Below are 72,089 nucleotides of genomic sequence, written 5' to 3' on the forward strand. Positions count from 1 at the left end.
TGATATTGTAAGTTATATATATATATATATATATATATAAGTATATATTTTTCAATAAAATTGAATTTAAATGGTGACACTTTCTTTGGGGGTTTGATTTCATCTACCCTAGTAAATAAATAGGTAAAACTCGTATTTTGAGGCCAGTTAATTTTATGCAATTCTTGAGCAACTACAGTGTTCAGAGAAAGTTTTTATATAGATACTGATGTTTAAGGTGACTAGTTGTGACCCCTTTTTTCAAAAGATAGCATAAAATCATAACTTTATTCCATATGTTTTCTTATACATGATGTAAATTCTAATAGATACTTTTAAAAAGTTGAAGTTATTATGTATATGCAAGCTTCTATAGTGCTGCTTGAAAGTATCTTTGGTGATTTCACAATTTTAAAGGATATTTGACATCACTATCCCTTGACATTTTATTTTTTTTGTTTAACCTCCGGGAACACCGTTAAGTATTGCTTCAGAGGATGAGATGAATGGTTTGTACCGTGTCTGAAAACACCATGTCTGATCGGGATTCGAACCCGGGACCTCCGGATGAAAGGCCGAGACCCTACCACTCGCACCACGGAGACCGGCACTAGAAACATCAAAAAGAGTTTGTTTATAAGAAAGAACAAAATTCTGAAAACGTGAAAACAGTCATTTCTACTGAAGCTAGTTCCATTTCTCATAAGACATTACAATATATATTCATAAACAAGAATAGAACAATAAAATTATAATCGGTGAAGAAGTACAAAGTTTCAGCCTTTAATGAAAAATTTCCGTTGAAATGTTGTTTTTGTTTTTAAATAATATTCCTAAAAAAAAGCTGACAACAGTGTGTTTTTTCTGATGCGCGGCTTACACATACATACACACACAAAACTTATTTAAAAATAATATTTTTCGTTTATTTAATTCACTGATTCTAACTAAAGCGCGCGCGAATACCGTATTTAATTCTCGCGGGTATGTTGGTACTAGCGGCAACGGTTGGCACTAACTAAACTAATGTAATGTCACAACTTACATAGAACAAATTTCACTTATCCGGTTGGGAGCTGGTGTAGCCGCGAGGCTTAACGCACCAGGTACCGAGTCAACCGGCGATCGAGTTCGACACCATCCAGACCGAGTTACTTTTTTACACTTAAATTTTTTTCATTTATTTAATTCTACCATTCACCTATGACATCACAGCATAGCAGTCGACTACAACAGCATTTTTTGGGGTGGGTGCGATTTTGCAAAAAATTTTCTTTGCAAATATTGTTGTTCTTTAATTGTTAACAAATGTGCCTAAAAAAAAAATATGACCTTAATTAGGCGAAATCTCGAGATACTGAGGGTAACCTTGCTCTACAGCTTCACTCCATTGACCTATTAAGTTGAAAATTTAATAGCATCAATGCCCATATATAGAAGTAAGCTGAATAAGTTGTTTTTAAAAATAGGTTCAGTAGTTCTGAAGATATAAGGTGATTTAGGTGCCAACACCGATCACTCGTATATCATTAACATTCGGACAATTCCATTCGGTTTTTTGGGTTCCTTAGGTGTCAAAAAATCAAGGATCCGGTGAAAATCGAATATGCTCAAATTGGACGTATTACAATATTTTCCCTTCTACAACTGTAGCTCTGCTACAACGCTATCTAGACTGTATAGTAAAAATAAATATACATTAAAAATAAAAAACGTATTTTCTCCGTTAGTCTACTTGTGAGCGGAACTTTTTAACACTCTTTATATACATGTAAATTACATTTAAATACTTTTTTCGTATTTTATCAAGTACCAATGTTTTGTATCCTTCTACTTCCTTCTCTTTGATCGAAATATCGATGAAATTCTTTATAAAACAATATCTAAATTTGTTCCGCCGGAACAAGGAATAAATAAATGTGTTAAATGCCTATAACTGACCTGAAGGAGATAAAACCCAAGAGCAATTAATTCATTTATATTCCTTTTTATTCTGACTGGCACTCTGTAACAACTACCGAATTATAATATTGAAATGAAGTTTTTGTAGTGTATGAAAAAAATGCTAGGCTTGACCAGTACTCGAGCCCAGTAATTCCGGAAGAAAGACAGAAGAGCTACCACTCCGCCACGATGTTGGTTTAAAAAATAAATAAAAACAAAGATTTTTTTTAACCATCCAAATGTGATATATATGATTTGATTGAATCTACCATTATCGATGTAATTGCTTAACACAAAAATTTTATTTTCCCTTTTTTAACATAAAATATCCCTTTTAATATATTTCTAACTATTAAAACTTTATTTTTCTTTAACATTAATTGTTTCAATTTCTTTATTTTTCATTAAAACACTTTGATTAGACGACTGTATAGGATTATTTAATAATTAAATACGATTGTATAAAACAATTATTTAATTTTAATTATTCAGATTGTTTAATTCCAACATGTATTTAACACATTCGAGAATGTATTACACGATAAAGATGTGTGTATACAATCCAATTCAAGAGTAGAATTTGCATTCTGACTGTGCTTTACATCATAATAATCAGCTATTCAATATATGAACACGAGTTGTTCAGTTGTTATATCAGAACAGAATTATAATTTCAATCATTTCTACTACTACACTTGAAATTTCTCAAGTTAAAATTTCTAATAATATTATCTATTTATTTTATAAAAAATATTATTATTATTTGAATCTTGAATTATTAAATAATTATTTTTTTCACATCTGAATAGTACATAGTTAAATTTCGCAAAATATATTAAAATATGACTATTCGTGGTGATGGGGAGGAAGCCTCTTATATATCTAATAAATAAATTTCATTCAAGATAGAGATTTTTGAGGTAAAAAACTAGTACGTTGTTTTATGATAAACTTTTAACATATTAAACTATAATAGTTATTAGACGTAAAATAATGTTGTTGGGTTTTTTTTTCTGGATATAATAAATAAAATTCAAAAAAATTAAAAATTCAACCATGTAAACACATCACTTGATTGAAGATTAGATTTAGATATAGCTGTTACTTTTAGAAAAAGTAGACTTAATTTTTATTGAATTTAACAAACTGAGCTATTCAATGAAATGAAATAATTAAATTTAAAATTAAAATAAAGTATAAAATGGAAATAATTGTCGATTGATATTGATTGTGGAAATTTTAGTCGGTGCCAAAAATAATCTTACTTTATTAGTACGTTAGCACTATTTCCAGGGACACGGACTGTTTGCGCTCATACTGTCACTCAAGTAGTGGGGGTATACACGCAAGACTAGCTGGACCAGTCAGTCGTCGCGCGATATCAGCGTGTACGCAACTCGCCCGTCTAGCGGCATCATTAACAATTTTATTACTCATTTGTTGTATTTTTTACGTAACTTTTTTTAATTTCACGCAATCTCTTTATGAACATGTATAAATTCGTATTTTAATCTTTTTACAGTCCACTCATTGTTTTAATAAATATGATTCTTTTCTGAATTATGAGCATTTATTTCTTTATTTATTTCACGCTATTTGAATTGTGAAACATCCATAATTACTCAAACACCGACTGATGAGCGAAGAGGAGGTATTTCCACTACATTTCAACGTGTTTTATTTTTAGAAAATCATCTTAATATTAAGTGTAATAAACCGAGATACGCCTAGTCTAGAGTAGTAGGAGAACAATCTCAGAGATAAAAGATAGGTTTAAAAATGGATTTAAACGTGAAAGTATGAAGTATCTTATGCGTAGCCACTGAGAAACTGACTGAAAATGATGAGTGACGTAAAAAGTGGAGGAGAGACCATGTAATCAATGTTACAACAGTAGCCTCCTCTATTTCACAGCATATATTCTTCAATTCATATTTAAAAAAAAAAAATATCGTCCGTTTAACGGAAAGGAATCTCATATAAAAAATTTATTCAAATTTAAAAACAAATTTGGTCGTAATTGCACAAAAAAAATAATAAATTACTAAATTAATAATGAATTAATTTCATTAATAAATTTATTAATGCACAAGCAGACGATGAAATGTCAAAAAAATTTAAATAACACCAAGTTAATGCTGTTATTTGTTAAACAAAAGAAGGACAAAAAAACAGTAACTACAAAGTGTTCCATTAGTTTCCATACATGAAACATTAGTTTCATTCTTCCAAATAAAATTGGATGGTGCGTGGATTTGTTTGTTTGATGTATGTGCTCACATTTTTATTTTAGCTGTGTTTAATTAGCGCAGAGCGGACCATGTAGTGCGCCTGACGGCTGCGCGCAGCGCACGAACGATTTATAAAACTCGAACGATTCATTAGTTCGAATGATTTATACTTCTTTATATTTGTGTTTTGGGCACAAAAAAGGAAAACATTGGGGTTACAGTTGTGTTAAAAAATCACAACTGAAGAACCAACTAAAAATACTCAGGAGTTTGAATCTTTTCATTGTAAACGTTTTTGTTGTTGTTAGTACGTTAAATTCATGAAAGTTATTTAATTACAGTCGGCAAAAACATTTAATAAACTCATGTATAATGAAACATAAATCATGTAACATTTTCGGAGCGGGCCGTAGGTCCGCCTTTTCTATAGTTTTTATTATTACCATTTTTTTATTTTTTTTATTTAATATGCTCTTCATAATTCACGTTGTTTTGAAAACCCATTTCGATGTGTGTCCTCCATTAGTGAACAACAAATAATCCCATGATAAGTTTCCATACATAGGAAAGAAAAACATATTTTTATGAAGGTCTTGATGTATCAGGAAAAGATGGCTTTAAAATAGCAATGGCCTTTAAACGATGGGCTTCATAGAAAAAATGTTTATCTTTCCAGTGCATGGAAACTTTGAAACAATCTGTTTGTGAAAGAAAGTGAGCAGAATTATCTATCTCTTGAGCGATAAGGATAGGACTTACCCTCGAAAAATTACCATCCTCTCTGCTAATTACCAGATATTTTGGTTTAGAAAAACTATTCTTGTATAGAGCACCTTAGCTACATGCTTGCCATCGTGGGCCATGTAGACAGCGGAAGAGCCTCCGTTATACCTGCAGTCATTTTGACTTTTACCGCCACATCACCAGCTCTAAAGATGGTGAGAATCCATTTCCGTAATGATTTTAATTTTCATATCTGCAGCTGGCCGAAAAATCCAGTCCTTGTGAAACGGCCTGTAGGCGGAATCAGTTCGAATAAAAATTGTATTTCCGAGGAAAAAACTCGGAGCCCCGTTGGCCAGCATTATGTATAGTACTTATGTACAGTTGTTACCGCCCTGGACGTGGAACGTAGATGTTATCTTTCGGAAGTGAGGATTATCTATCTCAGGGCCCTTGCCACTAAAATTAGCCTAGTTACTAAAACAATTATTATTATTTTTTTAAAAACACATTGTATTATTTCGGAATGATGATAAAAAGTTACCTTATTTTTTATTATAATTACCTATTAATTTGTTTGATTATCAAGTTAATTAGTATAATACTTAAAGAATTAATTTAATTTTTATAAAAATACTGAATCCTTTTGTTTAATAAAAATTACATCATTTAAGAGAATTTTTTGTTTGCTTTTATCATAATTAAAATTCCAATAGACTATACTTTTCTTATCTTCGCGTCGTGTTCAGTTCAGTTGAATCTGATAGGATTTAAAAAAAAGAATCTTTTTTCATTTAGTATTTGATTTTTTTTTTTAATTTGGTTAATTGTATCTAATGGTTATTTAAATTTTATTTGAGAATAGTAATCTTTTTTTGTACTTTTTCAGGGTCAATACATACATAATTCACCAGTTAAATCATAAATATAAAATCCCCCAGTCAGTTTCCCGGACTGGGGGGCTTTTATCCAATCTTTTCCTTTTTTTTACTAGACTGCCCAAAAAGGAATATTATGTGTTTAGAGTGTATGTATGTATGTTTGTTCCACTGTAGCAACTCAACGACTGAACCGATTTTGACTATGACCCGCGTTGGAATCCTTACGTCACCGAGAGTGTCATAGGATATATATATATATATGTGTGTGTTTGTTTGTACTAGTAGTAGTGGAGATTTGCCGGTTGAAAAATAAACTTTAAAATAATTAAATTAATGAACTGTAAAATGTGGGCCTCTATCACTGATTGAGTTGGGTTTGAACTGAATTATTCAAATCAATCGAATGAATAATAGTACAAAAATAATAGAATTAAATTTACGTTAAATAATATTAAATAAATTGAAAATATTTCTGATTAATATTAATGGGCTTCCCGTGGGTACTGCGTATTAGGTTAGAGTAGTGAGAAGATGCGAGCAACTCGTACGAGGCTAGACCAGTCGTCATCAACTGGTAACAAACGGGATGGCCTGGGGCGTTGTTTTGGGAATTGCAACTGAAAAACAATCGTCCTGTTTTCAAAATTCAAACGGGAGATTTGTTAGTAAGTTGAAAGCTAACTTTTGCATACACTCTCAATTTAACAAAAAATCACGGTTATTCGGAATTTTTTTTTATCTTTAAAACCAATCTTCCGACTTTCATTTATTAGTGTGACCTATATATTTCCATTTATGTTAATGGCATTATAAAACTGTATGTGTTCTTAAATATTTTTTGCCTAAAAAGAAGTGTAATGATTTAGGGTGTATGTATATATATATATATGTTTGTTCCTTCGTAGCAGCTCAACTGCTGAACCGATTTAAACTAATGACCACGTGTTAAAATCGTTACGTTACCGGGAGTGCCATGTCCATATAAATATATGTTCAAATAAATTTAAAAAAATTGAAAAAAATTACGCTACATACAAATTTTCCCTCCGCACGCTTTTTAATTATCTTATATTAAACAGCATTGTTTTTTTAGCAGTGTTTTTTTCATTTTTATCTTTATTAACTGAATTTTAACCAAATTAAAAATAATAATAATAAAATACTATTTATCAATTTTAACCAAATTAACAAAAATAATAGTAAAAATACTATTTATCAAAAGGGGCAGCGATTTTTTTGTTTCTTCTAATTTTACTTTAATATAAACTTAATTTTCATAAAGCGATTTTCTAGCAATAAGATTAAAGTACCGGATTAATTTACTTAATTTTGTCTAAAACGTAAAAATATTAAGAAAAGAAAACGTATTTTTACCAATATGTAGGTAAAATGTATGCGACTTAAAAAATTATAATAAAAAAAAATATATATATATATTTAATAATATATAATATAATATATAATATATAATAATAATATAATAATATATAATATATAATTAATAATTAATAATAATATTAATAATTAATAATTAATTAATTAATAATAATAATAATATTAATATTAATAATAATAATAATATTAATAATTAATAATAATATATAATTAATAATATATAATATATAATATATAATATATAATATATTATATATATATATATATATATATATATATATATATATATATATATATATATATATATATATATATATATATATATATATATATATATATATATATATATATATATATAAATATATATATATATATATAAATAATAAAATTTCAAAAGGAGTGGGATAGGATGATAGATATAGAGAAAACGTGATTATAATAGTGTTTAATGTACATTGTCATTTTAAAGCAGTTGTATAATATAGCAGATGGTTGTTGGTGCATAGCAGCATATCAAAGTGTGACGTTTGTCAAGTTGTAAAGGAGTATAGTGTAGTAAAATGGAATGGGGGATTGATTAATTTTGTAGGGTTGACATCCTGTATTATTCGTTCATTTCCCCCTATTCTCCTCTAGAATATCTTCCTGTTTTCTTCTCCTTCATCCTTTAGCATAGATGTCTTCGGTATTACGTTGATATAGAATCTTGTAATTCTAGTATTCGTATATACAGTATGTGTTCCGTAACTTGATTTCTTAGTTTCCATTTATTCCTTTATTCAATAATGAGTACATTACTACATTTATAATTCACATTAAATTCTATTCTTCCCGTTTCAGTCAATTTATGACACATTTACTTAACTTATAATATCTTTACTTCAGCGAATAATTCTCACATGTACATTTATTTGAATACATTTCAACTGTTTTACAGTGTTCATATGTATATTATTAACGTGAATTTTATATAGAAATTATATTATATATCTTATCTATAAAACCAAAAGATTTTTTGTTCGACTGTTTGTTTGTTTGTTTTCGTACCAGAGAACCAACCGACCGATTGCTTTGAAATTTTCAGTATACGTTCGTGATCCCAGGAAAGGTTTTAAGCCGTCGACCGAGTCTAGTCCCCTTTGGGTTGAAGTTGTGAATTAAAAGTATTCATTTACGAAACAAAAGATTAATAATCCTTTTACTCCATTATTATATTTTTGTCACCACGGCAATAGAAATAAGTTGTGAATTTTTCGACGTCAAAGATGTGTGTATGTTAGTTACCATAGTTACTACTATCTTTTGTAATTTAGTTTCTTTTTCAGATCTCTATAAAGCATAATTATTTTAATTGTTATTTATCGGTATTATTCTCGCAACTATGAGCGGAATAACACTGCGCGGATCCTGGTTAGTCGGATGTGGCGAGCAAAGCGAGCTCTGCTGTCCTGGATTGTCCTTGGATCGGCCCTGGGGCTCGACTGCGCCGACTTGTGCTACGGGATCCCTGTGACTGGTCCGGGTGAGCGAACCGATCCCCGATCAGTTAGAATGATAAACTTAATGCTTTTATCAATAAGAACAATAATTTAGCCGACCAAACATAAAAAAAAATAATCGTAAGGTGTTTGAATGGTACATTCTTTTATCGATTTTTACCCTGAAATCTCAGAACGAATCGACTTTTAAGTCGGCACCAAATTAAACTGTTAATTTTGTGCTGACTTCAAAAGTCGAAATATAAAAATGAATTGAAAAAATATTTTATAATTATTTAAATAGTATTTATTTTGCAAAAAATTACTTTATTTTACACATTTATTTAAAACTATCACCCCTTGTTACGGGTTTGTCTGCACTATATGTGCTTCAAAAAATGTAAATGGTTTTTTAATTTTGTTATAACACTCAGAATGATCGCTAATCATAACTTACCGGATAAAATAAAATTTTTAGATAAAGGATGTATTCCCAAAATCAAATTTTTAATGAAATCAGAAGGATTCTGGAGTTGTTTAAAAATTATGTTTTTTTTTTTGATCCTGTAATGGTACATATTTTAATCCGTGACCGGACAAAACAGAACTTGACAAAACAGAAAATAAAGAACAGCGAAAGAACAGAACAGTGAAGAAACAGTTCTGTGAGAAAACAGAACATATCATATTTATATTCGTCTAGTTTCAGTTGATTAAAGCAAATACAGTATTTATTTTTTGACCATTAAAGGGAATAATTAGAGAAATTATTATATATATATTATAATTATTATTATATTATTCATATAATATAATTTAATTTTCAGATGAAATTTATTTAAGATTCCTGTCCCAAAATATGTGTTTAAATAAAGTAAAGAACATATAAGTAATATTATATTATCTATTTATTATTAAAGTAATTTATTTAATAATTTTGTATTTAATAATTAATATATCCCATAATGGCAGAATAGGGAAGAACAAATATCCATTATTATTTTTATTTTGTCATTTTAATTCGTTTTTGTAAAAATACTAAATTAATGGTCTGATGTCTTAAAATACTCGTATAATCAGTAGTATCATTTCATGAATCTGAATAAGTTATTTTATAAAAAAACAATATTTCCATTAACTATGTAATAAGTTTTTACTGAAATAAAATTAAAATATTGAACGCTAACTCATTTTTACTCATTTTTTTTAATAATTCCAGATCTCTCGATGATTATTTTTCATTGTTTTTTATTACAATGCGAAGGTCTAACCTAAAATATACAAATCTGAAGATGTGGCTAAACAAAGCCGTGAAGTGTCATTAAATAACAAATAAATAAAAGTGGGTTTTAATTATACAGAATTGTTGATAGAATACAATGGTATAAAAATTTTGAAAATGCCATAAATAGATTTTCTTTGGCCGGACTTATTGCTGACAATTGTCTATGTTACGAAGACGAAATGAAAATTTAAAAATTCAAATTGAGAATCTGTGATGTGATCACAGGTGGTGTTTTCATTTCTTGGAAACGCACATTAAAATCCGTGTAATGGCTTCGTGCAATTATTAATCCGTAATCTTTCTAATAGGTTGTTAAAAAAGTTACCTCTATTTTATTGTATTATTTTTTCAAAAACCAATCAAATATTTTAAAGAGTGTTTTAGTGTCTGATAGTGTTTAAATTTTGTAATCTTACTTACAGTTAAGATAAGTTTTTTCAACCTATAAAGATTTTTTTGACGATTATAGGTAAAAATATTTAAATTTCTAACATAATGTTTTTGTATTTATACTAAAAGCAAAGTGTTTTAATCCCATTACTTAAACAGTAGGTATAATTAAACAATAAAATGAATAATAAACATTTTATTTCGTCCCCTAATCTGCGATTATGGCATAAAAATTGACTAAATACAAAATAATTTTATAAAATACTCTATTTGTTATTATTTGCGTTCGTTATTTTGTTTAAACACATGTTTTGTGTCAGGAGTCCTAAATAAATTTCAGAAAGAAAATTTAATTATAATTATATGAAATGTATTTCTCTAATTATTCCCTTCAGAAGTCAAAAAATAAATACTGTATTTTCTTTAATCAATTGAAATTAGACGAATGTAAATATATGTTTTGTTTTTTCAGTGTTCTGTTTATTTAATATCAATCGAATTCAAATAGTCATTTTCAGATTATTTTAATGAAAAGCTGATTTGAGTCCTAACATAATTCTCCGAGGTCTCGGAGGTCGATTTTAAGCCGAGCTCAGTAAAATGTTGATCTAAAGGTCTTTGAGAACGTTCTTGCGTAGATTCACGTTGTCTACGATTATGCATTCCAGTACCCACCTAGAAATTCTTCTTCTTATCTGTGACTTCACCGACCTAGGCGTTACGAACATATTAATACCGAATGAAAAATAGAATGTATGTCATCAATTATACGTACGGCTTACCCTGATGGAAGTATTTAATTCAGAATATAAAAAATCTACGAAGTGCTACTTTACTCCGCTGGAAATTGAGTTCTTGCAGGTCGCAGCTAGATTAGAAAATTACATTAAATTAAGTTAAACATAAATAACTTTCTGAAGAAAGTTGCTTAACATTCTAAAATCATTGTTTTAAATGATATGTCAAGGTATTCAACACATGTCTTTTTTAATAGTATAATTTTCATTAAGTTTGTATTCGCTTAAGAACTGCTTACCCAATTTTGATAAATTAAATAAAATTTATTTTTACAAGTTTTATTTTTCAGAACTCTGTAAGATATCTATATATTAATTTAGGCCATTTAAACAAATCTTATAACTGTATATGTAATATAAACTGCTTACCAATGTGTTATTTGTTTCCCTCAAGCGCTTTTGACTATTTCGCCATCTTCAGGAGGGGTTATAATTTGTGACTGAAATATATAAAAGTATGAAATTCACATATTTAAATTATATACATAACAATTGATTGTCATTTTGTAAAAGTTAAATTCTTAAGTCAAAGTAACTACGTCCGTATTGTAATAGTATCACAACTGTTACTTACAAGTCTGATAGTATTTACAATACGGACGTAGTTACTTTGACTTAAGACTTTATCTTTTACAAAATGACGATCAATTGTTATTTATTGTTATTACATATATGCCTAATTTAATATCGGTGGACGAACACGATAGCAACTCAGATTTGAGATGGCGCACAGTATACGTATGCGCTGATATAAGCATCACTCCCGCCGCGCAGATGACCACGCAGTTCTCCCACCATAGTGGCGCTGCGGTCCCACCACCCTCATGCTCCAATAAAAGAGTGTGCACGAGCGTGAATTTTCAATTCATCGTCGACCACCACCTGGAGAAGAAGAAGATAGAACAAGTTCCCTGACTGCCCCGACGTGGGACCTCCCGCCGGAGCAGCAGGCCTGCCCGGCCCGCCGAGGGAGTTGCTGAACGCGGACGCTACCTTCCCGCTCCAGCTCGCCGGGCTTCAATCGCTCTGGCCGGCGGACTCAAAAGCAGGAGGCGTCTCAGCGTGGAATCGCTCGGGGAGAACCGCCTCGGCCGCGCTGGCGAAGGACAACCGACGTCGACCCGACACTGCGGGGCTTTGGGGGCTACCACTGCCACTGAGGGGAAGCCCGGTCTGACTTCAGTAGACGAGCCGCAATTCCCCGACTTTGCCGGAGACCAGCTTCCGGACCCAACAGCTCTTCTCAGAGCTAACGCAAAAAACGGCCCTTTTCAGGGCCACGACAAGGTTATGAATTACGAGCCGTCGAAGGTATTTGACGACAATAGCCCTTCTCAGGGTTACCATAAGGTTATTAATTGCCACGTGCCGTCGAATCCATTTGGCGACAGTATATAATTTAAATATGTGAGTTTTATACTTTTTTATATTTCAATTATAAATTATAATCCCTCTTAAGGATAGCAGAATAGCCGAAAGCGCTTGAGGGAAACAAATAATATACGCTTTTTGTTATGTACGTTTGATATATACGTTTGTTGATATATACTCGTACATAATTGTATTTTACCGACAGTGCCATGTTAGAAAAACTTAATCTTATAATATTTCCATTGTTGAGATGCAGTTCGTATTTTAAAAAAATTCTGCACTTTTACAGACACCAACAGTCAAATGGTGTATTTGCCCAGTCATTTGACTTTTCTGAAGAAGTCGATATTCATATCGAAATTTGATATTCCTGAGACCATCAAAGCTATGTTAAATATTTCAATTCTTCATTCCCTTTAATTTTATTATTAAACTGATTTGTTTTTACTTAAATTATATTACGGTTCTTATAAATTGCTTCTTCTTAACTGTTTCGTTTACAGAAAAAACATGTCTAGTTAGTTTAAAATTACATCCTTTAAATCAACATTAAAACTTAATGACCGTTCAATCTAATTGTTTTATAATGTGTTTAAATTTTATTGTTAACGGTAAAACAATGATCTAAATAAAATATTATCTAATTATGTATATAGTTGTCTATTATTTATTGATGATCCGTCACCTCCTATGGTACGATGAGTTAGCCTCTAAGTACATCGAGAGGCAACATTCGTACATGAAATTTGGTCCTTCAGGCCGGAATATAACGATAGAGGAAATGTTCGACGTAATTGGATTGGAAGCTTCACATCTTTATTACTTGTACACGTAACTGTAAAATTAATCTTATCTTCTCGCGCTCTTTTATTACGTTTATCTAAAGGTAAACATTAAACTATTATCATTTATTATTATTATAAACATAAATACCGAATGAGAATATATACATGTACGCTTATTGACATTTAAAGGGGATCGTACCATAATAAAATTGTCTATAACTAGAACACAAGATTTGTCATTAATCTTGCAATATCAGGCATTTGCAATTCGTTTTGTCAATCTGCATACAGTGTTAATCTTATGTTAGAATCTCGTTTTGAAAATAACAATTTTAATGTTTAATGTGCAGTATTGCAAAACGTACGTAATAAATTACTATCTGACTTCTTTGACATAAGCCATTTTAATCTACCCAAGAATTTATATCTAGCTATTCCAAATTTCAACATCCCATTGGGAATATAATATTTAATTGGTACTCATTCTACCTTGATCTCATAAAACCGAATAAATTCATACCGAGTTACCAGTATCCAGTAATACAAGAAACTTGATTAGCTTCGACCGGCTGGAAATCTGCCCGTTAACAACCAGCGTAATATCTACTTCAAGTTTTTTCGCTTGAAGGCACAATTTTGATTACTCATCTCTCACTGAAAGGTTTTGAGAAGTCAAAGAGTGTATTATGTATTAATACTTCATATAAGTTATTATATGAAAATCACATTTCCAAATTTCATTTTTTAAAAATGCTTGTCGAAATCAACGTGTAAGGTTCAAGTTACACTCCTACGTAAGCCTGAGAGGAGTCTTGGTAATTATTTAAATATTATAAAGCAAAGATTTTTAAGTACAGAAATTAAGTTAAATCGTAACCCTTACCTCAAAAAAAGTAAGTATGTATGGTAAATCAAACAATTTCTTTGACGAGATCGTCAAAAAAATTCTCAACGCGAATAAATAATCGCCGACCGAAAGTACATGAGTTTGCTGATATTGCAAACATTTTAATAAGACCTTTTTTTTTTTTTTTGACTCTCCTTCCCTGGGCCGGTCCGACTGGTTGGTATTGCGCCACCCAGGGGAGTGCCTGTTGTACTCAAATGGGCCTTCCCACCTACCGGCTGTATGTCCGGCATGGCAGGTCGGCCCACCGGTCAGTTCTTTTGAGTCTATTGATATGCCCATCTATATATATCGCCACGCTATACCATGATTGTCTTGACGTGACGATTGGGTCTTTTCTTTGATCTTTCCTATCAAGAAAACCCTTGGAGTCCCCAGTGGCTCATCGAAACTGGCACACCTCAGCATGCGAGTCCTCAACACTGGGGCTATCCACCCTTCCCTATACTAAGATCAGAACCCCAATCTCCTCTCGTCCTCATTTTTCTGCGTTAATATTTTCTTAAAAGCTGAATCAACCCTCTTCCAGGCACCTTCACTCTGCAACATGTGATTAATTAATCTGCCGTTACCATCAGATGATAGATCGATGTCTATTAATTCTTCTCTCCATTTATGGCAGTCAGTAAATGTGTGCTCAACCTCATCTTCGCGATCGCAATACATACATTCCGTCGATGCCCAGCTTTTAATATCGGGGATGAGTCTCTTTGTTCTACCTCCAGGGCCATTCTCATTCCACCTGTCCTGCCACCTTGCCATTAGCCGCTGCCTTGATTGTGAATTCCAACTCCCTGGTCTCTTTCGACTCTTAAAAGTGCCAATAAATCAATCGGTGGGACTCCAGCGAGCACACACAAAGCCTCATAGGAGACCGTCCTATATGCAGAAATCACTCCAAGCAACAGTCTCCTATGGGTCCTGATCATACGTGCCATGTTTTTCTTTACTTGCACTGAAATCCACCAAACCGGCACCGCATAAAGCATGGACGATATTACCGAAGACGCTATGACCCTTCTCTTTGACGCCTTAGGCGCTCTTTGGTTCGTCATAATGATATTTAAAGATTTTATCATTCTGTCAGCCCTGTTACAAGCTTCGTTTATATGTTCGGTAAAGGAACCGTTCCTCTGAAAGGTAACGCCTAGGTACTTCAGCTTATCAGTTTCTGCTATTGGTTCACCATTGATCCTGATATCCAGCCGATCAATGATCCTTCTTCCAGTGAAAGTGATAAATTTGCATTTATCAATGTTCAGCACTAAACTTTTATTACATAGCCAATTTACTATCATCTGTAATGCCAAATTGGCCTTATTTTGTACTTCCAGTGCATGTCTATCACTCGCAAGGATCACCAGGTCAACTGCATAGGCAATGACCTCGACTCCTGCAGGATAATCCAAATTCAGGATTGCGTCAAAAGTTAAAACCCGTAATAACGGGCCCAAAACGGAGCCCTGGGGAACTCCACCGTGTATGTTGACTTCCAAATCTCCACTTTGCGTTGCAATTCTGCACGATCTGTCAGAGAGGTACCTCCTCGCCTGTCTCCTAAGATATGGGCTTTCGTTCTTAGCCAATAATGCACTGTGAATATGGCTCCATTTGATGGCTCCATCCATCAAATGGATGGAGCCAAAAGCATTCTTAACGTCTAGGGAGACAAGTAACGGAATCTCTCTTGTTCTCCAAGTACCTCTTCTGACATCTGCTATCCAAGTAGTTACTTTCTTCGCTGCCAACACGGTGGAGCGTCCCTTCCAGAACCCGAATTGATTGACGCTTATACCCACGCCTTCTTCAATTTTGCATACAATTCTGTTGGCGAGCATCTTTTCTACCGCTTTGCCCAAGTTATTTAAGAGACTCAGCGGTCTAAATCAAGACAGACCTTGATCATCACCGCCTTTAGGGAGGAAGACCACCCTGGCCTCCCTCCAACATCGCGGGAATGAATCATTCTCCAAGCCATAATTAGCTATATCAGTCATCTCCCAGGGAAGCTGTTTTACAAGGCCTTTGAGTATTGCAGCAGGGATTCTATCAGTGCCGGGGCTCTTTTTATTACCGAGTTGTCCGATAGCGTTACTTAGCTCAGCAGGGGTAAACCTCCTCAGCTCATATTCAGGCAAGATGTTATTTAATTTTAATAAGACCTGTTTATTATATTTTACACGATGTTTTGAATGGGAAAAAGCTTTCCGCTCGAGTGGTGTCGCGTTTATTAACATTCAAGTGAACACTTTTCGTGAATGTTTATTTAAACCCAATTCCGCTGCGATTTTTCAAAGTTTTATAACAGAAGATAAAAATGGATTCACAGTTGCACGCTAAAGAAAAAACAGTTTTCTAAATAGTGTTGGGAGAAGGTGGTCATAAACAAGTGAAAGTGCGTCAAAAAAGTGAAAACGGTTCAATGAATAGAAAAAGTCATTCCTTAGGGTTTTTCTGGGGATTCTCATAGTGTGTTGCTCTTAGATTAACCGGAAAAAGACAGGAAAATAATCGGGGAATATTATGCTTCACTACTGCACCAATTGTGAAAATCAGGCTAAACATCTACAGATGACAAAGAAGAAAGTCCTCTTTTGTCACAATAATCTACCTGCTCACACATCTCAGGTGTTTGCTGTAAAACTCCATAGAGTTTTACAGCAAAACCCTGAGATGGAAATTTAGATAGGACACATCCTATGCTAATTAATATCCGGCAGATTTTTCTCCCAATGATTACTTCATCTTAAAGCTGAAGAAAGGCTCATTAGATGAAAATTCACTTCAAATTATGAGGTTAAAGGTGAGACAATCGCTTGTTTTGCAAAGTTGGGCAAATTAAATTATTCTGAATTTAAATTGCTATTGAATTGCAAATTGACTACGGTAAAAGGATTTTAAAAATCTTGTATTTTCTTTAACAGCACAAAAAATTTCCGAATGGCCCTCATATGTAAAAAATTTCTTATGTAAAAATAATTTCAAGATGTCTTTTACTAGTGGAAATATAGGAAAGTAATCTATTTAGATATAAATTTGAAAACAACATTTTTTCCAGTTAAATCTAATGAAATATTTGAACATGATTTCTGCTCCAACGTTACTTCAATAAGTCTATACTGAAATGAAATTCGTGAGATGTAAATTATGGAAAATAAATGGTGGCTTTATGTTTTTCATATCAAACATTTTTAAGATTGATTTAAAATCGAAACATCAATTCTTCCATGTTTTGTTCTCTTATCTTCCATATATTATAAAATGTTAAGAAAAATATTGAAAACACGAAAATTACAATACTGGAGATCAAATTGATCTATTAGAACGGGCACTGGCTTAAAACACTCGAAGAATCAAATTAGACTTAATTTACCCAAAATATTTCTTCAACTCTGAGTCGAGATATGAGCGAAAATTGGTTCTCGCTATATTGTAACATCGTAAGAAAAACACGAAAACTGCAATAACTTCAAACCTAATTGATCTAGCGGGAAGATCTAATTGAATCTAATAACCGCGAAGCGGCCACGGGGCGCACCCTTCTAGTTTTAAATAAAATAAGAATTTTCTTCAATAAACGAAAATACTTTGTAACGAAGTATATAGAGAATTTTATTCGGAAAAAATTGATATGAGTAATTTCAACTGGAAAAAATATTTCGTTACAAAGTATTTTCGTTTATTGAAAATTTAATAAAGTAAATTTAAGTTAAATCTTAAAAGTTAATTTTTTCAGCTGAGTTGAAAAGATTAACTTCTGGGAAAACTCAAAAAAACTTGTTCTTGTGAAAATTTTTAGGTCAAAAAACACATAAAATTACTAATTTTACCCTATCATTTAATTGGCTTACGTTTCAGTTGATCTAATCTAAAATTATAAGGTTAATATAGGGAGAAAGAAATACTTCTTAATGTGACAATACAATGCGTTTCCTCACCTACATTTATGTGGATTATTTTCTTAACTTTAACCAATAAAATTTATCCCGAAATTTTACAAATCCCTCGTGAAAACCCCTATAATTCTGTATTTTGGAATAAAATAATGTAAAACATTAATTCAGAATAATTTAATATTTATTTTGAAATATTACACTGTTGCCAAATTGTCAATATATAAAATTATATATATATATATATAACTTTAATTTTACATTAATATTATTTTTCCTTCTTTCCTTGTTTCACAACAATTTTTATTTATTTTATTATTACAACTGTTATCACAGATTTTCAATTTTGTTTCTTTTTAATTACAATTCTATTTATTCTTTACTGTATATGAATTTGTTGATCCATTACATGGTTTTATTCTTCTCTGAAATAAAAATAAAATAAAGATAGATTAATATAAAATATGAATTTATTATATACACTAATTCACGAAGAATGTAACAAAATTGAAAGACATGTTCTTTTACTAGTTCTGTTCGTTGGTGAGTGTCGGCTGGTGAAAGTTTTGTCCTGATTTCTGCACCTTCGATAAAATTAAGCCAGACTGTAATTCTTGGAATCCAAATTAAGGTTTAAATTTTGTGGTTTTATATGAAATCTGACCTGAAAAATTGAAATTCTGAAAAAAATAGATCCTAAACTTTTTTTTTTTGAAAATCTAGGCTAAAAAAACAAACGATTAGAGTCAAAAAACGCTACTTTTTTGGAGTAAAATAATTTTATTAAATGAGTAATAAACACGTAAAGTTATAATAAAAATTATAGAGAATTTGATTTTTAATTATATGGTATGAAGAACCTAATAATTTCGAAGATTTTAAAAACAAAACATTACATAATTTGGTACATATGTTTCGTTTAATATCTAGTTAAATTTACATATAAAATCTGTATCTGTTACATTTTAATACTAGTATATTTTGTTTTTAGAAAAATTAAAAAATTTTTACGTTTACTTTTAGTTTCTGTGAACTTTATTCGTCCACCATTTTAATAAGAATCAAATTTTCTATAAGTTATATTTAAAACTTTTTTAAGTTTTTTACCCATTTAATAATTTTATTTTACTCCAAACATAAAATAAATAGTATATTTATCGACCCCAATCTTTTGTTTTTACCCCAAATTTCTCAAAAACTTTTAAAAATACATTCTGGGACCTATTTTTTTCAATTTTTCAGGTTACATTTCATATAAAACCATTAAATTTACCTCTTAATTTGGGTCTCAAAAATTAAAATCTGCCCTAATTTTACCGAAGGCACAAAAATCCCACTTGAAATATGGGAAAAAGTTCATACAAACATATATCCGAAAAAAGCTTTGTTACTGAATTACGGCTAGTAAAAAATTTCGCCTGGATTTCAGTTCCTCCGGATAAATAAGGCAATACCAAAATGTTTTAGGCGTTAAATAAGAGATTGATGGTTTCTTATGTTTTTGACATAAAAAATTCAAATAAAACATGTCGCTGACACTCACAAATGAAGGCTTTCCGACTTTCGTTTATATAAACGTTTTCTTTATTTTCACCAGTAAAATATGTTCTTCGTCAATCATTTTATGTATATTATTCGAGAAAATAATGTAGTCAGTCGAATATTTTTAAAAATTATATGGTAAAGCCGTTTAAATATTTCTGAAAATATTATTTTGTACAAAGGCATAGTTTTATTTTAGCATTTTTTTTTTTTTTTTTTTAATTTGTTCTAATAATATAATTTCAAGGTCTTGGTAAAAAAAAGTCTAAAAGAACACTTTAACCAGTAATTCTTTCGAAATAGACTTACCATAAATGGAAAAACGTATCACTAATAATCCTACATTAAAAATTAACAAAATACATTAAAAAATGATACTATTATTTGCGTTTATTAAAATCAGGGAAGTGGTAGAAGGGATGCTTTTTTATCAAAATTTTGTCACGTTTTAAAAGATCGACTTCATTATTATAATAATAAAAATAATAATAATAATGCATAAAAACATAAAATAAATCAATAGATTTACAATAGAGTAATAATTATATTTAAATTAAATAGATTTCCCTAAAGTTTTTTTCTTTTTTTGTTTAATGTAAAATTATACCCAGGTTTATATTTTATAATCTCTACTCCATTAATAGACTTAGTCAAAGCCGCCAACCGAATTTATGCAGCAGTTTACTTCACGGAAAGACATTTGACTGATTAAACAGTAATACTATCCTTACAATTAAACAGCAACTAAAACAAACCGACAATAATATGTTATCCAATTTAATTTCAAAGAATAACTCGAACAATGTTATCATTACATTTCAGTTTATTGGCTAACTAAATAGAATCATGTATACACAGACAGTGAAACAATAAAAGCTAAAATAAACAAATGTTATTCCGATTATTTAATACTTTCATAAAATTTTATGTTTTCAATCAAAAGAATAGAAAATTATAATGTAGCTACCAATCAAATATCAAAACAAAATAATATGTTTATACAGAGTGATTCAGAAGGAAAAGTAAGTAATTTAGAATTGATTCTAATGCTTGAAATAAGAAAAACCATTCGTACAAACATATGCTCAAAAGACGCTTTTGTTAGCGAGTCACGGTTAGCGAAAAGTTTTACCCGGATTTGTGTTCCCCTGGTTAAATGAGGTCATACTGAAATTTCAAAGGCATTATATAAACGATAAACTTGATGGTTTTTTGTTGTTTTTTTTTTACCTGAAACTGTATCCGATGACTTTTGCAGAGTTATTTCTTCCGTAATTTTCGTGATATTCCAAGTAAAACAGAAAACTTCGGTGATGAAAAACAGTTATTTTTTTAGAATTTGAAGCAAAATAACTTTGTTAAATGAATAATAAATGCATAAATTTTATTATACAAATTTTTAGAGAATTTTTTTGGGGGAAAACTGATGTAATAAAGTTTATGAATAAAAAAAAATTCTTGCCAAGTTCTGCGCAAGAAGACCGACTTTTCATTATTTTAGAATAAAATTTTTAAAGTTTTGTTATAGTAAATTAACAATCTTGGGCTAAAATTTATTTGTAAATACTTAAAATATTAATAAAAAGAAAGGTCAATGGTTATACTTGCAACACCATAACGAACCACGCTTCTAACTTGCCTTCCTCTTATTTTTTCGATCTTAAATTTTGCTCAAGACCTTAAATTTAACTCAAGCACGACATAACCAATCTTCATAAAATTTTCACTGCAATTTCAGATACAGTACTACAGATAATATAAATTACAATGATAAGAAAGTGGATCGATATCAATGGTGGAATTTTCTAACATTTATTGTAAATTAATACATTATAAACCAAGCAAGTACTTTTTTTAAAGTAAATTAAAATAATTTTAATTTTTAAAATGTTTAAACTTATCGCACGTAAAACATCTACTTTTAAAAAAATTTAATAACACCTTTCTGTTAAGTTTTCTTTTGTTTTGTTTTTAATAATAAGTTTTTTTTTTGTTTTTCACAAACTTTATTACATCAATTTTCTAAGAATTAAATTCTCTACAAGTTTTGACAATAGAATTTATTAGTCATTTAACAAAGTTATTGTATTTCAAAAGTAAAAATTATTTTTTGTCACCGAAGTTTTCTGTTTTACATTGGTTATCATGTAAATATAGTCCTGGAAGTTGTGTTATTCGATTTTTCAGGTCAAAAAAGATAAGAAGCTATAAAATTTACCCCTCATGTAACATCTTAAAGACTTCAGTACGTACTCATTTCATCGGGGAACTGAAATTCGCGCAAAATTCTTCTCTAGCCGTAACTCAGTAATAAAGCGTTCTCGGACATAACGTTTATATGAATTTTCTTCCGTATTTCAAGCTCTAGAATCAGTTCCCAAATTATTTATTTACCTTTCTTCCTGAATCACTCTCTCTCTCTCTCTCTCTCTATATATATATATATAGAGAGAGAGAGTGGTAGAGGGAGAGAGAGAAAGAGTATATAGAGAGAAAGAACGTGGATCGTTACCTTTTTAACTACATTTGAGAAACTTATTTGTAGCTGTATTGGATCAGTTCATTTTCCAAATCATTCACTCAATCATCCAATACATGGGTATAATCTAGTTGCAACTGCTAGTAACATTCATTCACAATAGATAGACCTATATGAGATTGTTAAAAAGACGCTTTTTTTAACTTTACAACCCTGATTAGTTGACCTATTTACTATTCATATTAAACTATATATATATATATATATATATATGTTATCGGCTTCCCTTTATATTGATTACAAGATTAGAAGAAATCAATTTTTTTTAATCTCATTAAAATTATTTAAAACTTTTAAATAACGAGTGATTCAAAAAGGTTTTTACAAATTTTAAAGCATATAAAAATTTATTGAGATAATTTACAGAATCGGTTGAGGTCTGATTTCATGGAAAAGCAAATCAAGTTTGTCACCAAATATTCACTTGAGTTTGATATGGGTTCCATTTGTAATGCGACTTACATCCCGCCTGAAGTCGATTTCATTCCAGACCGTAACCAGCATGTCGGACGTTACCTCTGCACCTGCGGCCTTAATTCGAAGTCATAGCTCAACAAGATCAGGAGGGAAAGGTGGTACCTAAACCCGATCTTTAATGAAACCCAATAAGAAAAACTCTAGCGGATTCAAATCTGGGGAGCGCGGTGGTCATACAACTCGACTTTCACGACCAATCCACCGACCCGAGAATCAAGAAATCTCGCTAACTGAGGAATTAGAAAATTTTGAAGCATGTCCATGCCAAACGATACCATTTACGGTTACTTCTTAGTAGAAGAACGGACCGTACAGTCTTTGTTTGGTTAAGGGACAAAACACATTGACTTTAGGGCTATCACGAATGTGCTGCAAAGTTTCATGATTGTTTTCGCTACTCGATAATTAAGGGTTTCGCCTAGTCATTGATATGAAACGTTGACTCATCACTAAAAATTACTTTGTCTAAAAATGTACCGTTGTCTGCAATTCTATTCATCATTGTCACACAAAACTGCAGTCGAGCAACTTTGTTGTCATTTGTAATGTGATGAACCACGATTAGTTTGTATGACTTTAAGTGCAATCGTTTACATAATACTTGCCAAACAGTAGTTTGTGGAATGCCAGTCTCACATGACGCACGTCGAATTGATTTCTTAGGACTACGTGCTAAAGCTTGCTCCGAATCTTGCACTAGGGACGCGTGGGCGTCCTGGTGATATTTTATGTTTAACAGAACAATCTATCTCAACGAAGTTTTGGTGCCGAAAGTAAATTGTGTGTCTACTAGGAGGGTCCGTACTCTCTGCGAAAGTTATCTTGAAGTTCAATTGCTGACTACAAATCGTGAAACCAAAAGATACAGCGGGCACGTTCCGTACCAGTATATATATCCATCTTTAACAACTCTGGTGACAGCGCTGGTGTCCGAATTCAGTACTAATCAATCAAAACTTGATATGTTTTGCTATGAAATGAGACCTCAACCGAATCAGTAAGTTATCGAAATATATTTTAGTATGCTTTTAAAGTTGTGAAGTCCTTTTTGAATCACCCGGTAGATTCCCTAAAAGTAGAAAACTGTTTCAAAACTACATTTTATAATCAAAAGTTCAAAAAATTGTTATTAAACTGTAGTCTTTATTCCATTGTGTTCTAGTACATTCTAGTATAGAAGTCGCATACTTCGATAGCTAACCGATAACCTTTGTAATGTAATTTCTGTTTATATCACTGCTTTAATACAATATTCTAGAATTTCATATTAAATTCAATATCTCTACTTGTAAAATTAAACTTTCAGTATTTGGAATATTATAATCCAGTGTATGTTTTTAATGGATGAAAATGCCCCCACTATTTCAGTGAAGCAAATTATTTTAATACAAAACGCATGTTTATTTATTATTATAAAAAAAAGAAACAAATTGAACAATTTTAATATAATTTTTTTCTGGTTGACACTTTACTTAGGTATTTTAATAATTATATTCATGATATTTAAAATTTTTATTCATCACTTTTTTGTTTACAGATATTTAAATCAGAAATTTCATCAAAAACGTCTATTTTGCTCTTTCTATAAAATCAGTAATTTACGTAAACATGATATACAAAAAATCTGATGTGAACATCTCACACGACTTCCTTGTACGCCTATTAAATTACATATACACAGTTTTTTTTAAAAATGGAAAGTACATAATATTTTACTTAATTAATAACTTCTTTTATTTTTTATTTTTTTTATTATTAAATTATTATTCATCGTAAAAATTTTTTTACAACCAGAGATTAATAATTATTAATAGATCAATATATTTAAATTTTAAATAAAAGTTAAAAAAAGGAGATGAAATCTGATTCGAACTGATGTGCCTTCCCCTATGATCAAAATATTTCATTAAAGTTTTATTTGGCGATAACTCTAGAACCATTGAAAATAAGTACCACTTATGATATATCGTTGAAAACTCTCAATGAGGGCTTATTACTGCAGTTAAGTAAAAGTACAAAATCAACCAAAAAAATTGAATTTTGGGTTTTTTTGGATACTTTTGATGCAGTCGATTGCAATCAAAAAGGGAGATGTTACAACAGTCCTAAATCCAAAATTTCAACATCCTACGGCTAATCGTTTTTGAGTTATGCGAGATACATACGTACCGAATCTAGTAAAATGGATTCAGGAATGGTCAAAAGATAGTGAAATTTTTCGCGATCACAATACTTCCTTTACTTTGTATAACGAAGTAAAAAAGAAACAAACTGAAAAATTTTAATATAATTTTATCTTGTTAATACTTTTATAGTTAGGAAAGGTATTTTGATGACCACATATATGAAACTTCAAATATTTACTCATTACTTTTTTGTTTTACATATATTTAAATCAGAACGTCATCAGAAACGTCTCTTTTGCTCTTTCTATAAAATTAGTAATTTAAGTAAACATAATATACGAAAAGGAATGTACTCACGTGATTATACATCATTCTGATTACCTAATATATGATTCATATAAGTTTTGTAACTCATTACATTATTAACATTTTAATTATAAGTAAAAAATGACGGACACTTTACTGGAACGATTGGATACTTATCTTACAAATACTTTTTTAAGACTTTTCGAAGAAAGGTTCGGTATTACTTCCAGTCGTTTGGTGGGAAGAAGGGTGAAAACGAATTGAGGTATGAGGAATACGAAAATACCATTCACTTATATAATTAGTTTTCTTATATAATTATTTACAGACCTATGTATAAAATTTTGTAGCTCAAAAATCTCCAAAACTATTAAATAAATTTAATTGAAATTGACATAATCTGTAGTAGTTTTATCTGCAGTTGTGCATATGAAAATTGGTTCAGTCATTCTTGAGTTACACTCATTTTAATGTCAAAAAAATTTGAGCGGGGCTATAGTTAGAAGATAATTCGTTGACGTTCGTAGAAAAAAACCACAACCGAAAATTAAATAGGCCTTTGCGAAACTGAATAAAACCTAAAACCTTCCGTTCAAATAAAGTAAAAAAGCAACAACCAAAAGAATAAATTAAATCTACTGTTAGCAGTATTATTCGGCCTATTCAGGTACCTTTACCTATTTTGTCGGTGATAATGATTTGGATGTATTTGAGCAAGGCAAAACGAAAATCAAATTAAATAACGAAAAGTCGGTCTTCTTACGCAAAACTATCCAAAAAGTTTTTCATATCGTATTTTGTTAAAATAATTTTATATTTATAAAACCTACCTTTATCCATTTAAAAAACATTTTTATATAACGTGAAGATACTTTTTTTCCACTTTTAGCTGTTTTATGAAACCAATCCCTAAATATGTTAAACATAGATTTTGAAAACATTTTAAATAATTCTTTTGGATTATCTTGTAAGTCTTTTGGTATGCTACCATTTTGCGGAATAGTACTATTATTATATTGGTTTCTGTTTAATGGTCTGTTGTTTCCATTCGCCTAAAAACAAAAAAATAACATAAATAAAATAGAATATTAGAAATTATAAAATATTTTTTACTAAAATTTAATACAAATTAAGTGAAAAATCTGTAAAAAAGTCTTAAAATCTGAATTTACAATTTTTTTGCAATCTTTACCGTCTAGCGCTGAAGCAGAGCTATAAAGCTCTAGAAGGGAAAATATTGTGATCGGTTCAATTTGGGTATATGCGTATTTCACCGGATCTTGACGTTTTGACACCTAAAGAATCCAAAAAAATCAAAAAACCGGATGGAAATTTTTCGGATGTTCGTATGTACTTGTGTATGTTTGGTGTTTCACACCTTATATTCCCAGAACTACTGGACCGATTTTGACCAAACTTTATCAGATTACCTCTGTATATGGGATATTGATGCCATAAAATTTTCAACTTAAAAGGTGAAGGGAGTGAGGCTGTAGAGCAAGGTCATCCTCAGTATCTCTAGATTTTGCCAAATTAAGGTCTTATTTTTCTTAGGCACATTTGTTAACAATTAAAAAATAATATTTGCAAATTTTTTTTTCAAAATTGTACTCCCACCACAAAATATGCTCTAAATAAACTATTGGGTAAGTGGGTGTACTCTGTCATTAATACCCCATCTCAGCAAAAGGAGCGCTAGTGTAACACTGATGTACAGCTGCTTCTTTTCTTCTTCTTTCTTTTGCTGTTTAGCCTCTGGGAATTACCGTTCAGGTATTACTTCAGAGGATGAATGAGCTTGATATGTATGAGTGTAAATGAAGTGTAGTCTTGTACAGTCTTAGTTCGACCATTCCTGCAATGTATGGCTAATTGAAACCCAACCACCAAAGAACACCGGTACCCACGATCCAGTATTCATATCCGTATAAATATAAACCTTTACTAGAGTCGTTAAACAGTCGTTACGTAGCAGACGACTGAAGCAAGTCGACTGCCTTGCTTCAATCACCTGCTATGTTGCAACGTCACAGGTGAACGGTAAAATTAAATAATTCAATAACATTTAAAGAGTTAAAAAGTATTTAAAGCGCGTTTTAATTAGAATTGAATTAAACGAAAAATATTATATTTAAATAATATGATAGATATTTTAAATTAAGTTGTGTATGTAAGCCATGCATCAGAAAAAAACCGCCTGACGGGAAAAGTCATACGGTACTGTGTAGTCAGCTTTTTTAGGTAGATTTCTTAAGAAAGCTATCTATTGTAATGGGTACCATAATTCGAATTCCGGAAAATTTCGACATACCTTCGCGTTTCACATCCTCTAGACCCCAAAACCACCGTCAGCTCAAAAGTTTATAATATACATTTATATATATATATATATATATATATATATATATATTTCACTTTCTTGTAGACACGATAACTGCCGTAATTTTGCACTAATCACTTTCAAACACCCAAAATCGGACCACGGGGGTGGAAATGAGGATGCTGTTTTGAAAAAAATATATATCGCTGTAACTTTCTCTTAAGTAAAATATCGAATTCCTTTAAAGTTCCTACCATTATTTGGACAGGGGCTTAAAACCTATCTAAGTAAAGTTTTTTGATATCACCAACCATTGGCCTAGGGGGTGGAGAAAATGGTATTTCGAAGAAAAAAAAAATCATACCTCCCTTAATAGGTACAGTAACGAATCGCTTTCAGGTGGCCGTTAGTCCTCTAAATATTACCTAAACGTTTTGTCTGTAACAATTTTTGATATGACCAACACTTACGGCAAGGGTTTTAATAGTACCAAATTGTAAATAGTACTAAAAACAAAAAAAAAAAAAAATAGAAATAAAATATTGCTATAACTTTCTTATTAAGTAAAATATCGATTTCAGTTAAAGTTCTTACTATTCTTTGAATAAGGGCCTAAAACTTATATAAGTAAAGTTTTTTTATATAACCAACGATTGGCCTAGGGGTGGAAAAATGAGGTTTCGAAGAGGTTTGCCCATTAACGAGCTCGACCGAGATTTTGTGTCGTTATGTTAGATATATCAATTTGAAAGTGATTGGCGCAAAATTACGGTAGTTATCGTGTCCACAAGATAGTGAAAATGTAGGTATGTACTAGCCGAAGTGAAATATATAGGTATATAATATGTAGTTATACCAGCCGGCCCGCTCAGCCAGAATCTGGACCTTCGGGGCTGTCAGCCCAGGCGAATCACGTAGCCAACTCAGGGGCTCCACGGGGCCTGCCCGAGCTAAGGGGTCTACCCCATGGCCGCAGAGCTCGCTTCGTTCGCCAGTCCCAATTTTCCAGGAGGACCGGCGCCCTGGACACTCGCAGAGCTTGCTTTGGGGGCATCTACCTAAAGTGTTCTACCCTCTGGACCCGCAAACTGTGCTTCATCCTCACAGTTGTGAAAATAATAATGATAAATAATATTGAAAAAAGTATTTAGGTTTTATAGAAACCTGAAAAAGAAACTGATTTACAAAAGATAGATAACAGTAACCATGGTAACTAAAGTACACACACCTTTCACGACGAAAAATTCATAACTTTTTCTTTGCCGTGCTGACAGAAATATAATAAAAAAGTAAAAGGATTAATCTATTTTTTCCTTAATTAATATCCTTAATTCACAACTTCAGTCTCCTTCGGAGCGAAGAAATAATGAATATTTTTAATATCTAACCTTCAAGGGAGCTAGGGCCTCGGCCTTAGTAAGTGTAAATCTTTTTCTTTAGATATTATTTAATTACAAACAGTGAGTAGTTTTATGCACCCCTCTGTATAATAAAGGATACTGTAAGATATTTTTAAATTTAAATACGTTTTCCTTATGAAAAGAAGAGAAAATCGAAATAAAAAACTGCACTAAATAGAATAAAATAACACATTTTCAATTCTTTAAAATTTTACTTGTAGTACAAAATTAAAAATTTAATAAAATAAAATTTAAAAAATATTTATTAAATATTTCTATATATTCAGATTATTTATTATATCATTCATTTTTATTATTAAAATATGTATTAATTAAAATTTAATAAATTAAATTAAAACTACCAATAACTTTCTAACATTTCAATTTTTTAACATTTTTAATAAGTTTCAAAAATTCGAAATTTAAAGGCAAATTTATTTTCTTTTTATGAATTAATTCATTACAAGTATATTGAAATTCTTGTACATGGGGAATATGGAAGTGGAATTTTGTTGCGAATGAAAAATGCCATTCTGTCCAAGATTCGAACTAGATATCCATAAATAATAGACCAAAACACCAAGACGCTACTACTCCCGCTATGGGGATCGGCAATCGAATTAAACAAAAATATTTAATATTATATTATATTTTTTAAGAAAAAGAATTGTGAAAACACAACATAAAAGGCGAGTATAAACTAAGCTGGGAAAATTTGTAATATTTTTTCTTTTCTTTTTTGCAAGAAATAGTTTAAATTTTAAATTCACATTAAAGTATTTATTGGGTGTTGTGAATAAACTATATTGAATACTGATCAGTAATTACTTGTTAAGAAATGTAATTACTTATTCAGAGAAATATTCTCTTAAACGTTAGTGAATAAAGATTTTCTTTTTCTTATAAGTAATTACTTTTAAGTCTTAAGAGTTTGCGTGTTGTTCACTTTAAGTAAAAGTATTTATTTTTCTTAAGAAATTGCTGACGGTGCCTAGATATCAAACATAAGCCTGCACATTTAAAATTATTCGTACAAAAATGGAAAAAGTTTAATGAATCATGTCCGTTCATGATGATGTCATTTTCGTTAAAGCTAATCATTTCAGTATATTACGTGTTGACCTACCGGGTTGGTCTAGTGGTGAACGCGTCTTTGCAATCAGCCGATTTCGAGGTCGAGATTTCTAAAGTTCAAATCCTAGTAAAGGTAAACTTTTATACGGATATGAATATTAGAGCGTGGATACCGGTGTTTTTTGGTGGTTGAGTTTCAATTAACCACACATCTCAGAAATGGTCGACCTGAGACTGTACAAGACTACAAATCACTTACAATCAATACATATCATCCGTTGAATTAATACCAGACGGTGATTCCCGGAGGCTAAACAGGAAAACAAATATATCACGTATTCCTTGCTAATCTACTCTACTTTTCAACTGGATTGTTAAACATGTCGTCAAGTAAAGAAGAAAAACAATTTTCACCGGTTTCGGACGACACCAATAATGTGATTGATAGTAGGGCAATTTAATTAATGTATTAAGAAATCATTCAGTTGTTTTAAATAAGTCTTTGGTCTTTAAATTTATACGCTAAAGAAAAATCACGGCTAAACATTCGAAAGAATTTGAACAGAGCACGGCAAAGAAAAAGTCACTAGAAAAAATAAGGAAAATGCTTAACCATATGAAGCATGAAATTAAAAAGAAAACAGACAAGAAAAAAAAAAACAAGGTGATAAAATTATTAAATTGGGAGAAGGATTTTATAAGCCTCCTAGAAGAATATGAAAATCCCAACTTCAAAGAAGTTCCAGGGGCAGAAAATACTGAAGTCGAAGATGGGAAAAATAAACACACTCCAGAACAATGTAAAACACCAGTACTTTTTGTAATTAATGTTAATAATTTTAATCCCAAGCAGACTTTGAAACGAGAAACAGGTGACACTGATGAAACGGCTCCCTTGTCAAATAGGGAATTACAGAGAATTGTTCTCGATGAACAGTTACAGCTCATCAGAACTCAAATGAAATGAGAAATGAAAATGGAAAGATAAAAAATAAAATTCCAGAGAGAATTACTGGTGTTCAAAAAATTGTAATGAGAAGTGGGACACGGCAAGGAAACTGATACCAATTTGTATGCATCTTCCAATCAACAAATTAATGACCAATTCGACGTATCTTATTTCATTCTGTGAAATTTACACAAACGTTTTTTTAAACTAAGGTCGTTTTCTTTTATCCCATCCTATCGTAATGAAAAAAAAAATACAAATAAATTAATAAGTAAAAAACAAAAAAAAACCATGCACGTTTAGTGGTCTCATATGTATGAGGTATACACGTAGTCTTACGTACTATGAATACGTAGGTATGTACGTGCGTGTAGTTACGTACGTGTGTAAGTAAATACAGGTACGTATGTAAGTGTATATGTACAAAACATACACTTTAGCCTACGTATATAGCTTCTACCAGTCTATACATTCGTATAAGCCTATACGTATGTAATAATTATTTATTTACTTTTTATTTCTTTAATTATTTTTTATTACCAATAATTTGTTTAACGTTATTAAATTAATTTAGACATAACTAAATTCTGACATTTTACATTAGTACATTCTTGTAACAGTAGTATTTATTTTAATCAAATGAAAAGGATAAATTTAAATACACAGGACAAAAGAATTAAAAATTATGATTTTTATTTCAGTTATTAATTAAGTCCAAGTATACCCATTACTTCAGTTCTCTTCTTTTTTTTTATCTTCCTCTATTTCATAGTTTTCCAAAATTTCATTATCATCATCAGCATGAATTCCTTCATCTGCTATTTCGTATACATCATTCTTCAGTTTCCAAAATTGTGTAAAATGGCGCAAGCAAGAAAAATCTTTGGAACTATTTCTAATTTTAATCGAATCAGGTTTTTCAACAATGGGAACTGATGCTTCATTTGCCCGAAAACTCTCACAATAATTTCTCTTTCTTTGCTCATTTGTTTAGTGAACGTTTTTACTTTGTTGTACGAAGTAAAGGAAGTATTGTGATCGCTAAAAATTTTGGTTTTCAGATTTCATGGGAAATATCCATCTTGTCATCCCTGAATCCAATTTAATTAGTTTCGACGTGACGTCTAGTTATGCGAGATACATATATCTCGATTAGCCAAACAAAAACGATTAGCCATAAGATATTCAAATTTTGGATTTAGGACTGTTGTAATATCTAGTTGTGCACCTCCCCTTTTGATTGAAATAGACTGAATCAAAAGTGTTATTTTGCTTAACTGCAGTAAGCCCTCATCGAGGGCTTTTCAACGATATATCATAAATGGTACTTATTTTCATTGGTTTCAGAGTTAGAGCCAAATAAAATTTTAATTAATGAAATATTTGGATCTTACACGGGGAAGGCACATCGGTTCAAATCCGACTTCAATTTTTTTTTTAACTTTTTTTTAATTTAAATATATTGATTTCCTGAGATTGTAAAAAAAAATTACAATGAATAATAATTCAATAACAATAAAAAAAAATATCAGAAGTTATTAATTTATCTAAAATTTTATGTATTTTTCAATGTGTAAACGTAATTTAATATGCGTACAAGGAAGTCATTGGACGTCCACATCAGATTTTTTGTTTCATTGCAATCAGGATTTCTAAATGGTGTAAGCAGCCATGGCGCAATACCATAAATACTATCTCCCAAAAGACAAGCAGCCCCATTAAATTTTTGTGATTACCTGCAGTGTTTTATTGCGTCTCCAAATACGACTATCTTGGGTGTTTTGTGGCCATGAAGTATCAACACTTGTTACCTTCTCATGTGCATCACAAGTTACCTGATACTCGCATAACCCTTGCGATTGATATAACAGTTACCAAACTGAGCTCGGTTTTTAATTTCAATATGGATGCAATCTACGGCACCTAACACATACGGCATTTTAAACCTCGAATTCCATATAAATTTGTCTTCATTAACCTCCTGTGCATTTTGCGAGAAATAAAATCAGTCATTTACTTTTGACTTTATTTTGTCCAAAACATAATCGATTACTATCGTTCGGTGAACACCAAGATCTTCTCCCACTCCAGTCTGAAAGCCTTGGTTTGCAAGATGTTGAACAAATATTTCTATTTTCTACTTTGATGATAATGCTCCTCCCCTTTTCTCGGTTCCTTCGTCCGGGAGTAGTGCTTTGCAACGATTTGGACTGATATACCGCATCTTTTTCTAGTTTTTTCTATGACGAATATCCATAAATACAACTGATAGACTATAAGTTTGGTCTGGAGGTACCTTAGAAATCAATAAGTCATTTCTTATAAGAATAAGTATTTTGTCCCTTTTATTCACACTCCTTCAAGAAATTACTTATGCAGGATCAGTATTTGTGTGTAGTTATCAGCAATTACTTGTAAATACCCGGTAAGATAACAGTATACCCATTTCTGATATTTTATTGTCATATTCATAAGCAATTTCTTAAAAAAAAAAACAGTCGAGAAAAGTAATTATGATTTTTTATTCACATCACCCATTAGTTTTCTATACATTCAAATATTAAACAATGACGATAACAAAAAAATTAAAAGTTTCTTTATACCGCTTTTGTAAATAACACAGAGATTTTTTTGTTTAAAAGAATCTTCCATTCATTTATTTGGTCAAACTTAAAAACGTGACAGTTAAAGGAATGTTTTCTACAAAGTAAAGTACTCGTATATACATACACACACACACACATATATATATATATGTGTGTGTGTGTGTGTGTGTGTGTGTGTGTGTGTGTGTGTGTGTGTAAAAGCATGTAAAAGTTAAAAGTGTATTAATAAAAAATAATCGAAAAAAAATTGGGTAAACTTAGAATCTTTTATCTTTGAAAACTGTTAAAAAGAAAGAATTTTTTATTATTATTTTTTTTTAATTTTATATTTTACACTATTCATACCTGTATGTGTCCATTATGTCCTCCATGTCTAAATAAAGCATCACCAGGTATAAAAAATAAAAAAGTTATTATTATAATAATAATATTGTAGCATTTAAATGTTTTAAACAAGATCGGACTAATAAACATAATTCATCACTTAATAAATTTAATGTGTTGTTAAAATATTGTGTATATTATAACATTATTTTTCCATAAAAAACTTCGTTCATTTTATTTTTGCCCCTATATCAGTAATAATCTTTATTATCGTCAATATTTCCTTATCTTAATAAGGTTATATTACTATTCTTAATGATTATGTATATTTATATAAATAACATAAACTATATAAGTCCACATAAAATTGATTAAAAGAGAGATAAAAAAGGAAATCATTGTATCTATTTATTGATAAAACCATTTCTTTTTTTTTTTTTGTTAGTATTTTATTGGTAAGATTCTAGTTTCTCACATTCTGAAAAAAGGAATATGTTAAATAGACTAAGAATTTTTTCAGCAGTAATTATCTGCGTTTATCTTAAAATTAATTCAAGTAAATTACTTGCGTTTGTTAAATTATTATTAATATGTAAAATTTCTTAATAGATTTGATGATCTACTAAGCATTTGATATAGATACACTAGATTTATAAATGCTGCGAGCGTTGTTCTTCGAATAAATATCGATGCATAATGTTGAAGAATTAAGTAGACGTTTGTGGAAGATGATGTTCTTACCTCCCTATCGATTGCCGTAAAAAGAAGCCATTATTAAAACGTTGATATTTTAGGAAAAACAGTTTTGTCCGAAAAAAGGATACATCCTTCTTGATGACTAATACATCCTTGTTTTTCTTCCATCCTTTGTAAAATTATTTGTTTACCTAAAACATTAGCGGTGTTTTATTACAAACTGAACTATCAAGTGTTTCTCCGTGTAAAAGATTTTATTTGTTAATATACGAAAAGAAATCTCAAATTAAATTCCGAAAAATGTTTCAAACAATTATTTTTTATTAATCTTTTTTGATTTAATCTTTAACATTTTTTTTTTTATGAAAGAGAAAGCATCAGCAGCTATGATCATTAGCTCGTGGAGACTGGTAGTTTATGAAAAGATGTCATACCTAACCGGGATTTGAATCCGGGACCTCCGTACAAAATACCGGGACGCCACCTACTCAGCCGCGGTGGTCGGTTAATTTTATACTATTATTTAAATATTAAGTATTATTTAAATTTTTTTTTTTTAATATTATTTTAGTAAATAAATCAATAAAACCATCCCCAGTAATATGAGAGAAAAATCTTATTTGAAATTTCAACGTGTCTGTGATTGATGTGTACAGTTTTGTTTGGTTTAATTTTAATTACTTGAAATGTGTTGTTACTTAATATAAATTCTCAGTATTTAAACGAAAAAGATCACTAGGTAAAAGTCCTCTTTTATTGTTCGATATTAAAAAGAAAACTACTTGGTAAAGTTGTTTGAGATTTTATTTTCGATTGCTGAAATTTTTTATGTAAGTATATCGTAAAAAATATAAATAAAATAATTTTTATAAAAGGCATGGAATTTTTCATACGCTACAAATTTCCATTTTGTCTATTCCCTAGAGTAAAATTATTTTATACTTGTTACATAATTTTTGTATTTTCATGTTAAGAAATTTTTTTAAATGTAAAATAATTTTTGCAAAAAGAATTGGTTTTAATTTTTCCAATTTTTTTTGTGTAAAATGCATTGTGATAATAACTTCAAAAAATACGAGTATGCTTTTGCGATATGACGTAAAATTTTGCGTAAAACTGGGGAAAACGTTTACGGAAACCTTTCCAACTTTTCAAACGACGGACTTTTGAAATAAGACGGAGATGATGCTCTGGGTCGTACACGGTGTTAGGAATGGTTTTCAGGATTTAAAAGTGGTCGTTAAGCAATTGAAGATGACCCTCGACCAGGAAGGCCTTCGAATTTAGCTGATGACATCCACGTTCAGAAAATCAACGAACCGATGCAAGCAAATCTCCTATTGACTGTCGGAGAACTTGTAGAAGATAGGTAAAACACTGACGCCCCCTTTGTGAGTGTGGTGAAAATCAAACTGTTAAAATCATCACAGAAGTTTACCCTAGGCAGCTTATGAAGGGAATCCTGATGGCGACTACAGAATCAGTAGCTTATATTAATTTGTTAAATTTTTGTTAGTAATTTTTGACTAACTGGTGTTGTGTTTTGGTTCCAAACGACAAATCTATGGATAATTCCATCTTCAACTCTATGCAAAATATGAAATCACATTCTGTCATGCTTAATCTTTCATTCGATCATTTTCTTAATGCATGAAGTTTCTTTTCTGTTTCAATATAAGCCATTTTTTTTTTAACATACTACTCTATGCATCAACATATTTATTTAACTAATGTTTTTGCAAACTATATATATAGTAAATCTCAACGAAAGATATGTGATGAAGAAAATATATCATAACTTATTTTTAAATAATATTCTTAATAGTGTTTTTCACATTTTAATGAATTCATTCTAAAGAATTCGTTGTAGGATAAAAAAAATATGTCTCGTATTAAAATGGGATCCCAATAGAATAAATGGAATCGACCAAATAATCCACAACGTTAATCAATTTATTTTCAGCCGTAAACAACGGGACTTTGACCATACTTGACCGGTTTGCCGAAAGGGATTCCAGGGTAATTTATACTCTTATTTGGAAATGGTTGGGCTGCTTGGAAATGTAAAGTTTCTGTATTATAGTATATATTTAGAATTCTTATATATATTTTATCCTTTCATTAAGAAATGCAATCTATAAATGTGGGAAAAAATTAGATTCAAACATCTACTCCGAGCTGACCGATTTTGTCACCGCTGCATACTTCAGGTTGCATGTAAGTTTGTGTGTACTCGCTTGGACTAATATTTGTCCTTTCTTTAACGCCAGGTGACTTCAGTTCCATTTAAAATGCACAGGATGCCGAGCAACCTAAATTAACTGAGCAAAAAGCATTTTTTCCATGAGTTCATTTCTAATATAGAGCTTGAATCTTCTTGAAGTTAAAAAGTTACTGAGGTAGTGTTGTGGAAAAACTCATCTCTTCCGATTATGTATGAAATTCAAACTATTCAAATGAAAATGTAAAAGTGAAAATTGGTAATTCAATAAAAACTTTAGTTTAATTTGATAGAGTTATATTTTTTAGATAATTCAATCTCTTTCGGCGGACTGGTCAAGTATTTACAAGGTCACAGGTTATTCACAAGTTACTGTGGGACTTTATGCGCTCCAATAAAAAAATAAGACTGCTAATCAAACACTGTTTTGCGCATAAGTTTACATTTTTATTCAGGATTCTTAAATACAAGCTACACATCCAAAATCACTCTTATTTATTTAATAAAATGAATTTGAAGGGCCTGAAGGTGTCGAAAAAATCCTATTTTAAAGATTATAGACGTAACGTCGCCGCCTCTCTGTCATGTTTGCAGAGATAAATTACACAGAACCTTCTCTCAATACTTGCCAGAGAGAACGCTAGCGACGCCCTTCGATAAAGAATATCTATTGATAATCGTTATCGAGGGGCACATCATATCATTTATCTTCTACCACCCGTGTAGCTCCCGGCTTAATTGGTAATTACTTAACCGCGACTTTTTAGAGTACAATAGTTAATTAGAATACGAGCTGATTTGTATCTTATGATAATTGTAAATTATCCATCCCAACCCCGTAGGAAAAGACACCCGCTTTCTGACGCTTCCAGTCGCCACACCCCCTCCCATTCCTAGCCCTGATCGGCTTTAACGGGAGTCGTCTTTCGCCTTCTAACTTTTTACATCTCACAGTAATAAACCAGGCCTCGTTGGGATGCCTCGGTAGACATTTACATCGGTGATTTTTAAACTCAGCTTTTGCCTTCGCTGTAGGCCTCGACCGGACATCTTGATTGTCCTACTTCGTTGCCCTCTGAAATAGCTAACTGAGTTCGCGGAAGCACGAACCCCACGCCTATTTTTACTTTTACTCAGTCACTTTCTTGTAAATGTCTCAAGATTTCGAGGCAAAATGAAAAACAACATTCCACCAAAAATATTGTTCGCAACAACGAAAATTTAGTCGTAGTTCCCTTAGTGAACTTAACTTCAGTTCGTACCCCTGACTTCGTTAATTTACGGACTCCGTTCTGGTCTACAATGGAGGGAAGGACAGACCTCCTACTCCCACTCAGCTCCATAACAGAGTCCCGCGTGACATTTACTTCAATTGCTACAATCGCTGGGATGCCGCCGCACCTCACGGCTGCATGGGAATCCCCATGCCCTCGGCAATGCAGTCGCCATTGCGCCGACAGTGATGTTTGCTCATTCAAAAACTGCCTTTGTCAAAACGGCGCTACACCTCACAGCTGCATGGTAACCCATGCCCTCGGCAGTGCTGTCGCTGTTCCGCCGACAGCTTACATTCAAATAATAATCACCACAGTTTCTATCTGACAGTGGCTCGATGCCAACACGCCTACCTCCGGCCAATAAATGTAAATTATCCAGTCTTTCTCGAAAGTTCAGCTTTATTTACTCAGGACCTGTAATTATTATCGCTTCTGAAATGACAACAATCTATGTTCTGATGTAGCTGCGTAATACTCTATGAAACTGTTACCAGAACTTTAATGACCTAAACATAAAAATATAAGCAATTATTCGTGGCGTTGTTCCGATAATTAGTTATTAATTGTTTTAAATATGCGTAAAATTTTTATTGAAATTCAATTATAAATTTCTTCCATTTATATCTTAAAATAACTAGATACTTAAACATGGCTACTGACGTGATGATTTTAAAATAATTTTTTTTTTATTCGTATTTTTGTGCAAAATTTTTTTAATTCGGTGTGTACCAAAGTGACATCGTTAGTTAGAACAAATTGTAAATAAATTAAAATCCAGTAACAACTAAATAAATTATCACAACCGATAACAATTTTATGTGCATGAATATTATATAATTCGTATTTCTAAGCTAGGCGTATTAATAGAAATACATACTTGGTATTAGATAAAGTTGTTAATACTGTTGAATATGACAAGTTAAACTCTCTTTGGAGCGTACAGTAACAATCAATTCACGTCTCGGTTGGTCACTTGGGGTAAATTGGTAGGTACATTGGACAATCAACGGATGAAGAAGGGTGGAGGAGGAGAGGAATATTGGGTCGTTCGGACTATTCTAACTATAATGTACTGTTAGATTAGATTAGGTTAACTTAACTTACTGCTGTATTAGGTTAAGTCGAAGTTTATATCCAGAGTTGTACGTAGTCTTCTTGTAGTAGAAATAGTAATAATAGTAATAGTACTTCGTCTATGGTCGATTCCGCACATTGTTTTAAAATGAAGTTACATTTATATTACATATAAATTTGTTATAGTTGTACTTTAATAGGAAAAAGACAATTGGAACAATGATGAGTGTTCGGATATTGTTAAATTTACAGATCTCTCATCCTCATATTGTATCTTACTGTACAGTATCTAATACAAGTGCAGCTGTCTCCTTTTCATCTTATATTATGATATTATTTTTTAAGAAAAAGTTTTAATTAAGATTATTATTTTATTTAAAAAAAATATATATATAAATATAATTTGATTACTCGCAATACTGATAATTATGACCAATAAGAATACATCTTATCCCAACCGACTAAAACCACCGCATTATTTTTATCAAATACGAATAAAAAAAATTCCTTTTGGCACAGCGGAAGGCGGAGGTAGATTTCACCGGTGCTAAGTAGGAGATAAAAAATATTTCCACCTAAAAATTAAGAAAAACTTCAAATTTACTCAATAGGACAATGGCTGCATGTGAAAAAAGTTTCACATGTTTAGTATACGACAAGCCCATCTTCTTACAATTTCAGCAAAACTTTGGTCATTCCTTGCCGTAAGGGTTGGTCACATCAAAACTTGTTTCAGACAAACGTTTTTGATAATGTTTAAAGGACTAACAACCACTTTAAACCGATTCGATACTGTGTCTATTAAGGGAGGTATGTTTTTTTGTCTTCGGAACTCCATTTTTCCCACCTCCTAGCCCAATGGTTGGTGATATCAAAAAACCTTTACTTGATACGTTTCAGGCCATTATCCAAAAAAGTAGCAGGAACTTTAATCGTATTCGATATTTTACTTAACAAGAAAGTTATAGCGACATTTTGTTTTTTGGAAGAAGCCTTCCCGTTACCATTCCCATGGTCCGATTTCGGTTGTAAACGAATCGACCGAAAATTTGGGTGTAGTTTTTTTTAAGGGAAGAATTTAAAAGTGATTGGCGCAAAATTACGGCAGTTATCGTGTCCACAAGTGAAATATATATACTCGTATATATATATACAATTTTGAGCTGACGGTGGTTTTGGGGTCTGGGGGATGTGAAACGCGAAGATATGTCGAAATTTTCCGGAAGTCGAATCATGGTACCCATTACAAGTAGCTTTCTTAGGAAATCTACATAATATATTATAAAATTCAATTTAAATTATAAAATAACTCCAAACACAATATCGGAGTATTTTAATCAAATATACGATGTTTGTTTAGAAAGTTCTCGACCTGAAAAAGAAAACGCAGAATTTTTCGGAGATTTTATTTTTATTCTTTAACATAGTCTCCTGACAATTTCATATATTTTGACCAACAACTTTCCAACATTTTAATACCATCAGTTCAATGCAATTTATCTAACTCTGGAAAAAAAGGGGTTGCTTCAGTTTTAATCTCATCATTTGAAATGAAGCTTCAACTAGTCAAAATCAATTCTTCAAATCTGGGATAAGGAAGTAATTACTAGGAGCAAAATCCAACGAATATGGATAAATGACCGTATTTTATGTATCCATCCGGTTTTACAGCTGGGGGTTTGAGTCCTCTCGTCCAGGGTTGCGGGCTCACACCTTTCGTCCTGGACCTAGAGTCATCCTAGTCCTGGACTCGGCCTGAATCTTGAGACGTCCTGGGCTGCTGGCAGAATCCTCTTGTTCTGGTCATGAAGTCGTATTGGGCTGTGGGAAGAGTCCTTTTGTCCTGGTAATAAGGTAGTACTGGACTGCGGGCTGAGTCTTCTCGTCCTGGTCCTGGGGTCGTCCTGAGGTCATCCTGGGCTTCGGGCTGAGACCTCTCGACCTCAGGATTAGGGATGAGTCCTCTCAACCTAGACTGAAGCTGTGTCCTCTCATCCTGAGCTTGGGTTGTGGTTGTTTTGGCCGAAATAAGATTTCAAATCTTTACAGCGGTACTTTAACAAAAACGTTTTCTTACAAAGGTTAATGATTTTTTTACCAAGATTACAAATTATCAAAACCTTTTATTTAATATTCATCCTCTCCGCAAAATAATGATTATACATATTTTTAGCTACATCTTGATTCATAAAAGGAGTAAATCGGAATTGTTTGCATCTATATTTTCTTTATCAATTGGCCTTCAAAGCAGTATAAAATTTTGTTTTATATTCCATCCCGATGGTCTGTGGAAACATAAATATTTTTTTTAAATTTAAATCCAACTCGCAAGTTAAACATTGCATTTAAAATGTAAATATCTTAATTTTTTTTGATAGGCCGTACTTAGTATTTTTTTTTAAAAATTAACATACAATATTCACGTCCTCTTAAAAAATTTTAATTATTTATTTAAAACTATGGGCTGTATATTTGTATCTTTTAAACAATTTAATATTTCTTTTTACCATCACTTACGGATTATTTTACACAAATGTTTCCCCTTGAGTATGGAAGTCTCCGAAATAAAACGAAAAATGTTATTTCATATTTTTAATTCTCAAAACGTACTTGTTAATAAAATCACTAAAATAACTTAATATTCCTCCCTGATGGGAAAGGTTTCAAATTTTTAAAAAGTCGAAAACAAATTTTGGTAAAATAATTTCTTAAAAATAAATTACATACATTATTTGATAGCTACGCCGGTCAGTTATGCAGGTCATAGTCGGCTTTATTTTTCATCATCTTTGTTATTTAATTTATGAGATATTACAACAAATCAAAAGTTAAAAGAAGAATTTTAAATCTTGAATCACATTGAAAATATGACAGTACTAATTCCTTAGAGCGTGGTTGACTCTATGCAACAAGCTCATCACTGTCCTTGTTCTATTGATAATTATTTGTTAAATGTAAAAATTAAAGTAAAATTTTATACTCTAAATTGCGTATCAAAATATTTAATTTCATGTAATAGTGCTTGTTTTCGATAAAATTATTAATGGCAGTAATTTTGAATATTGAAATATAAACTAAACACATATACATACAAACAGCGAGAGAGGAAGAGGGAGGGAAATTGTACCAATAAAATGTTATTAGGTGAATGTACGCTCAGACATATGTTGGTAAGAGTCCATGCATTCCTTAGACATTCACCATATCATAATGAATCCATGAAAATTCGTAAATTTCCTCAGTCAGGTGTGCAAAATAACATGAGGGTATTTAATTATGTAGAACCTTGCTAGGTTAACAAATTAAGGTGAAGTGATAGTAAATTAAGAGAAGTAATTACTTAGGCAGTATGTGGTATGTGAAGGCGTTACTTGATAGGTGAAAGGGAAAGGAAATATGTGTGCGCGTGTGGTTTTCAGTGTATTATAAGGAATATGTCAAGATGGCGCGTTCCTTGGATAGAAAGGGATTTTCTTGAAAATTATATCCTCCCTACTCTTCAACCTATTACACATAAAACAACCCTCTATCACGGAAAGGAATCTATACTTGAATATAAAATGTCCATCTCCAAATAGAAAATCCTTCGTAATATAAAAATACGATTACAAAAATTTTGTTTTTAACAATATTCACTAATACGTTACGATAATTTCATTAAAAAATTATAAAAAAATATTATGAAATTATTATTTAATTATTTTCATTGCGCGCGCGCGTGCGTGTGTGGGGGGTGTGGTGTGAAAAAGGGTTTTGTAATTGTAAATTCGTGGACTATTTTTAATGAATAAAATATATTACCTTTAGTGTATTAAAATAGAAAGCATAAATAATGAAACAAAAGAATAATCCTATACTAAAATCGGTTAAATGAATGTTTTTTCAATTTTTTTTTTCTATTTAAGTTATAAACTGATTAACTCATAAATTTAAATTTACGCAACCTGGGATGGTTATAAAAACCGTCGTATTCAGATTGATTGTGTGTGTGAGATTCTTTAATTCTATTTATCGAACAAGGTAAGGAAACTACGAATTACATAAATAGTGTAAAATTACAATCACTTGTTTAATTATTTGAAACGGGAGCTCTGTATTAGTGATCAACGATAGATCATTGACCAATTTCATTCAATAATAACGAACTTGCTTTTCTTGTTGAAATAAAAAACTCAAGTTTAATAACACTTAAGAATAGTCTTAAACTACCTAAAACTTGAATTGTTTGGAGCGCCGATGAATTTTGAAAGATTCAACCTTAATTCCTCATGTACTATACGATATTATACGCATGTATTTCCTCAAAAATAATGTTTGGCATCAAATCTATTTACTGAAAATATTATCTAGAAAATTCCTTTTCATTGATCTAAACTAAATCGTCAGTCACTAATTGTTTTTAAGAGATCAGAAAGCTAAAATCTGACTAAATAATAATGATTTTCACTTACATGACCACTACTATGTATCTTGTTCTTACACAAAGAAAAAATAGTTAATTCAACAGTTACCATCTTAAAGAAATTTATTAATACATCTACCCATTTACATTTAGGTAGATTTCATAAGAAAGTTACCTACTGCAACGGGTTCCATGATTCGACTTCCGGAAAATTTCGACATATCTTCGCGTTTCACATCCCCCAGACCTCAAAACCACTATCAATTCAAATGTTTATATATACGAGTATATATATATATATAATATGAAATATATATATATTTCACTTACATGTAGACACGATAACTGCCGTAAATTTTCGCCAATCACTTTCAAATTGATACATAAAATATAACGACCCAAAATCTCGGTGAAGATCGTTTGTTTAATGTTCCTACTATCCTTTGGATAGGGCCTAAAACTTATATAAATAAATTTTTTTGATATCACAACCATTGGCCCAGAGGGTGGAAAAAATGGGGTTTCGAAAACAAAAAAAAAAACTCATACCTCCCTTAATAGGCACAATATCGAATCGGTTTAAAGTGGTCCTCTAAACATTACCTAAAGCTTTTTTCTGAAAACATTTTTTATATGATCAATCCTTACGGCAAGAGATGACCAAAATATTTCCGGAATTGTTAGATAGGGCTTGTCGTATGCTAAATATGTGAAACTTTTTTCACATGCAACCATTGTTATATTGAGTAAATCTGAAGTTTTTCTTAACTTTAAGGTGGAAATCATTTTATCCCCTACTTAGCACCGGTGAAATTTAACTCCGCCTTCCGGCGTGCCGAAAGGAATTTTTTAATCTCAGTTATACTTCATCCATTAAAAAAAGAGTTATTGACGTTTCAGGCAAAAATTAAATTAACAAGGAATAGAAAGGGTTACCCAAAGCTCGGCAACCTTTGTCAGTAAGGGCGCAAAATAAATTCAAAAGTTATTAGAGACGCCACACTATTATTATACAATGAGCAAATACATTTGCCTTTAAAATCAATAAAACAAAATAGTTCTTCCCTGTGAACATTAAAACAATAAATTCTTTTTCTTTTACAATTATTCATGATGGGTTACTTACAATATCCGTTTAGCCAGTACGATACGTATTTGATAGTTAAAAGCCGACTATCTTGCGTGATATGGTTACTAATAATTCGTAAATATTAAAATATAGTCAATAATAATAACACTCAAAATACGTAGCATTCAAAATACAATAACACTACCAAATTTATCCGAAGCGAGAATATTTCTACGTACTAAGTAGCAAGTGTGTCAGTGTACGACCTTGATTGCTATTTTCTGACATTGAGCTTGCCCAATTATATTATCTTATGTAGGCGCGATGCCGATACGATTATTGGGCTTAGTAGGTGTGTAATATAGTGAGGGCGTATAAAAATCTCATCGAGGGTGCCATGACACCCGCGTGCGCCGTGTTGCCGACCCCTGGCTTACACTACTCTTATTCAACATTATATTATACAAAGAATGTATCGGTTATTAAAATAAAAATAACAAACAATAGTGTTATCAAAAACCGTTCACAAAAGAGTAACATTCTTTGAACACAATTCTTGAATGAACTGTTAGCAGATAGCGTGTGACGCTTTTTCGTGACGCTCGTTTTTTTTTTTCAGTTAATTCCTCATCCCGAATCCTGCATTAAGAAGCTTTGCTTCAACAAGTAATTATTTGAAATTCGGGAATATCATCTATCTCGTTGAAACCAATAATTAAATAGTAATATGTGTGATCTTATATGTCAGCTAAATAAACAAGATACATGTCAGCTGGATAAACAAGATACAACAAAATAGATGATCAGATAAATGTGTTATAGATTGTAAAATCTGTAATATAAAATGTATTTTACGTAAACATAATTTTATCAAAGTGGCTAATTTTAAAATTAATTCATTTACAATTTTACGACTCCATATATAATTAATAAATAAAAAATAAACTGTTAATTTTTATTTTTACTTTTTGTATATATTAACAAATAATTTTCAGGAAATAAAATATAATCAGTGTTAAAATATTATGATAATCATAGTTAATTAGTTTCTGTCTTTAAAATCCCTTACTTTTTTACAGTGAAAACAAGTAATTCTGAGAATTTACTTAATTTTACTATTTATTACCTAATTTTATCATTAATATTATACTACATTAAAAAAATTAAATTCAGTGTAGCAATGAATTAACAGATAAATTTTACTTATAAATCGCAACAAACTTAAGGTACGATAGGTTGCAGAATCATTAGTTATGTGGGCACTCCGACTACTTCTTATGTGAAGTCAATAAATTAACCAAAATTTTATGCGCATGTGTTGTGTATATATATATATATATATATTATAAATTTGTGTTTATTATAAAGCTGCTGTGTATTAGTTCTGGTACATTAACGTCGTTGACCTAAATTACGTTGTGTAGCAAAGCCTTATGTTGTCTACTGAATTTCCATATATATTATAGGTTAGAAGTACCTTCATAAAGTATACGCTAGGTGTCGTTTATATAAATATATAATATTCTAAACCGTTATTAAATTTAATCATTCTTTACTCTACGTTTGTCAATTTTCATTAAAATAGTTAATAACAATTATTAAAAAAAAATAATAATATATACTTCGAATTTCTCACATTATTTTTAATGTTTTATTAAAAATCCCTACTTATGAAAATAAAACTATTCCAATAAGACTCGGAAATTCAAAATTTCAGCTAGTATTGTTCACTGCTTTATCCTTTGCAGATAATTTAGTTTTGATGACGAATAGCAACGATAAGCTTAGAAAAACTTTGTTTTTTAGGTTGATAAATGTATTAATGAAAATAATCTAAAAGGTTCATGAAAATGACAATATTTAAATCTCATATAGAAACAGGAATTTCACTAAGAGAATATTGACACTTAGAACCGGTATCAGCGTTAAAATATTTGGTGTGAGAATAAGTAAAAATTGTTAGAATTAAGAAGTAATGACTACCATGAGGTCTTACAGGCGATTAGAGACATGTGCTCCAGACACCCTGTCGTCCCTGATATACCATCTGTTATCTCTGAAATGACTAAGCGTATCAAGACTGAGAGCTTCTACCCCAACCATATTGGAATTTCAGGCAATGAGCGCGCTGATACTGTGGCAAAAGAGGCTTATTTCTTATTAAAAGAGGATTTAATTGCAATTCATAAAATCTAATGCTTTCAAGGAGTATTAAACTTTTCTCTAAGTAGGAACGTATATCTTGTCGTAAGATGTCTTCGTGGATGGATCGTCCCTTCCCTTCTCACTCGCCACTTCTTTTCCTTATTTATTATCTCTATTTTGAATTTTACCGGCATAGGTTAGATTCTGATAAGTCCTTGTTACTAAGAAGTTGGTTACCGAGAAGTCTTGAGTCAGTACAACTTTCATCGGTTGTAGTAGAGGTTGGCTCTACTACTATTTGTCAACCTAGCTGGGTGGCTGCACAATAAGATTAATGAGAATCCGAACTGATAAAGCAAGATCTCGTAATATTTCCGAACAAATACAAAAAGAAAATTACCTTAACACAAATTATTTATGAGTTATTAATCATGTTCATCGATCAATAATTTTTTTGATGCTGAGGTCTCAATCTCAATTCTTTTCAATTATACACATTATCTATCACTAAATTATATTTGAACGCTTGTGTTAATGTTCCAATAAATTTTTTCTTAAATTAATAACTTTGTATGAGGATTGATCAGTCTCATAATTATCTAGATGTTATATTTATTTTACGGTCTGATATAAAACAGTAGAATCTAATTATAGATTTAATTGGTGTTAAAGAATATTTTTTTATAATTTTATGTGAAATTAAAATTTAAAAAAAATGTTCATTAATACTGGCAAGGTTGTTGAATCATTATAGAATTATTGAATACTAGGATCAAAATATTGAGTTCTAGATAATTCTAGCATTTATCTTCCAGTTTTTAGTCATGTTCTTGATTTATCAACAAGGTAGAACTCTGGATCCCCTTAATAAACAATATACCCTAAATTTTCGTTTAATATTATAGTCTCGCTACAAAAAATCAGTAGCTTAACCGAAATAATTTTATTTTAGTCTTGATTACAATCTTTCCTCTTTGAAAAAGTGCTTATATAAAATTAAAAAAAAAAAAACAAAATAGTTAAATTAACTAAAATTTGTAATTGTAGATTTAAATTATAAAATTATATATTACTAAAATTTAAATTTAAAAAAAAATATTTTTCTGTGATTTTTTTAAATTTATTGATAATTCCCGTTTGCTTTTTTAAAATATATTCTTTGTAAATTTTACAGTAGCTTCGTAAGCTGTCTCATTCTACTCTTGCTGTTTTATATTTCCTTATTCAATTTGGATCTTCTGCAAAAAATTACAATACTTACTTCATAAATGAGTCGAAAAGGAATAAACACGTTTTCTATTTCCTTATAAAAAGTAAAGGAATTATTATGATCGCGAAAAATTTCGGTTTTCAGATTTCAATGGAAATATCCATTTTGATCATCCCTGAATCCACTTTGACTAGTTTCAACGTGACGTCAAATTATACGACATACATACGTATATATGTATCTCGCATAAATCAAAAACTATTAGCCGTAGTATGTTGAAATCTTGGATTTAGGACTGTTGTAACATCTAGTTATGCACCTCTCCTTTTGATTGCAATCCACCGAGAGTGTCCAAAAAATCCTAAAGAATTTGGATTTTGGACTTTTTCTTAACTGCAATAATAATCTCTCATTGAGAGCTTTTCAAAGGTATATGATAAGGGGCACTTATTTTCATTGGTTCCAGAGTTATAGCCAAATTAAAATTTAATTAATGAAATGTTTGGATCTTATAAGGGGAAAGCACATCAGTTTGAATCAGACGCCATCTCCCTCTTTTTTTTTAATAATTTAAATATATTATTTATTAGTATTTAATAGTAATTATTAACCTCTGATTGTAAAAACATGTTTACAACAAATAATAATTCAATAACATCAATTAAAAAAAAAATATTAAGCAATATCAGAAAATATTAATGAAATAAAATTTTATGTGCTTTTCATTTTTTTAAAAATGTGTATATGTAATTTAATAGGCGAACAAGGAAATCATGTGATGTCCACATCAGATTTTTTTTGTAACGATCTTTCAGATGATCCTTCTGTTCCATCTTCATTATTGAGACTTAACGCCAACTTTATTAATACCTGGAACTTTTCAGTTCCTTGACTGATGTTTTACTTTTATAATTCAATTTAAAAATGAGACTTTTATTTCTAAAGGTTAATGTTTGCAGAAATTCAACGGATTTTAATGGAATTCCAGTAAAAGTATATTTATGAATTATTCACATAGATTTAATGGAACTATATAAAACCCAAATGATGTTAATCGAGGACTTGATGTTTATTAATATAGTGTTTCATTTCGAACAAACTCGTAGTGCTTTCAAAGAAATGTCAGAATAAACGGCTACTAAAAAATACTAAAAATTTAGAATATATTAATAAAATACATTACATTAAAAAATACAAAAATAGAATATTGGAAAATTTAAATATTAAAAAATATCTTATAAAAATTTATTAAGTTGTGTAATGCTTGCAGGATCATTTCATAAAAAAAAAAAAAATGGTGGGGCTGGGTCAGGGCGCACGGCCGTTGATTTAACATGAAACGTTACAGACCTTGGATGAAGTTCCTCCAAGCTACAGACCGACCCACTTATCTGAAAAGGTAAATGGGAGAGCCATCATCGTATTTTTTGAACAAAACTGTAAGTCTTCAATGGAAAATTTTAGTTCTTTCATTTGGCTGAAGAAGAGGAATGTTGCGATCTTTTCCCTACTTAAATCTTTGTCGAACCAAAGTTTATCCCAAACGGTGCATGATAGACCAAACGGATTGTTTTCAAATACCATAGCAAGCGTTTGTCCGCTGCACGTCAATGGTCCTGCATCGCATTAGTTCGACTGATGTTGATATCCATCAGCCGGGGACGTCAGATGTATGGGTGTTATCTTTACTCGTTATGTCCATTAGTTCGGGTACAGCAGTGGTAGAGGTGCTCGCCCCGTGGTCGTCGTTCTCTGAGCACGTCTGCCAGCTTTGCGACGCTCCCGAAACGTTCTCTCTCGCACGCTTGGCACCGGACATTGGAATACCTGTGCGTGACTCGTAACCTCTCCTTTCCAACCATATGCGTAATTTACATTTCCGGCTGGCTTTAATGCGGACTGATGCTGACATATTGAATTTTTATACGTTTTTATATGTTTACTTTAATTTTTTACAAATAAATATTGTCAAAAATACGCTTATTATTATTTAAATCGATCTATCTCGATAAACTCTGAACACAAACACACGAATCACCGCGCTATCACGTCTAAGTCGTGAGCTACACTGAATGGAAATGAGCGAAACCGCCACTTTTGACCGATCTGTGCTGTGCGGCCTCCCCGCCAACCTGCTCACCAATGACGCAAACTCAAAGTCGTATCGTCGAGCTGACCATATAAGTTATAAAATGATACCGCATTTACGTCTCAGAGAATAATAATTAGGGAATTATTAAGGCAGGACGATATAGACATTTTCGTTACGCTACAAATTTCTATTCTGGTACCCGAATGTTTCGGTGTGATTTTAAAAACGTTTCACTTCAAAAAAGTCATATACAAAATTCACATTTTAATAAATTATACCTTAATATACAAACTGTAGAGTAAATTATCTTAATAGAACTATAAGGGTTATCTCATCAACCAACCGTTGTCAGTGTTTGCATCTAAAATGCAATAAATATGTCTCCACGCAGTTGTATTTTTTTTGTATGTTACTTTTAATAGTTTTACCGATATTTTTAGACCAAATATATGAGAATAGAATAAAATCTTTAGGCTTTAGAAACGATCCAATTACTTAGTCTCAGGAAAAAGTAGTAATAATACTTATTTCAATTTCTAAGTATGTTATTTCATTAAAAAAAATTAAAAAACACTAATTACATATGTTAAAAATTTGATTGGCGTTACTTTTTTAGAAATGATAAAAATATAATTTTCTTTTTCATTTTTAAGATATCATAACTGTAGCGATATTAAATGTCTTGACATAAATCACAAGTTAATCCTGAAATTGTCAGGATTCAATGTATATCTGGCTGAATATATTAATATACATCTACATCTTAAACCAACCAAAATACAATCGATATTCAAGTAAAAATAATTTCTTAATTCTGTTAAACATAGGCGGAGAGGGGAAAGAATATATATTGTTCAAAATTTCTGAGAAAGATTTAAAAATTGTACCATGAAGTGAATATAAAGATATTTGAATGGAATCTTTAGATTAATCTGAATTGGAGTTACGTATATTAATAAATAATACATATATTCAGGGAATAAAACAAAAATGAAACACAATTTTACAGGAAATAAAATATGAATATAAAATAATATTAATATAAATGTATATTGTTTTACAAGTAACAAAAATAAGCTTATTTATGTTATCCCGTATTAATTTACATATAAAAATGTTACAGTTAATAATAGGTTACACTTTTATTTGTTTTCTGTAAATTTTATTCCTCATATAACTCGTTTAAAAAGAGATATTCATTTGCTAAACGAACAAGTTCCTGATTTCCTGGAAATCACTTCCATATTTATTAGTCCAATAAATTAAACATATAATAATTAATTATTACTGTTATATTTCGCTGGAGATAAATAATTTTTCATTTTCATCAACTCTCTCCTAACATACTATTTACTAATTTGCAGAACTGCATTTCAAGTTAAGCCACATATTTTATTAAAATTTTTGTTTATAAATTTCGTTACGTTACAAAACAGTGTTGAGATAACTTTTATTAAAAAAAGATTCCTTAAATTTATTAATAGATTAAAAGAAAAAAATATAATTCCATGTAGTTCTAAATCTAAAAAGTGCTCACAAAGTTCTTTTCCATGATATAAAACACAATTTGGTAACACTGTATGTCATTAAGCGATTGTAAAAGTAAATAAGGTTTCATTTATAAAAAAAGTCCCAGATTTCTTAGATATTGATGTTATTTTCAATTTTTCAATGAAAATCAAAATTCTCGATTGAAATTAGGCCCAAATCAAAATTTGTGCAGAGTTCAATTAAAATGGCGGACATAAACGAGTTTCGATTGAAAACTTGTTGCTAATTTCGGGTGAATAAGCGTAAAAAAAGCTATCAAAATATAACAGACATATTCTTTTAACCTTTTTTTTCTTGATGATATCGCCACATAAGCTTGACGTTTGTGCGTGGGATATAGAAATTTAGCGTATGAAAAATGCCATGCCTGACCGGGATTCGAACCCAGGACCTCCGGATGAAAGGCCGAGACGCTACTACTCGCACCACGGAGGCCAGCGATTTTATTAAGGAAGTTCCATTATTAGTAACACTCCGAAAATGGGAAATAAAACCTCTTCCAATGGATTACTCTACGATTTGAAACGATCATACCAATAAGTTGAATAGAACTATGTGATATGAATTATTCGTTATGTTATTAATGTGATCCTGTTTAAGATCTCTTCTTAACTCGACTAGGAAGAGGCCTTCAGATTCAAATATTTCCCGTTCAACATATCAGAAAATAATGAAAAATACTTTTCCGGGTTTAAACCTTTCAAGATTTATAGTGATAATGAGTTTTCTGACAATGATATGGCTTGAAAGGAAACTTGTTCCAGAGCTCTTATAAAACGCAATATTTCCTCAATATTTATTTACGAAAGACAATTTTCTTCTCTGATGAGTTTATAATTTACCTGAGTAATATAACACGTTTCTTTGGTGTAAGGAAAATCGCCATTTTTAATGAGGAGATCATAGACAGCTCACATTTTCTTTTCTTTTTTTTAACCTCCGGGACCACCGTTAGATATTGCTTTAGAGGATGAGATGATCATTTGTAGCGCGTGTGAAAATACCATGCTTGACCGGGATTCAAACCCGGTATGAGAAGCCAAGACGCTACCACTCGCGCCACGAAGGCCGGCAGACAACTCACATTATATGTAATTATGTGGGCAATGATAACTGATAGAATTATATTTCTTTTTTACAAAAGTGTTAACAGAATTTCATACCTTATTATCCTTGAAAATTATTTTATTCCTCAGCTTTGATCGATTGGTATGGAATTAAATGCCGTTTTACCCCAAGTTGGAGCTTCAGTTCAATATTCTCAGTCGTTAAGCGACTTTTAAATTAAAATTTTGAAGACAGTGGATTACTAGGAGCTCTAAAACTTAGTGATCGCCTAGAAATTCAAATCTAACAACGTGTAACAACTCCCTTTGGAGCATAATTAAAGAATAAATCTCCGATTCCCGATTAAGGAGTGTTGATAAGCTGAAAACGACTGTCAGCTGTTTTTATGACTTGATTTTCCAGCATGAAAGAAAATGTCTACGCACTTAACGAGAGAAACATTATGTGCGACCAGTGGTGGAGCACATACAGATATAATATTAATGAAATAATATATTCATCAAAATATTCATGTATTAATTATATATGAATCATATATTACATATAAATGAAACGGCCAGCACTAGGTAGGAAATCTTGGAGAGCTGCATCAAACCAGTCAAATGACTAAAGACAAAAAAAAAAATAATTATAAATATATTTAAGTGCAATAAGACACCAGTAATAGTTGATTGATTTTGAGGATTAGGAGTCCTATTTATTATTTAAAATTAATGTGAATGTAATTTCAAACTGTTATAGATTAAATTATTCAATTGTATTATTATTTTAGCAATATGCTGATTATTGTTAATCCAAATAATATTTACAGATTATTTTTATTATTTTGATTATTTTTATCTAATAATGTGTTAAACAAAGATGGTACACCAATATATAATACGAAAGGTAAAGTCGATAGATGGGTGGAATATATTGAAGAGTTATACGGAGGAAATGAATTAGAAAATGGTTTTATAGAGGAAGAAGAGGAAGTTGAGGAGGATGAAATGGGAGAAACAATACTGAGATCTGAATTTAAGAGAGCATTAAAAGATTTAAATGGCAGAAAGGCTCCTGGAATAGACGGAATACCTGTAGAATTACTGCGCAGTGCAGGTGAGGAAGCGATTGATAGATTATACAAACTGGTGTGTAATATTTATGAAAAAGGGGAATTTCCGTCAGACTTCAAAAAAAGTGTTATAGTCATGATACCAAAGAAAGCAGGGGCAGATAAATGTGAAGAATATAGAACAATTAGTTTAACTAGTCATGCATCAAAAATCTTAACTAGAATTTTATACAGAAGAATTGAGAGGAGAGTGGAAGAAGTGTTAGGAGAAGACCAATTTGGTTTCAGGAAAAGTATAGGGACAAGGGAAGCAATTTTAGGCCTCAGATTAATAGTAGAAGGAAGATTAAAGAAAAACAAACCAACATACTTGGCGTTTATAGACCTAGAAAAGGCTTTTGATAACGTAGACTGGAATAAAATGTTCAGCATTTTAAAAAAATTAGGGTTCAAATACAGAGATAGAAGAACAATTGCTAACATGTACAGGAACCAAACAGCAACAATAACAATTGAAGAACATAAGAAAGAAGCCCTAATAAGAAAGGGAGTCCGACAAGGATGTTCCCTATCTCCGTTACTTTTTAATCTTTACATGGAACTAGCAGTTAATGATGTTAAAGAACAATTTAGATTCGGAGTAACAGTACAAGGTGAAAAGATAAAGATGCTACGATTTGCTGATGATATAGTAATTCTAGCCGAGAGTAAAAAGGATTTAGAAGAAACAATGAACGGCATAGATGAAGTCCTACGCAAGAACTATCGCATGAAAATAAACAAGAACAAAACAAAAGTAATGAAATGTAGTAGAAATAACAAAGATGGACCGCTGAATGTGAAAATAGGAGGAGAAAAGATTATGGAGGTAGAAGAATTTTGTTATTTGGGAAGTAAAATTACTAAAGATGGACGAAGCAGGAGCGATATAAAATGCCGAATAGCACAAGCTAAACGAGCCTTCAGTAAGAAATATAATTTGTTTACATCAAAAATGAATTTAAATGTCAGGAAAAGATTTTTGAAAGTGTATGTTTGGAGTGTCGCTTTATATGGAAGTGAAACTTGGACAATCGGAGTATCTGAGAAGAAAAGATTAGAAGCTTTTGAAATGTGGTGCTATAGGAGAATGTTAAAAATCAGATGGGTGGATAAAGTGACAAATGAAGAGGTATTGCGGCAAATAGATGAAGAAAGAAGCATTTGGAAAAATATAGTTAAAAGAAGAGACAGACTTATAGGCCACATACTAAGGCATCGTGGAATAGTCGCCTTAATATTGGAAGGACAGGTAGAAGGGAAAAATTGTGTAGGCAGGCCACGTTTGGAGTATGTAAAACAAATTGTTGGGGATGTAGGATGTAGAGGGTATACTGAAATGAAACGACTAGCACTAGATAGGGAATCTTGGAGAGCTGCATCAAACCAGTCAAATGACTGAAGACAAAAAAAAAAAAATTTTTATTATGACCGTTTTAATGCATTTTAATTTAATGCTGAACGCATTTTAAGGTCAGATTCTATAAAAAGAGAATCAGTAGATACTTTATCCAAATTTATTATGAAATTTCCTCATATGTGAATTCGCTTGAAGCAATGCAACTTCCTGTAAACACGTATTAATTTATTGTCGTCCAATTTCATTCATATTATTTATTAATATGTGAATTTCATTAATGCATGAATATTTTCATTAATATGAATGAGGGTATTATGTTTTTTATTACAAATCTGCCAACGAAATTTTTTGGTCCTCCAGCCGCGGATATCATTTGAAATTTTTAAATATGTAAAATTACATTTTTACATATAAAGTAGTTTTATATGTAAAAATATTAAACTAACGACAAGCAATTCAAATTTATTTCTGTATGTGGAAAAGGATTTTGTTATCGACTTGTAATAAGTGTATGTAGTAAAATATATACAAGTGTAAAGTTAATATATTTCTATTAAATATTTTTTATTCGTGAAGATTTTTATTATGGTTTCATTTTGCAGTTACAATATGTATTTAGCATTGTAACGGTTATGTAAAATCTGTAACCATCCATGTATTTTTTGGCGTAATTAGAATTTTTATTTTAATCTTATGAATTAGTACTTTGTCTTACGGTCTTATCATTACATTAAGAATTTAAAAAATTTCATCTTATTAAAATTATGTATGTATGTGCCAGTGTGACATCATAATGCCAGTGTACATCATAATAAACTAGATAAAAAGTCCATATTTATTTTTTTTTTATACAGAGAGGGATTTTACGGCCCCTCTGTTTAATAAATAAATTGTCTAACCTACAATTGACATGAGGTATTGATGAGTGCTGTTTTAGTAATGTTACTGTGCACAGTTAATGAATGTGTATACAAATAATTTCTTGATCTGCTGACTTAGTAGAGTTTTAATTTCTCGATAAATTATATATCACATGGTATTTAGTTGTAAAAAAATTTTTACAGGTTGTGCAGTCCGTTCGAAATCTACATTTTCTGGGGGATATTTTGGACTTCATTTTCTATATGATATATGACTCCATTTATCAGGGCATTTATACCCATCAGAACTAACAATTATGGTCTGGGTACAACCCATATACTATACATGAAATTCCTTAGCATAACCAGAAGATTGGGGTGAGAATTGCAATATCCAGCAAATCAACTGATTTCGAAGTCGAGAGTTTTAAGGTTCAAGTCCTAGTAAAGACTGTTAGTTTTATACGAATTTGAATACTAGATCATGTTCTTTAATGGTTGGGTTTCAATTAATCACACATCTTAGGAACGGTCGACCTGATACTGTACAAGACCACACTTCATTAACATTAATATATGTCATCCTCATTCATTCATCATCTGAAGTAATACCTAACGATGGTTCCGAAGGTTAAACAGAAAAAGAAGAGGTGAAGATCAGTCAACCTAATATTCTTCAGAGAAACAATAAATTCAGCTCGTTTATGTGAAATAGTTCATAGGAGAATTAATCGGGAACAAAATTAATAATCTGTGGATTCAAGAAGACGGCGCGACCAAGAATACAACCAGGCAATCCATGCAGTTACTGCTGGTGGTTTTCGAAGATTAAATCACCTCTATATGGTGGCCATATCGTTTTTCAGACTTAGCCCACCAGATTTTTATTTCTAGGGTTATGCAAAAAGTTATTTCTGTATAACCCTAGAAAAATCTATTACCTAGTATAATCTATAACTTAGAATTATCCTCTAGGATAATGTTTATCGAGAAAACCTCCAGGAACATCAAACTATACTATTCGTGATTTCACCAAGAGTCTTTCACACTAAGAACGCGTGAGAGTCTTTGAGAACAAGAACAAACGCGTGCAGATATCTCTGATTATTTGTGAGGACCACTTCCAACAAATCTTATAAGCTAATTCGATGTTATTGTTTTACAAGTGAATGACAGGTATATAGACGCTTTTCAAACTTACAAAAATGTACAAAATAATAAACTAATATTCCACTCTTTTGTGAAAAAATCCAATATCATTGTTTTAATTTAGTAGAGTAATTAGTGTACAAGAAATAGTAATTTATAAATTAATTGATATCCAATTAATAATTGGATATATTTTCATACTTTTAATCTGTGAAATAATAATTTCATTTGATTGTAATATAAATGTAAGGATGTAGGCTGAGTGTGAGAAAGTAAATACGATTTTTTTTTCAGACCAGCTAATCTCATGAAAGTTAATTACTGTCAAAATCGTTTGAAAATACGAATTTGGACGAAAACCCGAAATATTTTTTAAAAAATGTCGATATACAGTTGAAAGGATAAGCGACATAAGTATACACACTGACAAACCTATCATACAAAAGCATAATGTAACAGGTAAAGGGAAGTTAAATGTAATGACCATATTCTGATTATTGCTTTTGAAACAATCGGTTCAGATGATAGGCGAGTTGTTCTATGTTAAGTTTGTGTACGTGTAACTACAAACCATATTATTACAGATCAGAGGTTACCTATCTAACCATTTAATTTGTTGCATGTGTATATATCGTTAGATTAAACGCAACATACAATAGCGTTGGACATTATTTAATGCAACAACAATTAATACAATCAACTCCAATTAGTTAATATTGTAAATTCTACCCACTAGTATGTATGAACGTATATAGATAGCGTTACCCTCGATGTAGCCACAAAGCAACACCTGTATATTCATATATATATATATATTAATATTGTCGCTAATATTGTCCATAGGTTATGTAATAATATTACGAATAGTAGCATGACGTATTGCTATCCAATATTGTAATTAATTACAATAAAACAATTACAACATAGCTTAACTCTCTTCCCTTCCCCTTCTCTAATTTTGTCTCTATATGTATACATTTCCCCTTTTACCCGTTTCTCTTTGACTATGATTATATTATGCATACCGTACTCAATTCGAGTTTCAAATCCAGGAATATCAGATATGAGTATATATTCCATAGAGAGGATACACCGATGAAAATATAACGTACCTGTTCTGTTTGCTGCACTAGCCCCAATCATATTATTGAATCAGCGTCACTGACATCATGGTTTGTCGTTCATGTATCATGAATATAAAATAAAGTTTCCCGATTCAAAATGGCTGGTACCACAATTTCTATTGTGCACTGTGCTGAAAATAATTCGATTTGAAATACGTTGAATATTTGTAAAGTTTCAAGTAGGATTTTAGTTACGATGTTGATATTATAGTTATGATCCGTTGCATAAAAATATTTTACGATAACGTAGGACGGGCGTATTAAATTTTCTTTTTGTTTTAAAAATTTTCGTTGTAAATAATAGTACCTTTGTCATTTATTTAAAACATTTTTTAAACTTAATCCAATTTTATTTTTTATTTATCGTTATGTTTATTAATTTACTTTCATTTATTTTGCTGAATTATTCAGATCTGTAAAGAAGAATTAGCACAATTGAAAATCAATCAGCATTAATGACTTGCTGAGAAAAATTTGATGTAAACACTACATGACTTCCTTGTACGCCTATTAAATTACGTACACACGTTTTTTGCTAGACTTCATTTAAATTTTTTTTATTTGAAGGTGAGATACGATCCTCCAATTCTTTAATAAAGTGGACGGTTACACAATTGCTGAAATATTATTTTTTATTAACATCAAATATATTTTTACAATTATTAATTCAACAATCTTACATGAAATATTAGGATTGAGTAAAAGTCTCTTTATTACTCGTATTACTAGATCAGTATTATTCGTATCTTCGTGAGTTGCTAATTAACAGAAGTTTCAGATTTCTGGTGTGTCGTATAAATAAAAGTCAATAATAATTAAACTGTTCCGTTTAGTGAACTCCTGTATACAGTTATAAATGTTAATTTCGACTTTACGGTGTAAAATACTCAGTTTTTATTGTTGGATTATTTGGTGAATAATCAAGAATGTAAAAGAAACAATCGTACAGGAAAAAGAAATAGAACATGAAAAAATATATCTAAAAAAAAATGACAAGAAGATGATTATTAAGAGGAAGAAAATGTTAAAAAAAAAGGTAAGAATAAAAAAATTAAGAGATGATAAATATAAAAAGGAAGAAAATTTTGCAAACCAAAAAAAAAATAAAAACATTAAGAGAAGATGATAAATATAAAGAGGAAGAAAATGTTAAAACCAAAGAAAGAACAAAAATATTAAGAGAAGATGATAAATAAAAAGAGAACGTTAAGACCAAGGAAAAAATAAAAAGATTAAAAGATGATATATATAAAGAGAGAGAAAAGTTAAAAACTAGAGAATGTGTACACAAATTAAGATTAGAAGAATTATATCAAACCAAAGAGTGATGAAATTATTGGCAAAAAAAAACACAAAAAACGAAATTATGACTTAGGGAAAATATTGCCCGAAAATATCAGAGAAGTAACGATCTAAAAGATAAGAATATTTTGCAATTTATTAAAGATCAGAGGTATGCCTCAGTGTATATGTTGTTCTTGTGAGGGTCTACTTTTTAGTCGCTCTGTAGTTAACTTTAATGTAGATAAAATTAAATAGAAATTCCAGAATAATTAAATAAAATTAAACAGAAATTAAACTAGAAAATCCAAAAAATAATACGATTCTAAATTATAATTTTCAATTAATATTAAACAATCAATAAAAATGACAAGATGAATATGAAGAGGAAGAAAATGTTAAGAAAAGGTAAGAATAACAAAATTAAGAGATGAATTACCAATTACCGTTCTACCAATCCTCTTATATATACATATATTTAATAATACCTATTAAATTACACATACACATTTTTAAAAGTACATAAAATTTTGTTTCACTAATAGCTTCTGATTATTTTTTTATTGTTATTATTGAATTATTATTTATTATAATTTTTTTTTTAATAATCACGGGGTGATTATTAATAAAACAAACAATATATTTAAATTAATAAAAAAAGTAAAAAACATAAATAAAAAAAAGATTAAGTCTAATTCTACCATATAAATTATTATATTTATAAACAATGAATATATCTTTATACATAGTTAGATAATATGTTGGAGTTAGGAAAATTTTGGGGTACATAAATTAAAATCTAATAGTGTGTTAAACAAAGATGGTACACCAATACATAATACGAAAGGTAAAGTCGATAGATGGGTGGAATATATTGAAGAGTTATACGGAGGAAATGATTTAGAAAATGGTTTTATAGAGGAAGAAGAGGAAGTTGAGGAGGATTAAATGGGAGAAACAATACTGAGATCTGAATTTAAGAGAGCATTAAAAGATTTAAATGGCAGCAAGGCTCCTGGAATAGACGGAATACCTGTAGAATTACTGCGCAGTGCAGGTGAGGAAGCGATTGATAGATTATACAAACTGGTGTGTAATATTTATGAAAAAGGGGAATTTCCGTCAGACTTCAAATAGTGTTATAGTCATGATACCAAAGAAAGCAGGGGCAGATAAATGTGAAGAATACAGAACAATTAGTTTAACTAGCCATGCAACAAAAATCGTAACTAGAATTCTACACAGAAGAATTAAGAGGAGAGTGGAAGAAGTGTTAGGAGAACACCAATTTGGTTTCAGGAAAAGTATAGGGACAAGGGAAGCAATTTTAGGCCTCAGATTAATAGTAGAAGGAAGATTAAAGAAAAACAAACCAACATACTTGGCGTTTATAGACCTAGAAAAGGCATTCGATAACGTAGGATTGGAATAAAATGTTCAGCATTTTAAAAAAATTTGGGTTCAAATACAGAGATACAAGAACAATTGCTAGCATGTACAGGAACCAAACAGCAACAGTAATAATTGAAGAACATAAGAAAGAAGCCGTAATAAGAAAGGGAGTCCGACAAGAATGTTCCCTATCTCCGTTACGTTTTAATCTTTACATGGAACTAGCGGTTGATGATGTTAAAAAACAATTTAGATTCGGAGTAACAGTACAAGGTGAAAAGATAAAGATGCTACGATTTTCTGATGATATAGTAATTCTAGCCGAGAGTAAAAAGGATTTAGAAGAAACAATGAACGGCATTGATGAAGTCCTACGCAAGAACTATCGCATGAAAATAAACAAGAACAAAACAAAAGTAATGAAATGTAGTAGAAATAACAAAGATGGACCACTGAATGTGAAAATAGGAGGAGAAAAGATTATGGAGGTAGAAGAATTTTCTTATTTGGGAAGTAGAATTACTAAAGATGGACGAAGCAGGAGCGATATAAAATACCGAATATAAAATGGCTCGTTTGGCACAGGCGAAACGAGCCGTCAATCAGAAATATAATTTGTTTACATCAAAAATTAATTTAAATGTCTGGAAAAGGTTTTTGAAAGTATATGTTTGGAGCGTAGCTTTATGTGGAAGTGAGACTTGGAAGATCGGAATACCTGAGAAGAAAGACTTAGAAGCTTTTGAAATGTTTTGCTATAGGAGAATGTTAAAAATAAGATGGGAGGATAAAGTGACAAATGAAGAGGTGTTGCGGCAAATAGATGAAGAAAGAAGCGTTTGGAAAAATATAGTTAAAAGAAGAGATAGTCTTATAGGCCACATATTAAGACATCCTGGAATAGTCGCTTTAATATTGGAAGGACAGGTAGAAAGAAAAAATTGTGTAGGCAGGCCACGTGTGAAATATGTAAAACAAATTGTTGGGGATGTAGGATGTAGAGGGTATACTGAAATGAAACGACTAGCACTAGATAGGGAATCTTGGAGAGCTGAATCAAACCAGTCAAATGACTAAAGACAAAAATAAAAAGATAATTTGTTTTTTTTTAAATTAATTTTTTGGATGGAACATACATATCAATATTAACTGATAAAAAGCGGTGATAGCATTGATATAACATTAAAGTAGTTTTTCCTTCCTGTCATCCGAAGGTCTTTACTCAGAATTATTTTAATTACTCTATTTTGAGCCTTTTATTTTTTTTCAGTATTTAAGTTTTTCAATATAAAGGGGGATTAGATTAAAAAGGTAAATATAGACAATAATAAAAAAAAACAAAATATAAAAAAAGAATTTAATTTAAGAGATAATATTTTCAAAAATTTATCTGATTTTCAACAAAAAAATATTACTATAAAAGTTGTTAATATGTTGAAGATTTTTTTTACAACCAAAAAACCACCTATGTAAATCAGAGGTTCATGAGTATTTATTTGTACCGAACTTAGCTAGTATCAGCCAATGGAGAAGTATACGCCGCGGCGAAGTGCAGCACAGCGCTCTCATCAAACATATACCTCCAAACGTATACCCCTACTACCACAAAGGCGGTGATAGGCGCGCTCGCATGTAACGCTCGAGCTTTGGGTGCATTTGAAATTCAGCGACATTTAGACAAATGGAAGTAAATTAATGAATTTTTGTTCAGCTTCTCTAGTTTCTGAATCCGTATTTAAATTTTCATTTAAGGGATCGTACGAGATAGAATGAATGTATGAAGAAATTAGAACGTAGGTTGTGCACAAAATATGCATCCGATAGAATTCAGCTTTTGCACTCAAATTCTATAACATTACCGATATTTTTCCCAAAGACCGTTGGTTCAAATGCAAAAACAACAGAGCTGGAAATTTTTGGGAAAATAACTACTTTTAGCAGTTTTTCCGGATATTCTCGGCGTGAAATGCAACAATCAGATCGCATAAGGTCTCATTTTACAGGTATTGCAATTTTCTACATCTTTTGTGTTGAATGTATTGTTATTGCTCCTACGTGAATCTGGAGTATTAATAAAACTTGAATTCACTGAGGGAATTTCGTTGTTGCGAACAACATATTTGGTGGTATGTTGTTTAATTTGCCTCGAATTAGGAGACATTTACAAGAAATTGGCTCAGTAAAAGTAGAACTAGGCGCGGGGTTCGTGCTTCCGCGACCTCGGTTAGCTAGTTCAAAGGGCAACGATGTACAACATTCAAGATGTACGGACGAGGCCTACAGCGAAGGCAAAAGCAGAGTTTAAAAATTTCCGATGGAAATGTCTATTCAGGCATATTTACATCTGTGGTATCCCAACGAAGCCTGGCTTATTACTATGAGATGTAAGAAGTTAAAGGGCGAAAGACGACTCCCGTTCCAGGCCCTAATGGGTTAAGAATGGTGGGGGGGGGGTGGCGACCGGAAGCGTCACAAGGCGGTTGTCTTCCCCAACAGGGTTGGGATGCTCCAACGGGTTACATTTTATAAGCAAAAAATCCGATGGGGACAATACATGACTTCCTTGTACGCCTATTAAATTACATACACACTTTTTTTTTTAAATGAAAAGTACATAAAATTTTATTTCATTAATAACTTCTGATATTTTTTTCATATTTTTTTTATTATTATTATTGAATCATTATTTATTATAAATTTTTTTTAGAGTCTGAGGTTAATAATTATTAACATATCAATATATGTAAATCAAAAAAGAAAAAAATTAAAAAAAAAAGGAAATGAAGTCCGATTTGAACCGATGTGCCTTCCTCTTGTAAGATCCAAATAATTCATTAATTAAAATTTTATTTGGCTATAACTCTGGAACCAATAAAAATAAGTACCATTTATGATATATCGTTGAAAAGCTCTCAATGAGGGTTTTTTACTGCAGTTAAGAAAAAGTCCAAAATCCAGATTTTTTGATTTGCGCTGTTTTGGACATTTTTGGTCCAGTCGATTGCAATCAAAAGGAGAGGTGCACAACTAGATGTTACAATAGTCCTAAATCCAAAATTTCAATATCCTACGGCTAATCGTTTATGAGTTATGCGAGATACATAAAAATACGTACGTACAGACGTCACGCTGAAACTAGTCAAATGGATTCTGGGATGGTCAAAATGAATATTTCCATTGAAATCTGAAAACCGAAATTTTTCCCGATCACAATACTTCCTTTACCTCGTTCAATGAAGTAAAAACGAACAAAAAGCATTTTTTGCACAAAAATATTGTTTAAACTATTGTTACACCAAGTTGTGAATGTAAAACATACACGTTTTCATCTACGAAAAGTACTTCGTAGATCGGTTTCCGGGTAAAAATTTTGTCATGATAAAAAGCCCTGTTGAGTGGTGTATAATATTAAAACAAGAACGTATTTAATTCTTTGTGTAAAGGTGTGATTCATTACTAAAAGTTTCATTTATATTTTTTATATTTCATATTTTTTTTTATATTCAACCAATTTTACCAGCTGCCGCCAGATCTGGATATGTGTTTGTATATAGGTAAATGCAATTATTGTTACCGGCTTCCCAGGCCTGCAGCTACAAATGTAAGTGTAAATATACCGGTAAACATGTAGTAATGAGCAGACGCAGGTCGACCACTCCTGAGACGTGTGGTTAATTAAAACCGAACCACCAAAGAACAACCCACCGGGTTGGTCTAGTGGTTAACGCGTCTTCCCAAATCAGCTGATTTGGAAGTCGAAAGTTACAGCGTTCAAGTCCTAGTAAAGCCAGATATTTTTACATGGATTTGAATACTAGATCGTGGATACCGGTGTTCTTTGGTGGTTGGGTTTCAATTAACGACACATCTCAGGAATGGTCGAACTGAGAATATACAAGACTAACACTTCATTTACACTCATACATATCATCCTCATTCATCCTCTGAAGAATTATCTAAACGGTAGTTACCGCAGGCTAAACAGGAAAAAGAAGAAGAAGAACCACCAAAGAACACTAGATTGAATAACAGATCGTGGATACTGGTGTTCTTTGGTGGTTCAGTTTCAATTAACACACATCACAGAAATGGTCGATCTGAGACTGTACAAGAATACAATTCACTTATATTCACAGATATCATCTTCATTCATAGATATCGTCCTCTGAAGTAATACCTGACGTGATTCCCGGAGGCTTAATAAGAAAAAAAACCCACCAAAGAACAGCGGTACCCACAGTCTAGTATTCAAATCCATATAAAAGCAACTGCCTTTAAAAAGATTAGAGCCTTAGAAATCTCGACTTCGAAAATCACCTGACTCTGCGGTGATGAGTTTAACCATTATACTAAACCGGCTGGTTAAATATTTTTTTCTTTTTCCTAATATTTTAAAATAAGTTGAAATTTTTTTAAACCAGATTTGTTATTTATAGATTATCCCGTACAGATACAAATCGAAGTATTATATTTAGTAGGAGTAGTTTAAAATAATTGATTTGTTTTGTATGAAACGTTAAGATAATTTAAACGTAAACGCAAATTCAGCATGTTATTGCCAAAACTTTAATTAAATGTAATGAACGTCAAGTTACGAGTATTACGATATTCCTTGCCTATAAAAATTTCCAAATAATACAACTATTTATTGAATCATTGATAAACTGAAAACAATTTATGTAAATTTGATAAATGATATAAAAAAAAAATACTACTACTGCTGTTATAATAACTTTCATGTTTTATGTGTCGATCATCGGTATGATAAAAGACGATTAGAGGTAGTGAGGCATCTCGAGGATATTGGGTCTACTTTAAATTTAAATATTAACTGGAAAAGCCGGCATAATGGTCAATTATGGAGAACTTTATGAAATACTTGGTTCTTCAGCGAGTTGCAAAGGGCGTCTAGAATGGAGAGTTCGAGTTACTAGAGTGTTTAGGGACTACTTGACCCTTCTCTTGTCACCAAGATAGACGCTACGTAGTTTTTTTTCGATTATTTCGTGATGTTGTTCGTTTTATTTCGTTGGTAGGGAGGGCTACAGCTCAAAATTTAACTATTTTATTTCTACTCAGTTCTATTCGTTTGAGTAGTTTTGGTTTTGATTTGTGTTTCTTGATAGCACGTTCTTACACCGATAGAAATGTCATTCGTGGCATTTACATCGGTGAAATCCTGACGGAGGCCAAGCTGTTAACTAAGGGATGTTATTCAGACCGTGGATTCAGAAGGTGAACGCCGGTAAAGACCATTTGGGTTAGGTACGGGGGGGGGGCATAGCAACCGGAATCGTCACATGGATCTTCCCCTTCGGGGTCAGGATGCTGTTACTATTAAGCAAAATTTGGTATAAATAAACTCACGAACAACTGACTTATTTATTCATCCATTCATTCATTGTGTTCCCCAAATGGGGCATGTCTTGCCTTGGCTGCTTTCCACTTGTTCTTGTCCTATGCAAGTGGTTTTGTTTCCGATATTTTCCTCTTTCCACTACCCCATCAATCAACTGAAATCTTTCCCTTCTCTCTTTCCATTTACTAGTCCTTCAACTACATCTATTGATAAGCACTGTCTTCTCAAACAGTGTCCTAGCCGGTTCCATTTTCTGCTTAAAACTGTTATTTAACATATTCCTTTCCTCTCTACTCTACTCAACACCTCCCCAGTTATTACTCTATCCTGACTGATATATAAAGACGTATATTATAAAATAAAAAAAGACATGGAGGAATTAGACATAACCCATGAAAACCTAAAACGAAAACCGGAAATTATGAGAAATTAAAAAATAGAGAAACAAGATTCCTATCAAAACCCAAGAAAACAATAAACCGGTGTACTCTGAACAAGAAAGGGCAAGAAGATCTGAAACCCTTAGAAATTACTGGCAAAAAAGGAAAACTGAAAAACAACAAATCAGCAAGAAAAGAAAAAAGAACTTACCAAAAAAAAAAAAAATGAACTAAAGTGATCCATTATGGTCGTAAAAGTAAAAAAAAAAAAAAATTACAGTTGATAGAAGTGGTGAAAATATTGATAAAACGGAACTTTGATCAATTAGTTTAGGGAATGATTGCAGCATTAAACCATTTCTTATTGTATTATTTCGTAGTAATAAAATATTTTATTCGTTGAATAATTTTAACTTAACCAAATAATTTAATAATAATTTAATTAATTAATTTAATTTAAATAACTTAATAATTTAATTCCTTAACCAAAAAAGTTATTTATTTTTTAATGAAAATCAGACAATAAAAACTGATACGGAGTATAAATATTAAACATAAGGCTAATTTTACTGCTGTAAGTAAGTAAATTAATAAATTTAACATACCCAAACCCACTATTTATCATACGTAAAGATACAACTGAATATGTAAATTTATTTTATCATAAAATTTTTAAATCAAATCGATTCAAAATCTATTTCATAAAATATTTAAATATATTCATTATTTAATTTAGTAGACTAAACGAAGTGAACTTAAAGCTAATGCTTAAATATTAAAATACAGTCAATGTTGAATAAAGAACAGATAATCTGAATATCAATAAATGTAAATTTTTACAGCCATTTAAATATTTTCTTTCTTTCAAAGAGAGAGGGATTGAACGAGCGAGTCGGTGAAAGGGAGGGTTACACAAACTTGATGTACAGGTAGGAGGAATTGATACAATGAATCCGTCCAGCCATGTAACATAACTCCTTTATATATATATATATATGTGTGTGTGTATATATATATATACAGAAACAGAAAACAGAACGGATAATGTACAGTTTGCCTCATATCTCTTTGTTCCTCTCCTTTTCCATCTTTCTCTTTCTCACACGCTCTTTCCCCTTTTGTAAAAATCAGAGAAACGAGAAAATCGTATATGTTCCCTAAGGCTATCTCTCATTGCTCGCTAGTACGGATTTTCAACACGAATTTAAAAGACGTGTCCTGAATCGAAGTGAAAACAAAAATGGAAATAAAATCCCTTGACTGTTGGTTGTATTCTTAACAGTAGTTAGTTGATGAATCTAACAGAAGAGCGTAGCACTTTACGTAAAATTTCAATAGAAGACATTGCTAATGCAGTTTTGATAATGCAGGTAAAGGAAGATTTTTTTTCGCATTTCGATAACTTTATATATATATTTTTACATTTATTGACCGATATATATTTTTATAATGAATATCTAATAGGTACTATGCTAAAAAAACAAAAAAAAAAAAAAACAAGGAAATATTTATTATTTTAATTGTTGTGACATTTTTAAATGTTTCGTTGAAAATTATACAGAATAGTAAAAACAGTGTTTATATTTTGTTTCAGTATTGAAAATTAAATTCTTTACGGATTTTTTCTTTTACATCTAATAAAGATCTAATTAATACCTTTTTTTCTAAATCTGAATTTTTTTCTAAGTAAAAATCCCATCAAACGATTTTATATTCATTGTGTGATTGATTAGATATAAAAATGCTATGAATTTTTTATTCAATCTAGCATTTTTTTCCTAAAAAAAGGGCCAAAGTGTTTCTATACCAGATAACTTATCGATATATTGATTGTATAAAAAATATGTGTTGATAATTCCTAAAGTTTACATCTAATAATATCATTTAATGCATTTCTGATTTGCTTATAAAATTTGTTTTTTTTTTTTATTATAAAAATTTAATATTCAGTCATTTTTGCCTTTTTTCGTCCAATTCTTCTTAAATAGAAAAAAAAATCCGTATGAAAGTAACTGCCTTTACTAGAACTTGAACGCTGGAACTCTCGACTTCCAAATCAGCTTATTTGGGAAGACGCGTTCACCACTCGACCAACCCGGTGGGTTTGTCAGGCATGTTTTCATTAAACCTTGTTATACAAGGTTTATCCTCTGAAGTATTATCTGAAAGTTAATTATCGGAGGCTAAAACAAGAAAAAGAAAGGAAGTGTAAGACACTAGCAGCTGGTCCCGTCTATCCCATTAGCGTTTTTTAAAGGTTATAACTTTTCCATTAAATACGTCCCTAAATTATACAGTATTTCATGGCATATGAGGTTATGATATTGCGTATTCCGATGACATTACAACCAGCCGTTAAGGTAAAAATTCAATTCCTTAATAATAAACTGTCAGGCGTGTTTCCTTTTTCCTGTTTAGCCTTCGGGAATTACCGTTCAGGTATTACTTCAGAGGATGAGTGAGAAAGATATATATGAGTGTAAATGAAATATAGTCTTGTACAGTCTCAGCTCGACCATTTTTGAGATGTGTGGTTAATTGAATCCCAACTACAAAAGAACACCGGTATCCACAATCTAGTATTCAAATCCGTATAAAAGTAACTGCCTTTACTAGAACTTGAACGCTGTAACTCTCGACTTCCAATTCAGCTGATTTGGGAAGACGCGTTCGCCACTAGAGCAACCCGGTGGTCTAGCGTCTTACTCTGCGCGTCTTAAATGACAACCAATTCACCCGGTTTTTAAAGCACTCGCAAATTCTCATTTACAACTGTATGAAAACCATCCATGTTATACAACACCAATTGCTGTTGTAAAGTCTTTTCGTACCCGGCGTTTACGAAAAGACTTTTTTTTCAGGAGGCATGGTACACATTAAACTTTGCACAAATAAATGAAATACTAAACTGATGCAATGAGCGCGTCAGCAATATGCGTATTTTAATTGCCTAGTGGGAGGAGTGCTGCAGTAGATGTGCGCGACGCAGAACGGTATCCTTGTCTTGCGTGAGTCAGTTTTACTTAGCCTCATAAATATACCTTGTACATTTTAACATACCTTTTGTTTTCCCAACCTTTTTGGTTTGTATCTTACGTGGAGACTCGATCAGATAAATTTTAATTATGACCTCACCATAAATAATAAAAAATCAAAACCTCCTATCGTCTTTCATCAAATGTTTTACCAGTTTCTATTGAAGACAAACCCAGACGCAGTAATATATATAGATGGGTCGAAACACAATGATACCGTTGGATGCACTTTTGTTGTAAAAGACAGAACATATATGTTCAGTTTACTGGTGTTATAAGTAGAGAGCGGATTATATGCAACATAAAAAGCTTGAAATATGCATGCAAATACGCATGAAAAGTGTCAAAATATGCAACTTTGAATAATTTAAAAAAATAGTAATTTTTAGTTCTTTTATTTCAAAATCAGTATACTATTAGTGAGTATAACGTATCGATAAATTCGATAATTAACAATTATTTAACATTTTGTAATTTTTGTAATCGTAAACAATCAGTTACTGTTTTAAATGGTCGGTAGTAAAAATTGTGTCTTCGATCACTCAAAATATTTTTATAAGTGGAAAAGGATCGTGTTTACATCCACTGAGGTAACTGGGCAGTATTTGAATTTGGGTGCTATGTTAGCACTTATTGCTAAGATATTTTCAAGGTCTTTGCAGGCTACCAAATAAGAAGAAGAAGACTCTAGTTTTAATGCACCTACAATTAAATTTTCAGTATAACGGCCACAACTGTCGGTAGTTTCGTTAGGTGAAATCCAACTAATGCTATCCTTGAGTTCATTGCATATTTCTTCCAGAACATGTAGGTAAATTTTTACGCAATGTTGATTCATCTGGTATATTTTGATTCAGTATTTTCGCAGAAAATCTTTGAAGGTAGGATTTTTAATTGTAAGTTTGTGAAGAGGAATATTACTTGTAAGCAATGCTTCACATAATTCCACGCTCAAGTGGTTTTTTTTTTTTTTTTACGTTTGGAAATGAAATCACTGCTACATGCCGGTGTTATAAGTTGTCGTGGTCCTTTCTTTTGCAATCCTGCGAATGAATACTTGTCTTGACATCATGGTCTATTTGAAACATTTTTGTGCACATTATATTTTTCTTGCAAACTCGACAATATATATAACATTTCCGTCGTATGTAAATGTTCCAGGATAATCAGCTATCCACGAAAAGACAGTTTTTTTTTGGGAGGCATGGTACACATTAAACTTTGCACAAATAAATGAAATACTAAACTAATGCAATGAGCGCATCATCAATATGCGTAATTTAATTCCCTAGTGGGAGGAGTGCTGCAGTAGGTGTGCGCGACGCAAAACGGTATCCTTGTCTCGCGTGAGTCTGTGTTTTACTTAGCCTCATAATAATATTATCCTACCAAAACAACAGACGCGCAGCGGCTAAGAGCCGTGCGCCTAATAGGTTTGGCTGGCTACAACGTAAGATTTCATTTATTAACAAGGTATTCTACCGATAAATATTGTAAATACAGCGAAAATATGCATCATCACTGGATTTTAAGGAAAATATGCAATAACGGGTTGGAGTGGGCTTAACATACAACTGCATATGCAAGTATGCAAACGCATATAATTCGATCTCTAGTTATAAGTATCTATAATGCTGAACTGTACGCTATCAATATGTTGATTATCATTAACCGAAAATACCGTCTCATCCTCATTTGTAGCAAATCGTGTAGTGCACTCGAAGCTTTAGAAGATTTGTATTCTAGATATCCTATTGTCATCGAAATTTATAATGCAATCGCTGAGTTGAACAGTCGCAACATACAAGTAAGTTTCTGCTGGATCATCATTAGCCATGTGGGTATCCCAGATAATGAACGTGCCAATTCCGCTGCTAAAGACACATGTATCCAACCGTCTTTCACCACTCGTGTTATTGTTACCGGTTTTATTAATTCTGTTAAATAAACTCTTCGAGGAATTTGACTAGATGACTAGACTGTTACAATATATAATAAGCTCCGACTCATCGAGGATATTGTGCTGCCATGGAGCTCTTCAATCCGGAATAACCGTCGTGAGGGGGTTATTACTTGCCGTTTACGAATAGGACATACTAATCTTACACAGGGACACCAAATGAGATAGGCATTTTTCACCCTCGCAAATATAAAAAAAAAATCACTGATAAAGGTATTAATATGAAAAAATAATTGTAGTCTAAAACTAAACTTGGAGGACCATTTTTAAGGTCTAGTTCCATTTTTAAGTAATTGAAATATATGTGCCCTTATGTAACTGTAATCTCATTTTAATATCAATATACTGTTTTTTTTTTATTTAAAAAATATTAAAACAATTCAGTTATAATATTTGTATTTCTCAAATGACCGAAAGAATTAGAAAAACACAGTCAAGTACAAAATGTGTAGAAATTCTATATTGTCTCATTTTCTAGCCTTTTAACAATCTTTTCTACAAAAAAGATAAATATTGTCTAATTAGATTCTTCTTTTTCTGAAACTGTGCTACTCATTCCCTAGACGAAT

At 31.2% G+C, this 72,089-nt stretch overlaps 1 protein-coding gene across 1 annotated transcript; it reads right to left on the reverse strand.

Annotated features, from left to right (window-relative positions):
- Nucleotides 1-18,264: 18,264 nt before the first annotated feature.
- On the reverse strand, nucleotides 18,265-33,962 carry LOC142330541 (uncharacterized). Its single transcript, XM_075375881.1, has 3 exons — nucleotides 33,744-33,962; nucleotides 25,880-26,101; nucleotides 18,265-18,484 (listed from the first exon to the last, which is right to left on the reverse strand). The coding sequence occupies exons 1-3, from the start codon at nucleotides 33,870-33,872 to the stop codon at nucleotides 18,428-18,430; spliced, it is 408 nt and encodes a 135-aa protein (XP_075231996.1). The 5' UTR covers nucleotides 33,873-33,962; the 3' UTR covers nucleotides 18,265-18,427.
- Nucleotides 33,963-72,089: the final 38,127 nt, after the last annotated feature.

Source organism: Lycorma delicatula, chromosome 9 (assembly GCF_047948215.1).
Source record: "Lycorma delicatula isolate Av1 chromosome 9, ASM4794821v1, whole genome shotgun sequence".
NCBI lineage: Eukaryota > Metazoa > Arthropoda > Insecta > Hemiptera > Fulgoridae > Lycorma > Lycorma delicatula.

Coding starts and splice junctions, on each gene's coding strand:
- LOC142330541 (XM_075375881.1), bottom strand. CDS start 33,872: ATGTTTATTAGTCCGATCTTGTTTAAAACATTTAAATGCTACAATATT. Junction 26,102..33,743: donor GACATAATGGACACATACAG/GTATGAATAGTG, acceptor TTTTGTTTTTAG/GCGAATGGAAACAACAGACC. Junction 18,485..25,879: donor TGTTTTTTAAATGGATAAAG/GTAGGTTTTATA, acceptor TTTTTATTTCAG/AGAAGAATAAAACCATGTAA.